This window comes from Kogia breviceps, chromosome 5 (assembly GCF_026419965.1).
Source record: "Kogia breviceps isolate mKogBre1 chromosome 5, mKogBre1 haplotype 1, whole genome shotgun sequence".
NCBI lineage: Eukaryota > Metazoa > Chordata > Mammalia > Artiodactyla > Physeteridae > Kogia > Kogia breviceps.
In genome coordinates, this window is record NC_081314.1 from 114,658,069 (window position 1) to 114,730,157 (window position 72,089).

A 72,089-nucleotide genomic window follows, 5' to 3' on the forward strand; every position below is an offset into this window, starting at 1 on the left:
TCTCCCGTTGTGGAGTGCAGGTTCCGGACGTGCAGGCTCAGTGGCCATGGCTCACGGGCCTAGCTGCTCCGTGGCATGTGGGATCTTCCCAGACCGGGGCACGATCCCATGTCCCTTACATCAGCAGGCGGACTCTCAACCACTGCACCACCAGGGAAGCCCTAAAGGATTATCTTTAACCTTTTTTGTATGGCAAGTCAGTCAGTGATCAATTCTTTCAGTTTTATATGTCTATAAAAGCATTTATTCTATGTTTTTGAGGAATAGTTTCACTATATATAGAACTCTGACATCTTTTTTTCTTGCAATTCTTTAAAGATGCTGTTCACTGCCCTTTGACTTGTATTGCTTTTAACAATAAAAAGTTACTGTCATTCTTATCTTTGTTATGTATGTGATTTATATTTTTTCCTGTGGATGGTTTTAAGATTTTCTATAAATTACTGTTCTTAAACAATTTGATTATAAGGTGACTACACGTTGCTTTTTTTATGTTCCTTGAGCTACTTAAAGTTCATTAAACTACTTGACACTGAGGGTATATTTTATATAAAATTTGGATAATTTTCTGCTATAGTTTCTCTTCTCCTTTCATAATTTCATTTATTTATATAGCTGGCCCCCAATTTATGATGATTCAACTTATAATTTTTCAACTTTACTCAAGTGTGAAAGTGATTTGCATTCAGTAGAAACCATACTTTGAATTTTGATCTTTTATTGGGCTAGCAATATATAGCACAATACTTTCTTGTGTTGCTAGATATCAGCAGGGAGCCTCAGCTCCCAGTCAATTAAACAATCAAGAGGGTAAACAACCGATACACTTACAACCCTTCTGTACCCAGACAACAATTTGTTTTCTACTTTCAGTACAATATTCAATAAATTACCTGAGTTATTCAACTCTTTTTTATGAAATAGGTTTTGTGTTAGATGATTTTGCTCAACTGTAGGGTAATATAAGTGTTCTAAGAACATTTAATGTGGGCAAGGCTAAGTTATGATGTTTGGTAGGTTAGATGTATTAAATGCATTTTTGCCTTATGATATTTTCAACGTATGATGGGTTTACTGGGACATAACCCCATTGTAAATTAAGGGATATTTGTATTAGGTTGCTTGAGGTTATTTCATAACACATTGATGCTCTATTTTTTAAGACATTTTAAAAGTTTTATTTAAAACAGTTTCTGCTTCTGTGTTTTTATATTTGTTGTCCTGTTTCTTTCAGTGGTTATTATACTGTTAATCATATTTAGTATATAGTATATTTTGTATCAGATGTTACATTAAATTGAATCTGGTTTAAACATTTTTGATACATATTATGCTATATATCTTTGATATAAAATATTTATAATATAGTCTGTGTCTCCACTTAATCAGCTCAAACTTTTCTCACCTTCTTACATGGACTATAATTGTATCCATGTATAATTCTATCATATGTGTCCTCTGGATCTATTTCTATTGTTTGCTTTGTCTTCATTATGGGTTGTATTCTCCTGCTTCTTTGCATACCCAATAATTTTTGACTGACAGATATCGTAACTTTTACCTTGTAATTGAGTATTTTTATATTTTTATGCATCTCTTTGAGCTTTGTTCTGGAATGCAATCGGCTTTGATATTTTTGAAGCTTCCTTTTATTGTTTTTTAGATGGAGCAGAAGAACTTGTTCAGTTTGCCGCACTATTTAGGCAATACATCTAAGTACTGTGTCCAATGCATTGTGAATTATAAGAATAGTGAGTACATAAACTATTCCTGTTCCTGTGTGAGCCAGGTGATTCCATCAGCTGCTTTTGGGTGTTTATTTCTCCAGCATTTGTTCATGTCCTGACCTACATGTGGTGATACTGTTCAGCTGAATACTAAGAGAGGACACCTGAAGAACTCTTGAACTCTTTCTGGAGCTCTCTGCTTCTGGTTCACTGTCTTGCAAACATTATCTGTGGGTCCTCCCTGAATTTCTCAGTTCCATCCCCTCAACACATAAATCCTGACAGGTTCCTCCTGGCTTTCACCTCCCTGTGCTGTGACCTGGAACTCTCTGCAGTCAGTATTCTGGGGCAATCATACAATCATTTTATTTGTTTTGCCTCTCTCATGGGTTAGAGTCCTGCACTGCCTGATAACCAGTATCTAAAAATCATTGTTTCCTATAATTTTTCCAAATTTTAAGTTGTTTCATGCAAAAAGTAAATGTGGTCCCTCTTACTCTGTCTTGACCAGAGGAAGAAATCAAACATTTGTGAATTTTTCCATAGGTAAATCAATTCAACAAACCTAACTTTAAAAAATAAATAAGTACATCAGTTTTTAATTGAAAGAAAGGAAGGCATTAGATCCTTCTTTTGTTGCTATAAAAAATAATTTCTTGAACACTTGGGTGAAAACTCTTTGGAAATAAGAAAATTTATATTTTACTGAGGAGAGATCTATGTGAAAAACTCATAAGAACTAGATGGTTGACTCATCTGTGCTTAGCTTTCAAAAATGAATTTTAACAGCACAAAAGAAAGTGCTTAGAGTATAATCTCAGGGACATAGAAATTACCCAGATTCAATAAAAGATTATCTGGTCCAGAAATAATGTTTCTCATTAAATAAGCAAACATATCCTAGATATTTAAACCTATCATTTCTTGCCACTTAAATGATAATTAATTATTTATTGCACATAAAATATATTGACTTTTCTGGGAATTAATTTAATGTAGTATTAAATGAAGTGAATTTCATCAAGGAGAGAGGCAATGAAGAGTGGGCTGTTTCTGCAAGCAACCCAAGTAGTGGGCTTGGTCAGGTAGAGGGCAGAATTAGAGAGGTTAGACAGAGATGCATTAAGAGTGTTAAAGTCTGCTTTAAACCCCTACAATTTTTCCAGGAGCTTTGACAGGAAGAGTATGTCTACCGAGTTGCATTTCTCAAACAATCCGCAGCTCTATCCACAAATTGTCTACCAGAACAGGGTTTTGAACTCCTGGAGTCAGTATCTGTGTCCTGACCCTCTTATATATCTCCTTTTAAAAATGTAGTAAATCACAGCTGTAGTCCCTTCCCTCTGGCTATACAAGGAAGACACGCTCCTTATTAATCATAATGAGCACTTCTTGTATCAAAGGAAGTGTATAAATGAAAAAACAATTAGTCACAGACAATCTACTCTCTTTGTCACCACAGAAATAACTATTATTTTGTCTCTTGATTCTAGCATAAATAATTGTTGCACTTATATTGTACATTCAGTTCATATCCTGATTTTTACATATCCTGATTTTTATTATAACAATTTCTAACAGCATATATATGTTTCATAAATATTTTAATGATTGTATAATTATCCATCTTCTATTTCAGGACATTTAGGGTGTTTTCATTTTTAAGTGTTATTAATAAACTTGTGATAACCTGTAAATTTTCATTTCCTTATCCCTTTTTTTTTTTGCGGTACGCAGGCCTCTCACTGTTGTGGCCTCTCCCGTTGCGGAGCACAGGCTGCGGACGCGCAGGCTCAGTAGCCATGGCTCACGGGCCCAGCCGCTCGGCGGCATGTGGGATCTTCCCGGACCGGGGCACGAACCTGTGTCCCCTGCATCGGCAGGCAGACTCTCAACCACTGCGCCACCAGGGAAGCCCCCCTTTATCCCTTTCTTAATAGGAAAATTTGTACATGCCATTTCAAAGTTAGAATCTGAATAGAATTTCTGAGGTAATTTTCAGGTTATCATTATACTCTCTTCAAGTATTTTTATCATTTGTGATTATATGTGAGTTTACCTTTGTGTATTTAATGAGGTTATTTTAAAAATAATTTGCATGGACCTTTCATATAAATTAAGACCTCTACACCACTAAATAATAACTTGTGTTTTGGTCTTGGATCACTTTTATTACAATGTTAATGTCACTGCTCTTGAGATTTTCTACAATCATTGCCAATTAACATTTTGGAGAATTTCTTATCCACACAAGTAAACAGATAAACAACCAAACACTTCAAAGACCAGTCTCAAAAATAGTTTAATAAAGTTAGCATACTTATAAGTCCCATAGCAATTACTTGAAGGGGAAAAAAAGTTTCCAAGAATGTGTGGAATTTTGTGTGTTTGTTCACACCACTCATTTATAATATTGTAATGTTTAGCAATATTACAAACTAGAAGAATTTACGTGACTTAGGTTAAGTACATTTGACTCAATCTCTTGAAAATTGTCATTGTCTGATTAAGTAGAGAAGGTAGATACTTGCAATATTCTAAATTGCTTGAGTGCCTATTTGTAGAGATTTTTTACCTTGGACATCATTAAATAAATTACCATTTTTTAGCATATTCATTGTTTCTGTGTGCTTACACAGCTGCCTTTGGAGAGAAAAGTCCCAAAGAAAGCAGGACAATTGTGTAGTTCACTGAGTGGTGAGAATAAATAACTTCCAGTGAATCATTTTACACAGCATCATTACACATCTCTAATTTGGCTATCAGAGAAGAAGGAACAAATCCATGTTGTATATCTAATTTTCCCCACTCTTATTTTGCTCATAGTTTTCTGTTTGTTTTTCCTAAAATATAAACATCGATATATTCACATATCTTAATAAAACATTTAAATATATTTAATGAACTCTGCTTTTAAAAATTGTCATAAATCTTAAAAACTCAGAGAAAACTCTTCAACATAATTAGCAACAGGGAATGAGGAAACAAAAAGACTTTTTTTGACACTTTTCAGCATGTGAAATTGTTCTTTTTCCATCATTTTTCAAAAAGGGGAATAGATGTCTATCAATCATTTACAGGCATAAAACCAACATGTATTCTTATTTCTAGCAAGAAAAAGAGACAAACAGACTTGCTCCTGCATATCTGTCTGTAGCTGATTATTTATTATTCCATATTTAATAATATAATAATATTGTTTCCACTTTTATGTCTAAATTGTTAAGTCCTGTGACAGGTGGTAGTTTTTACATCTAGTAACAATAACTTTAAGTTGAAATTGTGTTTCAAATTGTCTTATGTCAAGAGATTTCTCATGTACACATAAAGTAACATCTTCACATGCTCTGCTTACCATAAAATCTTACCCCTGTCACCTTCCCAAATTTGAGGACCTAGGGTAGTACCATGTTAGAAAACTTCAGAGAAATTAGAAATGGTCCTTATAGCATTCTAGTTGATGATTTAAATCTGCAAATTTAATCTATTTCATCTGGGTAATTTCTTTCTGTCCTTTAATAAAGCAGAATAAAGTCACGCTTAATACATAAATATTGTCATAACAACAATAGTTTTGATATAAATATAACATGGAAATAACATATAAATATGTATTTATAAAATAAGAACTTACATATAGAAACTTACATTGAATTAAGTATTTTCTATAGACTAAACACAGCTGACCCTTAAGGCCACTATTGGCAAGCCATAGTACTTCTTCAGGCTTTCTCTTCAAGCTGAAGTCACCTATTCATTTACCTGATTATCTGTTTTAACTCTACTCTGTGAGTTGCTACTCCCAAAGAAACTGAAAAATAGCACAGTTTTGATTTAACCCTCACCTCATGTGACTTTCCTGTCCCCCACTCTGTATAACAAAGGATCATTGTGAAATATGGAATCCCCTCTTCATTTATTTGATCTGCTTTTTTGCTCCTATCAGCTTTTGTGATACATCATGATGTAGCTGGAAGAAGCTTGGGATTGGAGTCCTGGTTCCAGCACCAGTATGACTTGGGGGAGTGTTTATCTACATTTCAGTTGTAATGTCCTCATCTAAAATATACAAGAATGCCATAAATGTTCCCGCAGCTTCCTCTCAGTTCTAGTTTTCTAAAATATGGTCTTCTCTCTTATAAAACCATGGAAATTCCTATGGACTTTCAGGGAATTGCAGTTGAAATTGTTTCCCAAATTGTACTGTCTTTGTAGTGGGACAGATTTAAGCATAGGAACACATGATTTTTTTTTAACATCTTTATTGGAGTATAATTGCTTTATAACGCTGTGTTAGTTTCTGCTTTATAACAAAGTGAATCAGCTATACATATACATATATCCCCATATCTCTTCCCTCTTGCATGCTTCTTTTATTTGATAGTCTTTTATGGGAAATATCATAGCAGCTACTTTGAGGGTGAGCATTACAAAATTTCCCAAAAGGTGATTCATCTTTTTAAAAAGTATAGTTAACATACGTGAAGTGTAATCAAATATTTTGGCCATGGTTCCTGTGGGTTAAGGATTAAGGGTTAGAATGACCATATAATTTATTGTACCAACTAGAACCCTTTTAAAAGTGAAAAGAATTGTTGGTACAATAAATTATATGGTCATCCTAATTCTTAACCCACAGATTCCTAAAATTATAAAAATTCCTAGAACCTTAAGATATGTCTTAGCCCTAGTAGAAAGTATCATTTAAAACCTATCTATCTAGCTTCATTTTGACTATCTTCATCAAGCAAAGCCAATTCCAGGAAGTAACACATTGGAAGGAAAAAGAAAAGAAATTTACAAAATGTAAGATTTTGTTTCTATGGAAGGGAAACTCTTCCTAATAGCTGAAGCTTTCTAAAGGTGATAACAACATCAGCAGTAGCAACAATGGCAGTGACAACAACTAACCGTTGATCTATACCTATGCTATTTTAAGCATTTTCCAATTATTATCTCATTTAACCCTAAAAATAGCTATACAGTAGGCACTCTTACTACATTTTTTAAGAGAGAAGGGAACTCAGTCTTGAAGAACTTAAGAAACTCTTTCAACCTTGTCAAGCCAGCAAAGATAGAACCTGAGTTTGAAGCCAAGCAATCTGTCTCCTTAATGTGGACTCAAATACACTGAAAGTTTTCAAGAAAACTGTACACATTTTCTAAGATAATTATCAATATTAATGATTTCGAATGTTATTATTAACTCTTGAGTTTGTTTGGGAGATAGAACCTTAGTTGTGGTGAGAGATCATGGTTGTCTCAGTTTTCTCTCACATTCATATAGGGCATTACTAGATGTTAAAATACACTTGCCTATACTAGAAAAACAGTAAACTCAATTCATGTTTAAACTGAGCAGTTATATATGAATTAGTGACCACTGAAATGTAAACTTAAGGAGATCTAGGCTTCACAGTTAATCCAGAAGCATTTAAGATATAAAAGGATAAAATAATCATAGGAAGCAACAGCGTACCTTTTAAATATACTCATTCTATTCTCTATTTTCTCTTGGCATTAACTGGAATCTTAAGAAATTTTAATATGAACATATATAATAGTCATAAAAAATTAAATGATAATAGTAACATTATCCCCTGGAATGTCAAGTATCACATGAATATGATTGGAAAGAGGACAATAATAAAGTTTTCTTTTGAGTAGTATTAAGGGCAAGGAGTTTCCATATAGGATGTTGGAAAATTTTCCAATAGGTCCACAGTACCCTCTATGCACAAGTTTTGTCAGGTCACCAGAATCAAGAGAAGCTAACCAATTTCCAATACCTAGAACCAAAGAAACAGAAAACTTAAAGCTCTTTTCTCAAGTCCACTAAGTAAAGCCATTTTAAGTTATGCCTTTTGATCATCCATGACACTTCTATCCTCTGAAGAGATAGGAAAGAAAGTAATAGGAGAGATTTAGCATATGCAACACACTCACACATGTGCACACACCTCTGCATATAAACACTGCATAACTATTAGTAAGATTATTCTCAAAATTATTCTTAATTTGGTTGAACTTATGCACATGAAGGAGGAAAATGGAAATTTGACCTGGTGCTAAGATTTGTGCTTTTATCATCATGACTTACCCAAAGAGGCTCATGAATATCAGAAAGAAAAATACATTTTTGACTTTCATTAACAAATTTTTCTGTTTCTTTGTTTTAAACATGTGACTTCAGAATTTCTTACATTGTTACCAATAAAAGCCAAATAATAAAAGAATTTATTTTCCTATCAGTAAACAAATAAACTAGATTTGAGGCTATATTTAATAGGAAGTTAATGACTAGGAAGTTAATGACTGATAAAGTCAATGAAGGTGGTAATAATTTGTGAAAATAAAAACAGCTTAGGAAAATGGTGCCTAAGCCTTTGATTCCATAATTTATTTTGGGTAAAGATCCATTTGATCTCACTGGATTTCAAATTCATTTTTGTGTGGAAGATAAGTGACAAGTTTTGAGGATCCAGCCTGAATGTCTGCAAAGTCAGTTCAGTGTTTAAACTATCTTATTCAATGAAGGATGGTTTGCTTATGAATTTTTTTGCCAAAATGGTTCTTAAAAACATATCATTTTTTCACAGAGTGATTTCATTTTTTGCCTCCAAGTTTACTAAATAATTATGTTCCAAGACATGGTGTTTTGACCTGAAAGTTTCATGTGAATATGCATATTCATACTTTATTTGATTCAATTGTTTCTAGTCAAAGACTATCTTAAATAATAAACTGAACTGTGTGTCATATTTATATGGACCTCAAATGGTTTCTTTTGTGTGCCTAATCCCAGCAAGTGAGGTAGCATTTTCTATGCATCTTCAATCTAGTTTTCCCATGTCCTATTTCCATATATTTTGATGTACACTTGTGTTTAGTCTTTTCCCACTCCACACAACCCTTCCTTAAAGGTGTTTTAGCCCTTCTAAATTCAGTTTGAGTGCAAGACATACATCAGCTTCAAATCACAAAAGTTGCCTTTATCACCTAATTCTCTAACAGCTTCCAAAGGATGCTTCTCTCACATCCCTCCTTCATCCAACCAATATTGTTTTCCTTCTTTGGTTCCAAGTACCATAAATACTCACTATATTACATTTTTACAATGGTTTGTTTATTTTCAATATATTTATTGCTTATTTAAAACCTGTTTTTATTGTTTAACTGATTTTTATTTCTCTTGGTGAAAATCATTTGATTATTTTGTGTTGGATCATAATTTCTTCCTCCAAAATTCATGAAAATATTTTACACATTTAATGGATTTTTAATTTGTAGCAGATATTTCAGAAACAAAGTCATAAAAGTTAGAGATAATCATCATTTTAGCAAAATGCAAAAAGTAAAACTAGCAATGAATTTAAGTTGCCTAGAAAAAGGGATGTTCATTCTAAGCAGGCTTGGGAGGAGACAATGTTTTATTCTTGAGGGCGAAAATCCAGAAAAATTAATACAAATATAACTTTGATATTTGTAGAATATTCATTTCCATTCAGTATTCAATAAATAAAAAGTCAGTTTCCCTAATATAATGAACTACTGAAGTTTTCAGTTTATAAAATTCAAAATCCATCGCTATGTACACAATGCCTTGGGTACATATTGAAATTCATAGCATTATTTGTTATATCCTGCACCAACCACAAGGCACCTAATTATTCCTTGAACATGTTAGTTGGGAGGTACATTCCTGCTTTGGCATCTTTATTTATATGTTCCTTCTTCTACCAAATATCCATTTGATTTACTCCATTACTTCCTTCAGGCCTTTGCTCAGATATCAACTTCTAAAATAAGGCTTATGAAGACCATCAGTTGATACTTCAACTTGTACTTCCCTCATCCTGTCTAGCATTCCTAGATCCTTTTTCCTGTTCTACATTTTATTTTTCAATAGAATGTATCACTATCTAATGTACTATATAAATTATAGTTAAATTATAATATGGCTTATACAAAAATACTTATTGTGGTTAATAAGGTCTATTGTTTAATATCTGTCTTCTCCATTGGAATGTAATCTCACTGAGAGTAGAAATACTTACCTTTTTATTAACTCACATAGTTCAGGCATTCAATGAATATTTGTTGACTAAATGAATGCATGGATTATTCAGATTATTGGGCAATTAGATTAGAATAAACACTGACATTAAAAATAAAGCTTAATATAGAATCCAGGATGATAGTAGACAAAAAATGTTTGTTTAATTTGAACCAAACAATAAACTTGGATTTCCAAATAACAATGAATTGAATACCTATTTTTATATATTCCCTTGTGATACTTAAGTTGAGGGAAAAAAAATCCAACCTATCTCCCCAGCAAAAAAGTGTGAGAGGATACAAGAATAGACAAGTAATATTGGGGGGATGATAATGATATAAAGAAATAGGCAGGAAAAAATATCCAGAACACCACACCAGAACAAATGAAGTCTAATAAGACGTAACTTTAGTCTCTTTATAGAAGCTCCCTAGTTGTCAGGCTTTGTATGTTCCTGATAACTAAGAAGGACAAAAAGAGATATGACTGAAACAGGGAATTTGTAAGAAAGCTTATGTAAGGAAGTTAAATCTCAGGATGCTTTTAAATATGGAGCCAGTTGAGTACTTACTCTTTTTGCCAGGTTTATTCTATGAAGAAACTTAACTAGAAAGGTTCAGGTTCAGGATCCTCAGTCAAATATTGAAAAACCAGATTAAATGACAATCTTTAAATTGAAAAATTTTAAATCTTCAACTTCTCTGGGGATGTTCAGTTTTAGAACAATGGTAGTCACATGTAAACATTTACTCTCTTCCATCACTCCACCCCAGTCAGAAATAGTCCTAGAGAAAAGACTATTGCATACTGATATTTAGGAATCCCCTTCCTAGAAATCCTAACAATTGGCAAGTTCCCAGTCCATGATCATATTCCCAGAAAGTTTAACCTGCTATGTAATACCTCAGAATTATATATGAATGGACATTTAAGAATCATTGGAAAAAAAGAAAAAAAAAAAGAGTCATTGGAGATTTGAAGGAAGACAGTGAGAGATAACAATCAAACTAGAAAGAAAAACAAATCCTTGGGTAAAAAGCTAGAGATAATCTCTGAGGATATAGTATTTTCAAAATGGTGAGATATTTTTATCTATGAAACAGAAATTATCTGTAAAAAAGAAAGGACATGAAATATATTTTTGGAACTAAAATGTGAGTCAAAATATATAAATCTTGTTCATTTTAATATGGCTAAGAATGTTAGCTGTAAGTAATCATGCAGATATTTTAGCAACACCAACAGTAACAAAAGCAGATGGAAAAAAGGGCATGTTAAATTGGAAAGAAAAACAAGAAAACTAGAGTCTGGTCCAATATACAACTAATACACATCCCACAAGGAGAGAACAGAGAAAAAGGAGGAAAGAGAACAAGTGAAAGCTAATACAAGTAAGTATCTTAGACTTAAGGGAACGGATTTTAAGATTGAGGGTATCTAGAACAAATGATGAATAAATCTCACACTTTGAAACTGTTGTTGTACCTGAAGTTGGGAAGGTCTAGAATTTAGTCTACTTACGTGTTAATCTGTGTACAGACCTCCAGATGAGAGACTGAACCTTTTATTACACATGACAGAGAAGTATCATAATAGTAGTCCCCCACATCTCAATTTCCCAAAGAGTTAGGACAGAGCCTGCTCTAACCTGCATGTTCAGTAGGGTTTGCCCCACAAAAGAGGAACTTCCAAATTCTCATAGCTATACAGAAAGGATGTTACATCTGGCCCTCTCACCTCTGAGAGAGGGATCATTTGCTCTGGAAGAGGAGAAAATCTCTACCTTTTCTTCATCTCTCTGTAATCTGAATAAATAGCTTCAGGAAAGAGAAGACATTAAATTTCCCCAGAGAAATAGACAATCTCTAATGTTCAAAGCATGTTTGCCCTTCAAGCACACCTTTAACCTAGGTTGTCAGTAATCTCTGCTCAGTAAGTCATAAAAATGCAGAAATGTGAAAATATTCATGGAGCATTGTCTCCCAAAAGATAGTTTCAAACCTCTGAAGAATGAAAATAAAGTGAAGATGTTAATAAAGATAGAAAAAAAAAGACAAACATGGCATTTGATTTCCCAACAAAACCATCAGAAGGAAGAAGACAAAAATGTAATGCCTTCAAAATTCTAAAGAAAGATAATTTTCAACTGGGATTCATAAAATCCTTAATTAACAATGATGATAAAATAAGAAAAATTTCAAGCTTAAATATCTCAAAAATGTACCATTTACACAAATCATTATCAATACTTTTCTGGAAACTACATTCTAGCAAAATGAAGAAAAAAAAAACTGATACAAAGAAGCAGATAAGCAAGAAGAAGAGCCAGCTGTGCCACTGGCCTAGAGAATTAGGGTACAAATAGGGACAAAAGAATGGAGGGGCCAAAAGGATTGAATTCAGTAAGGAAAATTAATTGGAACTGATATATCACCTGATGTGCTTCACCATGTGGGAAATTGTATTCTGATAGAACGTTTGGAAGTATTATGAATAGCAATATAAAATTAGGAAAGAAATGAAAACTTGAAGTAAATAACTCTAGGAAAAAAATGTACAGAAAGAAAAGATTGTCATAGTACACTACTTGACACAACTCTGAAAGTTTATACAGCCCCAATTAAGTAGAAAGAGAATACTGAAATAACTAAATAGTATGGCATATCCACATTGGTAAGGTAATGTAAGAAAATAACATTGAAACATTATTTATAAACATGAAGACAATAACCACAGGAAATAACTAAAATGTTGAAAATCTTTCTCTCCAGGAGTGGAAATAGAGTGGGATGGATAAAATGTACAAGTGCTCATAAGTACTATTTGAATTTTTAAGTCACTGTGTATTTTCCTTGGTAAAATAATAAAAATGTAACCATTAAGGCAGAACAAAAGAAGAAATATTGTACCTTAAAATTACAGTACTAAAATAAATTTCAAGATTTACACTAAGCAATTTTTCAAAATATTAGTTAATTAGCAGCAATGCAGAAGTCGCTGAAATAGTAGTTAATTTTTACTGGAACCAAGATTCTCTCCTTTTTTTTTTTTTCAATATGAGAACTATCAGTTGAAATTAACTCCAGTGATATAGTTAATGAATTGAAGATGCTTTGATAGAAATATATTGTCATTTCCTTATTTACAAGAAAGATCACAATTATGATGTCTATGATATTTAGTTGATGACAATGATCACATAGCAATGTGTTCATGGTTTTGTCCAAATTATTTATGTAAAAAATGTAGAAATTATTCATATTTCTATAATTGATCACTTCCCTTTTGTTAGCAATACCATTAATTCTCCAGTATAGTCATCAGTTGTGCTGTTTATCATAATGTAGTAAAGCTCAATTGGTAACTCTGAAGACTGGTGAATAGAGATGATATTTTTAATTTGCTGGAGACATTAAATTAATCTGAGGAGAATTACATGTCTAATATTTTTGAATTTGAGAATATTTTTTTTCCTACATATGACTCAGCATAGCATTTCATTCTCTTCAGAACCTCAGTAATGGTAGTTCCAGCCATTCAAACTCCTCTTTTAAGACTATTTCCTTTAAGGGACTTCTTCCAATCAAGCATTATGGAAAGACTAAACACATTGTTTTTATAAATATAAGTATGAAACAAATCAACTCCTTGTGAAATCTATAACACATTTTAATTGGATACAAAACAATGAAGCATAGATATGCATCACGATCATGAAGATGAGCTGTTCTTGCCTCTAGGGAAGGCGTGAATTATAGATTGATGTATAAAGTGCAACGTTATGGACTCACTCCTAGAGGATAAAAATGCATCTTATTTTGATTGTTTTCCAGTGGATTTGGCAAGATTAAATTAACAAAGTTTAGAGAATGCACTTGGATCATTCAGACAAAAATAGTTGCAGTGTAATGCAGTGAACATTGTAGCTGATATATTTAATGCATTTTGAAACTCCTCTCATAATATTCTGCTCTCTGCACTAAAATAATTAATTAACTTTTAGGGTGACATTAACATCATCTACGTTAATAATGTAACACTAATTTTTCATTGTGAATGACAAAAGACAAAGTAGGAAATATGATGATACTGATTTTTTTTACCAAGTGATTTACCAGATTCAGCTTCTAGGGACCAGGAAGAAGGAGCAGTCACTCAAAAAGTCTCCTGTAGCCAGAATTCAAGGGTTGGCATATTATTTCCTGTTCTGGTTTAAATGTAGGTACATCAAATTCCCAAACAGAATTTTGTATAACTTTATCAATATTTATATTTTTGCACTTATGAAGCAGTATTTTATAGTTTGTTATAGACTTTTCAATTTCTTCTACTTTATTTTCTAAGAGGAGAAATATATCCCTAACTTATTTTAATTCATAAAAATTAGACCAGTGATTTTATGTAATAGGTGCTAAATAAATGCTTGGCAAATGAAGAAAAGTTAATAGGGAATGATATTTTGGAGATGGGTAGCTCAACTCATTTTTATATATTAGAGACTTTCTAGTATTTGAATCCCCAAGAAATATCTATATAAACATTATTTAAACAAACCCAGTTTTCAGTCACAAAGTATCTGAGGATTGTGTTTAAATTTTTCACTTAATACCTTTGAAGAACTCTTCTCAAGGTGAACAAAAACTCCATTTAGCCGAGTCAAACAAATAAATTCCTGTCTTAAATCTGTTCTAACTCTCACCAATGTATTAGAATATATATGATCGGTCATCTGGTCTTTTCTAAACATTTTTCTATCTTAGTATCTTTGAATTAACATTTTAGGCTCTTCTCACTCTCTGTTGCTGATTCTTACTCCATTAAATGTTGAATTGCACCAGGACTTATCATGAACCTTCTGATTTTCTCTATATAAATTATTTTTCTTTCTGGTATCATCTCCAGCCTTGCTCCAAACACCATTTTCATTGATGACTCTCAGCCTCCTCTCTCAGATGAGAACCAAATCTTGATTTGTCTCTATTCCTAAATATAACAGCCCTCTCAAATTTAACATGCCATAAAAAAAAGATCATTTGATTACCAATCCCATCCCTGATTTTTTCTTTATACACTTTTTCATCTTAGGAGGTGCCATCACTGTATACTCAGTTGCTTAAGTCTAAAACTAGGAGGCATTCTTAATTTCTCCCTTCTCTCATTCCTCATACCAAGTCTTCTAGATTCCATCTTAATGCCAAACTCAAATCCATCCACTTCTCTATGCCTGCCACAACCACTAAACTCAAGTTAAGATTTTCTCAGCTGGACCTTAGAAATTGTCTGCTAATCACATTATCTGCTCCAATTTTTGCCCCGCCGTTCAAGCTATTTACTATATAGAAGCCAGAGGATTTACTTTAAAAGCATAAGTCAGACAGTGTCTCTAAAGCTTACAGTCTCTTAAGAGATATATGATATACTCAGAATATAATCCATGCTCCTAACTTGGAGGGCTCTATACAGGCATATCTCATTTTATTGCATGTTGCTTTATTGCACTTCACAGATAGGTGTCTTTAAAAATTGAAGGTAACTCAGCATTGAGCAAGTCTACTGGTGCCATTTTTCTAACGGCACTTGCTCACATTATGTCTGTGTCACATTTTGTGTAATTATTTCAATATTTCAAACTTCTTATTATGATTATATTTGTTATGGTGATCTGCGATCAGTGATCATTAATGTTACTATTATAATTGTTTTGAGATACCTTGAACCACACCCATATAATATGGTGAACTTGATCAATAAATGTTGTGTTGTGTGTGTTCTGACTACTCCACTGACTAACAATGCCCCCAACTCTCTCTTTCTTCTCAAGCCTCCCTATTCCCTGAGACACAACAGTATTGAAATTAGGCCAATTAATAACTTCAGTGGCCTCTAAGTGTTCAAGTAAAAGGAAGTCACACACCTCTCAATTTAAATCAAAGGTTAGAAATGATTAAGCTTAGTGAGGAACGTGTGTCTAAAGCAGGGAGAGGTTAAAAGCTAGGCCTCTTGTGCCAAACAGATAGTCAAGCTGTTAATGCAAAATAAAACTTGAAGGAAATTAAAAGTGCTACTCCAGTGAACACACAAATGGTAACAAAGTGAAACAGCCTTATTGCTGATAAAGAGAAAGTCTTAGTGTTCTGGATAAAAGATCAAATCAGCCACAATATTCCCTTAAACCAAAGTCTAATCCAGAACAAGGTCTTAACTTTCTTTAGTTCTATGAAGGCTGAGAGAGCCAAGATAGGCACAGAAGAAAAGTTTGAAGATATCTGAGATTGGTTTGTGAGGTTTAAGAAAAGAAAGCCCTCTACATAACACAAAAGTGCAGGGTGAAGCAGCAAGTGCTAATAAAGAAGATCTAGCAAGTTATCCAGGAGACCTAGCTAAGATAATTAATAAATATGGCTAAACTAAACAACAGATTTCCAGTGTAGACAAAACAGCCTTATATTGGGAGAAGATGCCATACAGGACTTCCATAGCTAGAGAGGAGAAGTCAATGCCTGACTTCAAAGGACAGGCTGACTCTCTTGTTAAGGGCTAAAGCAGCTAGTGACTTGAAGTTGAAGCCAATGTTTATTTACCATTCTGAAAATCTTAGGGCTCTTAAGAATTATGCTAAATCTACTCTGCCTGTGCTCTACAAATGGAAAAACAAAGCCTGGATGACAGCACATATGCTCATAACATTATTTACTGAATATTTCAAGCTCATTGCTGAGACTTACTGCTAAAAAAAAAAAAAAAAAAAAAAAACTTTCAAAATATGATTGCTCATTTACAATGCACCTGTTCTCCCAAGAGCTCTGATGCAGATGTACAATAAGATTCATATTGTTTTCATGTCTGCTAACACAACATCCATTTTGCAGCCCATGAATTAAGGAGTCATTTTGACTTTGAAGTCTTATTATTTAAGAAATGCATGTCATAAGGCTCCAGCTGCCACAAATAGTGATTCTTCTGATGAATTGGGCAAAGTGAATTGAAAACCTCTAGAAAGGAGTTACCATCTGAGATGTCATTAAGAACATTCATGATTCATGGAAAGAGGTCAAAACATGAACATTAATAGGAGTTTGAAGAGATTGATTCTAATTCTCATGGATGCTTTTGAGGGGTTCAAGACTTCAGTGGATGGATTTCCCTGGTGATGCAGTGGTTAAGAATCCACCTGCCAATGCAGAGGACATGGGTTTGAGCCCTGATCTGGGAAGATCCCACATGTCACAGAGCAACTAAACCCGTGTGTCACAACTGCTGAGCCTACACTCTAGAGTTCATGAGCCACAACTACTGAAGCCCATGTGCCTAGAGCCTGTGCCCCACAATAAAAGAAGCCACTGCAATGAGAAGACCATGCACCACAATGAAGGGCAGCCCCGACTCACCACAACTAGAGAAACCTGTGCACAACAATGAAGACCCAATGCAGCCAAAAATAAATAAATAAATAAATAAATTTAAAAAAATATAAAGTATCTTTATAAAAAATAAAAAAGATTTCAGTGGAGGAAGCAAATGCAGATGTGATGGATGTAGCAAGAGAAGTAGAATTAGACTTGCAGTCTGAAGATGTGACTGAATTGCTCCAATCTCATGATAAAACTTGAATTAATGAAGGGTTGCTTCTTACAGATGAGCCAAGAAAGTGGTTTGTTGAGATGGAATCTACTCCTGGTGAAGATGTTGGGGAGATTGTAAAAATGACAAAAAAGGATTTAGAATGTTACATAAACATAGTTGATGAGGCAGTGGCAGGGTTTTAGAGGACTGACTCCAATTTTGAAAGAAGTACTACTCTGGGTAAAATACCATCAAACAGCATTGCATGCTAAAGAGAAATTATTTGTGAAAGAAGAGTCAATCCATGCAGCAAAATTCACTGTTGTCTTATTTTAAGAAATTGCCACGGCCACACCAACCTTCAGCAACCATCACCCTGATCAGTCAGCAGCCATCAACATTCAGGCAAGTCCCTTCAACCAGCAAAAAGATTATGACTCACTGAAGGCTCAGATGATGGTTAGCATTTTTAGCAATAATGTATTTTTTAATTAAGGCATGTATATTACTTTTTCTTTTTTAAAAAATTAATTTATTAATTCATTTATTTTTGGCTGTGTTGGGTTTTCATTTCTGTGCGACGGCTTTCTCTAGTTGTGGCAAGCGGGGGCCACTCTTCATCGCGGTGCATGGGCCTCTCACTATCACGGCCTCTCTTGTTGCAGAGCATAGGCTCCAGATGAGCAGGCTCAGTAGTTGTGGCTCACGGGCCTGGTCCAAAGGGGGAGGAGGGTAGAAGGCAGAGAAATGAGTAAACTGTTGTTGTGGTGTTTGTTTTTATGTGTTTTTTTGCTTAAGCAAATTAAATTTTATAATAATCTCTTATAACCAAATCCAATGGCAAATTTTCAGATTCTGTTTTGCTTTTTTCCCCAGTTTTATTGAGATATAATTGACATACATCACTATATTGTGAAATTATTACCACAATAAGTTTAGTAAGCATTCATCATCTCATATAGATACAATAAAAAGAGAAAGCACAAAAAGAATTATTTTTCTTTTTGATGAGAAGTCTTACAATTTTCTCTTTTAACAATTTTCTTTTGTATCACACATCAGTGCTAAATATAGTCACCATGCTGTATATTACATCCCTCCTACTTATATATCTGTACCTGGAAGTTTGTACCTTTCGACCTCCTTCCTCCAATTTCCCCTCACCCACCCCCAGATACTGTTTTTCTTGAATTCCTAGGAGTATTCAACAACGTTAACCACAAAAAGAACACCTGTAATGTACATATAATAATTTTTAAAATTCCAGTTTGCCTGATGATATCTGATACATGAGAAGATATAAGTTGCACCTTAATGCAATTCAAGACTAAAGATATAGCTTTACTAGGTGAAAAGAATCTATAAAATACTGTTTAAAGGAAAGGTAGACTATGTCTTTCATTTTCTTTAACTTCTCTGCTATCACCTCAAATATAAGCAGCTAAGGTTGGGTAGAACTGAATTGAATGTGGTATACGTTTTTCAGACTCTTCATTAGTCATTGGGGGGATGAGTGTTACACTAAAATTTTAGTTCAGTAAGTAGAAAAACTAACTGCTGTCAATGTGTGAGCATCATAGATCTGCAGTGAAGAGGAAAGGTGCTGTTTTAAAACCCCTTGGAGCCCAGAGGGGATGTGTCTATAGGAAAGATGTACAGTCACATATTCCCATATTCTCTGGGCTATTTTCCAAATAAACCTGTGGAATGAGACAGCTGTGCCCTTTAATATGTTCCCTATTGCCTCTTTATATGGTTAGTTCCAAATGAGATATTTTGCCTCGTGCTTGGATTGTCACTTTATGAATTCATGTCTAGTTTTGTGGAAGCACCATGTGTTGGTTTAATATTTATTGATCTCTCACAATACCTTAGGAGTGATACAGAAAATACACACAACTTGGTCCTCAATTTCTAGAAATTTATATTTTAAAGTAAAGTATTACACATATTGGTTACAAGTAAATATTATAGACACAAAAACACCCTATTCTTTTTGTCAGTGACTATTTGTAAAATGTATTTGTCTAATATGACAAATCATCATAAGTAATTTGGAAGAAAGGGGTGATCAATAGTTTTAATGAAACCAATCTTTTCAGCCAATGGAGTTAGACTTTCTGATGACTTGCTTAGAATATTTTTGATTTGTCATTGGATGGCATTCATTTGGTAAACGTTTTATTGAAAATAAATAAAGCAAATGTGTTTCCTTCAATATCTTTGGACACTAGACAATTTTCTTCTTAAGGAATTTTTTCCAATGTACAGCATTTACAAAGAAAAGCAGAAACTATTTCTTAATTGATGTCATTAACAAATTAAAATGTAAGTGAATAGAAAATTAACTTACAATGGGAAAAAAAGGCAAATGTCCATGTCTCAGCATTATGGCTAGTACTCTAAGACATTAATTAATGTATGTATGCTTTACTCTCTGAGGTAATTATGATTATTACCTTTTTACAGAAAAGGTAACTAAAGTTTTTCATAATTAAGTAAATTATCAAAATTCTCAGTTCAAACAAGTTACAAAGCCAGAAATCGAAACCCAAATCTTGCTGAATCCAATCTGAAATTGTTCATGAGTACTCTCCTAAACAAACATAAGAGAAAAGATCTGATGACATTGTGGAATGAAAGCTAGAATTGAATGAGTAATGTACTACTGTAGCTTAAAAAGCAACTGAAAAGTTGGAGAAAAATGACAATTCAATTGTGTTCATAAATTTCCTCAAATCCCTTTATAGCAACAAACAGAGCCATTAGGATGGCAATAAAAAAGAACAAAAATCAATAAAACTAATGGCATAATATGCCCAAGTACCCCAGAATATAAGTGGGTCTTCTAAATCACTTATAACAAGGAGATCTGTAAGATCCACAGTGGTGCAGAGGATAACGAAGGGAAGATAAATAAGACCCTTGCATTCAGGCAGTGGGGAAAATGACATCAAAATGGTGGATACTGGTTTAGGGTCACACCCCAGCCACACTTGAAACTGTCTCTTGGCTGGTGCCATCACTGAGTTTTTAACAGACTATTTCATTAATCTGTCAATACAGTGGTTTCTGCATGATGGAGCATATGGTAGGATCAGTGAATTCCACAGGCTTGATTGACTGCTCTCCTTTCTTTTTGTAAAATGTGTTATTCAGTCAGAGGCAATGTTATGGGACACCATGGTTATGAATAAGGCATTTCTGTAAGTCTATAGATGATAATGCTGGAAAAAGAATTGAGAACCACAGGAAAAATATGTATCTGGAATAAACTCCTAATCCCATATAGAAAAAAATCTCTATCCTCACCAGGATAATTATTTCTAAAGGAATCCATTTTGCACAGTAACTAAAAGTCAAAAATAAATTGATACCAATGAATGTAACTTTTAAATAAAATCGGTGCCATAAAAACACATAACAATTGTTTCATGATTGTATATATTTTTGGGGATTTACACTAAGTCAATAGTTTTAAAAAAAATCTTAAATTGTGTCATGTTCTTAATTTTAGTAAGGACAATGGTATTTTGAAGTATTATTAAATATAATTATAAGTTAAACCAAACAAGGAATAATCTAAAAGTCATTAGGAGAAAAGATTTTGTGTGTACACAAAATAAATATAAAATAGAAGGAATTAATTAGACTTAAATTAGAAAAGTATAAACTTTATTCTATTTTTCTAAATAATAATTTTTTTTAGCTCTGTCTTTCTAAAAGTTCTAGAATCATGACAAACCAATAACAATGAGCACATGGAGCATTTAGATTGTGATCTCTAAATATGATTTTTCACTGAAAGAATAAGAACTCTTCAGAAATAAGTGATTCTAGATCTGGGTCAGGAAATAAACAAGATCAGCCTGGAGCCATTTATTTTGTCAGAAAGCATGGACAATATCATTATCCTTAAAAGAATATAGAAACCAAGTTGAAGGGAAATCACTTGTCAAGGCTGATAATTGGACCATCAAACAAAATAGAGACTGTAACTCACTGAAACATATGCAATTATTTATTCTGTAAATGCATGAATGTAATCAAGCACTGATACTGCATTTCCTGTACAATACAATTTCAGGGTAACTATAGCTGATGAGTGAAATTTCTTAAATGAAGGACTCCAGGTAATAATTGCAGAAGCAGTGATAGAATTAGAAAATCATCATTTCCAATCCCTAGCAAAATAATTAATCTAGACAAAACACATCAAAACTAGCTGGAAAAATAGTGATAGGAGACAATGGATGAATCAGGAAAACAATATCAGAAATTATTGATCAAACTTGACTAGATATCAGAAAATCAGACATGATAACCTGATTTGCTGAAACACAATATACACAGATCTGCTAAAGTATTTTACCCCCAAAATTATTAATAAAAATATTAATCAGGCCTATATAAAGAACAACTGGTCTATAAGAAATATAGAAAATACAGGTATATGTTAGAAAATGCCACAAAGTTGAAATCAGCCAAATACTACACAACAAATTATCTAACCTGTTCAACCAATAAATATAATAAGAATGAGAGGAGGGGAATATGTTACAGAATATAAGAAACAAGAAATATACCGGACACATTCAATGAAGATATTCAAATGGCCAACAGGTACAAGAAAAGGTGCTTGATACCACTAATCATCAGAGAAATGCAGATAAAAATCACATTGAGATGTCACCTCACAGCTGTCAGAATGGCTATTATCAAAAAGACAAGAGATAAAAATGCTGAGGGAATGTGGAGAAAAGGGAACGATTGTACACTGATGGTGGCAATATAAATTGGTTCAGCCACTATGGAAAACAGTATGGATGTCCTTCAAGAAATTAAAAATAGAACTACAATATGACCCAGAAATCCCACTTCTGGGTATATATCTGAAGGAAACAAAACCAGATCTCTAAGATATATCTGTACTCCCATGTTCACTGCAGTATTATTCAAAATATTCAAGGTCTAGAAACAACTTAAGTGTTCATCAATAGATGAATATATCAAGAAAATGTAATACATGTACATAAATGAAAATGTTTATATATGAATATGGAAACAGCTATATATAAATATAGAAAAATTTATATAAATGTATATAAATATATTTATAAAAACATACATCAAATATGTTTCAGCCTTATAAAAGAAGGGAGAGGACCTTCAAGATGAAGGAGGAGTAAGACGTAGAGATCACCTTCCTCTCCACAAGTACATCAAAAATACATCTATATGTGGAACAACTCCTAAAGAACACCTACTGAATGCTGGCAGAAGATCTCAGACTTCCCAAAAGGCAAGAAACTCTTGACTACCTGGGTAGGGCAAAAGAAAAAACAGAGACAAAAGAATAGGGATGGGACCTGCACTTCTGGGGTGGAGTTGTGAAAGAGGAAAGGTTTCCACACACTAAGAATTCCCTTCACTGCAGAAGACAGGGGTTAGACGAACGGGGGGAAGCTTCAGAGTCACGGAAGAGAGCACAGCAACGGGTGCAGAGGACAAAGCAGAGAGGTTCCAGTAAAGAGGATCAGTGCTGACCACGATTCACCAACCTAAGAGGCTTGTCTGCTCACCCACCAGTGGGGTGGGGACTGGGAGCTGAGGCTTGGGTTTTGGAAGTCAGATCCCAGGGGGGGACTGGGGTTGGATGTGTGAACACAGCCTGAAGGGGGCTAGTGAGCCACAGCTAGCTGGGAAGGAATCCTGGAAAAAGCCTGGAACTGCCTAAGAGTCAATAGACCATTGTTTTGGGGTGTGCGGGGAGTGGGGATTCAGAGCACCAACTAAACAAGCTTCAGAGACAGGCGTGAGCCATGGCTATCAGCACAGACACCAGAGACAGGCATGAAACACTAAGGCTGCTGCTGTAGCCACTAAGAATCCTGTGTGCAAGCACAGGCCACTGTCCACACATCTCCTCCCAGGACGCTGTGCAGCCCACCACTGCCAGGGTCCTGTGATCCAGGGAAAACTTTCCCAGGAGAACACATGGCATGCCTCAGGCTGTTGCAACGTCACGCCAACCTCTGCTGCCGCAAACTCTTCCTGCATTTGATACACCTCCCTCCCCCTGGCCTGAGTGAGACAGAGCCCCCAAATCAGTCGCTCCTTTAAACTCCTGCTGTCCAGGTGAAGAACAGACATAAGAAGGCGACTGACACACAAAGGCAGGACCAAATCCAAAGCTGAACCCAAGGAGCTGTGCGAACAAAGAACAGAAAGGGGCATTTCTCTTTGCAGCCTCAGGGGCAGCAGATTAAATCTCCACAATCAAGTTGATGTATCCTGCATCTGTGGAATACCTGAATAGACAATAAATCATCCCAAAGTTGAGGCAATGGACGTTGGGAACAACTGTAGAATTGGGGTTTGCTGTATGTGACTGACTAGTTTCTGAGTTATATGATTATCTTAGTTTAGTTTTTACCACTTGTTATGATTGGTGGATTTGTTTATTGGTATGGTTGCCGTTGTCTTTATTTTTAATTACTTTTAAAAATTAATAATATGTTTTTACAATTTTATTTTAATCACTTTATATTATTTGCTTTTCTTACCTTTTTTTTCTCACTTTTCTTCTGAGCCATATAGCTGACAGGGTCTTAGTATTCTGACTGTGTGCCAGGCCTGAAGCACTGAGGTGGGACAGCAGATTTCAGGACATTGGATCACCAGAGCCATCCCAGCCCCAAGTAATATTAATCGGTGAGAGCTTTCCCAAAGATCTCCATCTCAACGCTAAGACCCAGCTACACTCAATGATGAGCAATCTCCAATGCTGGACACCCCATGCCAAACAACTAACAAGACCGGAACACAACTGCACCCATTAGCAAAGACGCTACCTAAAATAATAATAAGGTCACAGACACCCCAAAACATACCACCGGACATGGTCCTACCCACCAGAAAGACAAGATCCAGCCTCATCCACCAGAACACAGGCACAAGTCCCCTCCACCAGGAAGCCTACACAAATCACTGAACCAATATTACTCACTGGTGGCAGACACCAAAAACAACAGGAACTATGAACCTGCAGTCTGCAAAAAGGAGACCCCAAACACAGTAAGTTAAACAAAATGAGAAGACAAAGAAACACACAGCAGGTGAAGGAGCAAGGTAAAAACCAACCAGACTAAACGAATGAAGGGGAATAGGCAGTCTACATGAAAAAGAATTCAGAGTAATGATAGTAAAGATGATCCAAAATCTTGGAAAGAGAATGGAGAAAATACAAAAACAAGTTTAAAAAGGACCTAAAAGAACTAAAGAGCAAACAAACAATGATGAACAACACAATAAAAAAAATGAAAAAAATTTCTAGAAGGAATCAATAGCAGAGTACCTGAGGCAGAAGAACGGATAAGTGGCCTGGAAGATAAAATAGTGGAAATAACTACTGCAGAGAAGAATAAAGAAAAAAGAATGAAAAGAATTGAGGACAGTCTCAGAGACCTCTGGGACAACATTAAATGCACCAACATTCGAATTATAGGGGTCCCAGAAGAAGAAGAGAAAAAGAAAGGGACTGAGAAAATATTTGAAGAGATAATAGTTGAAAACTTCCCTAATATGGGAAAGGAAATAGTCAATCAAGTCCAGGAAGTGCAGAGAGTCAAATACAGGATAAATCCAAGGAGAAACATGTCAAGACACATATTAATTAAACTATCAAAAATTAAATACAAAGAAAAAATATTAAAAGCAGCAAGGGAAAAATAACATACAAGGGAATCCCCATCAGTTTAACAGCTGATAATTCAGCAGAAACTCTGCAAGCCAGAAGGGAGTGACAGTACATATTTAAAGTGATGAAAGGGAAAAACCTACAACCAATATTACTCTACCCAGCAAGGATCTCATTCAAATTTGATGGATAAATTAAAACCTTTACAAACAAGCAAAAGCTAAGAGAATTCAGCACCACCAAACCAGCTTTACTACAAATGCTAAAGGAACTTCTCTAGGCAGGAAACACAAGACAAGGAAAATACATACAATAACAAACCCCAAACAATTAAGAAAACGTTAATAGGAAAATAACATATTGATAATTACCTTAAATGTCAATGGATTAAATGCTTCAACCAAAAGACATAGACTGACTGAATGGATACAAAAACAATATGAATATAAATGCTGTCTACAAGAGACCCACTTCAGACCTAGAGACACATACAGTCTGTAAGTGAGAGGATGGAAAAAGATATTCCATACAAATGGATATCAGAAAAAAGCCAGAGTAGCAATTCTCATATCAGACAAAATAGACTTTAAAATAAAGACTATTACAATGGACAAAGAAGAACAATACATAATGAACAAGGGATCAATCTAAGAAGAAGATATAACAAATGTAAATATGCCCTCAACATAGGAGCATCTCAATACATAAGGCAAATGTTAACAGCCATAAAAGGGGAAATCAACAGTAACACAATCATAGTAGGAGATTTTAACACCCTACTTTCACCAGTGGACAGATCATCCAAAATGAAATTAAATAAGGAAACCCAAGCTTTAAATCACACATTAAACAACATGGACTTAATTGATATTTATAAGAAATTCCATCTAAAAACAGCAGGATACACTTTCCTCTCAAGTGCTCATGGAACATTCTCCAGGATAGATCATAACGTGGGTCACAAATCAAGCTTTGGTAAGTTTCAGAAAGTTGAAATCACATCATGTATCTTTTCTGACCACAACACTATGAGACTAGATATCAACTACAGGAATAAAACTATAAAAAATACAAACAAACTATGCTACTGAATAACCAAGGGATCACTGAAGAAATCAAAGAGGACATCAAAAAATACCTAGAAACAAATGACAATGAAAACATGATGACCCAAAACCTATGGGATATAGCAAAAGCAGTACTAAGAGGGAAGCTTATAGCAATATAATCCTACTTCAAGAAGCAAGAAACATCTCAAATAAACAACCTAACCTTACACCTAAACAATTAGAGAAAGAAGAACAAAAAATCCCCAAAGTTAGCAGAAGGAAAGAAATCATAAAGATCAGATCAGAAATAAATGAAGAAAACAATAGCAAAGATAAATAAAACTAAAAGCTGGTTCTTTGAGAAGATAAACAAAATTGATAAACAATTAGCCAGACTCATCAAGAAAAAAAGGAAGAAGACTCAAATTAATAGATTTAGAAATAAAAAGGAAGTAACAACTGATAATGCAGAAATACAAAGGATAATGAGAGATTACTACAAGTAACTATATGCCAATAAAATGGACAACTTAGAATAAACGGACAAATTTTTAGAAAACCACAACATTCCAAGACTGAACCAAGAAGAGATAGAAAATATAAAAAAACCAATCACAAGCACTGAAATTGAAACTATGGTTAAAAATCTTCCAACAAACAATAGCCCAGCAACACAGGGCTTCACAGGTGAATTCTACCAAACATTTAGAGAAGAGTTAAAGCCTATCCTTCTCAAACTCTTCCAAAATATAATAGAGGGAGGAAGACTCCCAAACTCATTCTATGAGGCCACTATCACCATAATACCAAAACCAGAGAAAAATGTCAAAAAAAAAAGAAAACCACATGCCAATATCACTGATGAATGTAGATGCAAAAATCCTCAACAAAATACAAGCAAACAGAATATAACAACACATTAAAGGGATCATACACCATGATCAAGTGGGGTTTACCCCAGGAATGGAAGGATTCTTCAATATATGCAAATCAATCAATGTGATACACCATATTAACAAATGGAAGGATACAAACCATATGATAATCTCAATAGATGCAGAAAAAGCTTTTGACAAAATTCAACACCAATTTATGATAAAAAACTGTCCAGAAAGTAGGCAGAGAGAGGACTTACTTCAACATATTAAAGGCCATATATGACAAACCCAAGGTCAACATTGTTCCCAATGGTGAAAAACTGAAGATCCACTAAGATCAGGAACAAGACAAGGTTGTCCAGTATCACCACTATTATTCAAAATAGTTTTGGAAGTTTTAGCCACAGCAATCAGAGACTAAAAAGAAATAAATGGAATCCAAATCAGAAATGAAGAAGTTAAACTGCCACTCTTTGCAAATGACATAATACTATACATAGAGAATCCAACAATGCTACCAGAAAACTACTAGAGCTAATGAATGAATTTGGTAAAGTAGCAGTATAGAAAATTAATGCACAGAAATCTCTTGCTTTCTTATACACTAATATGAAAAACTGGAAAGAGGAATTAAGGAAACACTCCCATTTACCATTGCAACAAAAAAAAATAAAATACTTAGGAATAAACCTACCTAAGGAGACAAAAGATCTGTATGCAGAAAACCACAAGACACTGGTGAAAGAAATTAAAGATAATACAAACAGATAGAGAGATATACCACATTCTTGTATTGGAAGAATGGACATTGTGAAAATGACTATACTACCCAAAGCAATTTACAGATTCAATGCAATCCCTAACAAACTACCAATGGCATTTTTCACAGAACTGGAACAAAAAATTGCACAATGTGTATGGAAACAAAAAAAGACCCCAAAGAGCCAAAGCAATCTTGAGAGAGAAAAACAGAGCTGGAGGAATCAGGGTCCCTGAGTTCGGACTATACTACAAAGTTACAGTAATCAAGATAGTATGCTACTGCCAAAATACAGAAATATAGGTCAATGGAACAGGATAGAAAACCCAGAGGTAAACCCTTGCACATATGGTCACCTTATCTTTGATAAAGGAGGCAAGAATATACAAAGGAGACAAGATAGCCTCTTAAATAAGTGGTGCTGGTAAAACTGGACACCTACATCTAAAAGAATGGAATTAGAACACTCCCTAACACCATACACAAAAATAAACTCAAAATTGTTTAAAGACCTAAATTTAAGGCCAGCCATTATAAAACTCTTCGAGGAAAACATAGGCAGAACACCCTATGACATAAGTCACAGCAAGATCCTTTTTGACCCACCTCCTAGAGAAATGGAAATAAAAATGAAAATAAACAAATGGGACCTAATGAAACTTAAAAGCTTTTGCATAGCAAAGAAACCCATAAACAAGACAAAAAGAGATCCCTTAGAATGGGAGAAAATATTTGCAAATGAAGCGAGTGACAAAGGATGAATCTCCAAAATATAAAAGCAGCTTACGCAGCTCAATATCAAATAAACAAACAACCCAATCCAAAAATGGCGAGAAGATCTAAATAGACATTTCCCCAAAGAAGATATACAGATTGCAAACAAACACATGAAAGGATGCTCAACATCCCTAATCCTTGGAGAAATGCAAATCAAAACTACCATGAGGTGTCACCTGACACCAGGTAGAATGGCCATCATCAAAAATCTACAAAAAATAAATTCTGGAGAGGGTGTGAAGAAAAGGGTACCCTCTTGCACTGCTGGTGGGAATGTAAATTGATGCAGCCACTATGGAGAACAGTATGGAGGTTCCTTAAAAAACTAAAAATAGAACTGCCATATGACCCAGTAATCCCACTACTGGGCATACACCCTGAGAAAACCATAATTTGAAAAGATTCATGTACCACAATATTCATTGTAGCACTATTAACAATAGCGAGGACATGGAAGCAACTGAAGTGTCCATCAACAGATGAATGAATACAGAAGATGTGGCACATATTTCTAATTGAATATTACTCAGCCATAAAAAGAAACGAAATTGAGTTATTTGTAGTGAGATGGATGGTCTTAGAGACTGTCATACAGAGTGAAGTTAAATCAGAAAGAGAAAAACAAATACCGTATGCCAACATATTTATATGGAATCTAAAAAAAAAGTTTTAAAAAATGGTTCTGAAGAACATAGGGGCTGGACAGAAATAGAGACTCAGACATAGAGAATGGACCTGAGGACACGGGGAAGGTGAAGAGTAAGCTGGACGAAGTGAGAGAATGGCATGGACATATATACACTACCAAATGTAAAATAGATAGCTAGTGGAAGCAGCTGCATAGCACAGGGAGGTCAGCTCTGTGCTTTGTGACCACCTAGAGGGGCGGGATAGGAAGGGTGGGAGGGAGACAAAAGAGGAAGTGGATATGGTTGTATACATATAGCTGATTCACTTTGTTATGCAGAAAAAAACAGCACAACTATGTAAAGCAATTATACTCCAATAAAGATGTTTAAAAAAAAAGGAATTTTGTCACTTGTGACAAAAATTATGAACTCAGAGTGCATTATGCTAGGTAAAATAAGCCAGACAGAAAAAACAAATAATGCATGGTATCACTTATATATGGAATTAAAAAAATTTTTTTTTAATGATGAACTCATAGAAACAGAGAGTAGAAAAGTAGTCACCAGGGAGTAGAGGGATGGGGAATAGGAATAGGTTGGTTAAAAGTTTCAAACTTTCACTTATAAGATGGGTAATTTCTGAGGATCTAATATAACACGGTTACTATAGTTGATAACTCTATATTGTGTAAGTGAACTTTGCTGAGAGTAGAATTTAAATGTTCTCACCAAAAAGAAAATAAAGTTAATATATGAGATGATGGATGTGATAATTAACTCGACAGACAGGGGACACTGCCACAATGTATATGTGTATTGCTTCCATGATATATGTTTAAATATCTTACAATTTTATTTGCCATTTATACCTCAATAAACTGTAAAGAAAATAATATGTCAAGCAAACAAAAACTCATTTAGCTCTTGATTCAAATATCTAGTGCAAAATAAATTTTTACAAATAAAAGTAATACAGAAATTTGAACAGAAACAAGGACTTAGATAGAGTTGAGTAAATATTAACTCATTCAGTGAAATAACTTTGTTGATACCATTTTTACAAAATCCATTTGTTGAAGGTAAATGTTGTAATATGCATGGGCAAAATAAAATCATATCTTGTATTTGTTTTAGGAAAAAAAACATCAAAATAATAATAATTGGAACAATTGAAGATTTTTTAAATAATGGTAACTGTGAAAGTGTGTGTTTATAATACTCCTCTCTAATTTACAATTTTATAAAGTATACAAAATATAATGGAAATTTTAAAAATATAGAAAATAAGAATCAGGTTGCTCCTCTCTATGGGCAAGTCTTTCTGAAGCTACACCTTGATAATGTTATTCAATTTAACATGGAACTACCACATTTCAGGATTAGATAGAGTTTAGGCAAGAAAATTAATATTTAGGGAAGTTTATAGAGAAAGCTTGTAGTAATTAGATTTTATAAAAATAAAAACAATAATGTGAAGGAAATAGGGATACAATATCTTTCCATGTATATATTTTTATTATTTGCTCTGAAGTTATTAGTGGTCATATAATTTGTGAATAGAGAATTAGTGAAACTACTCCTGACTCTGCCACATTGCTGATGCACCTTGGTGTGTTAGTTTTTGTTATTGGCAGACATGCTGTGACCTCACTCTTACTCATAAAGTGAATTTCTTCTCCTCGATATCTTTATGCACACCCTGCACTTCTTCAAGTTTAAGACTCACCACCTCCTGACCAGCACAGTTACCATTATTCTCCATTTTCTTTGACCTCCTTATACATAATTATGTCACTGTTTACAATGTAACTACATATTGTGTTGTCTTATTTTAATAGTTTGTGCATTCTACTTCTTTCTTACTATTGAACCATAAATTTAGTGTTTACTCTTGTAATACTTATTTAGTATTAAAATTGTGACCATTGTAAAGCAATGATACTCCAATAAAGATGTTAAAAATAAAAGAACAACACTATTAATAAAAAAATTTTAAAAAAATAATAAATAAGTTTGTGTGTATATTAATTTTTTCTCTATACTAGATCCTCCGTACATGTATTTGAATTTGTCTTCTTTATTATCTAGCTTCATATTAGTTCTCCAATAAAGTTTATTCAGGGAATAATTTTTAACAATTTGGAAGGAAAGAAACCAAAATATACTGAACCCTAGTATGCCAAGTACCATGCTAGGTTCTTAATATATGATAAGTACTATTATGTTATTTCCCCAGGTTTAGAGAAGAGTAAGCTAATGATCAGAGAATATGTAATTTTCTAAGTTGCTAATAAATGATATAGCTGAGATCTGAACCCAACATCTGAATTACTAAAAGGTTTTTTAAAATTGTTTTTATTGTCTCTGTATGTGTGGAAGTAAAAGGTAACACAAAAATAGAGGGATAATAATAACATGAACACTTTAGTGGTATGAAATTGTTTTCCTATTTAAGAAATAATGTTTTGTTCTATTTTCACACAAAATTCTTTTTGCTCTTCAAGAATTTTACTTCCTTCTTAGTGGCTTTCTTTCTAAAACCTGCTTTCCACCTTATCTGTGTACATTTATTTAGCCTTGTGTGAGGATCAGTGACATACTGCAAAAATGTATGGGTGTGAGCTCTTTTAATTTTTAATTAAAAATTGTAATTGCAATCAAGCCCTAAGAGATTAACACTCTCATGTTAAGACCCAGAACAGTGTGATTATCATCAGTATCTTCTCGAAAGTTAATGTGTCCACTAAGTTGTCATCACTCATTTCAAAGTGTTTCTGTAAGAAAGTACCCCTGATTTCCTTACAGCAGGAAAATGAATGTGTAGCAAGAAAAAAAAAAAAAAAGTTTCATGAAAAAGACACTTAGGAACACCTAAATTTTCCTCTGGGATTGTATAGTAATCAGAATAAGGAACTCTGCTTATGCCATCCAAGAAATGTATTCAACTCACTTTTGCTCCCCTCCTGTCAAACCCATTTTACCTTAGACAGAAAGGCATGCTATCCTACTGCACTACTGTCCCCTTACTTGGTTCAGTGGGGAAGTGCTATTATTACTCCCACTGCTCTTTTTTGCCTTCCGCTATGCTCAGTACCGCTGGCTCTATGTAGTGCAGAATTATTGCCAGTAAATGATCTATGAGAACAGACCAGGAGGAATGACAGCACATGACTGGGAAAAAAGAAGACAATGTTTCTCCATTCATATCTTTGTTTTTGTGTTGAGAAGCTTCAAAAGCATGGTTACTGTTTATTTTCTCCCATGTTTTGTTCACTATTATCTATAGCTCCTCCATTATGTTTGTTTCCCTCCACCCCAATCTTTTTTGGTATTTTTTTGCCTGCAATTATTAGAAGCATTAGAAGTATGCAATTTTCCTTCACCCTTTGTAATGCATCAAACCAAAACATTGATATGAAAAGACTCATTATGCCATTTTAAATCAGTTTATACTAAATTAATATCATCAGGCTATTGTAGGAGTTCCACAGAAGAATCAAATATAACTAATACGTAGCTTTGATTATCAGTATAACAATGGTTTTTAAAATTCATCTGACAAACTGAACAGTTTTTAATGATCTATCCCTCCCCCAGCATCAGAATTTATGGAGTCCCCTCTTTGTTTTCCACAAATTATTAAACTTCTGAATTTTCCGGGAAGATAGAATACAGGATCAATTTCAATCTTTATACTTTTGTAAGTAATTCTTTAAGTCCATTTACAAAAAGAAAAATCTCTATGTTCCACCCTAACACCTTACTCAGACTCAGGACCACCCTTCTTCATCATCCTCATCACATCAAGGCTTAACATATGTGGGTTTTTACTTGAAGCAGGTGCAAAGAGTAAGGTCTCCCCCACTACCCACAACATGTAGAAAATACCTAAAACATAGTAGAGTTTAGTAACTATTAAATTAATGCATGATACCCATGCTTTAAATGTCTGTTTATTCATAACAAAATCAATTTTACTGTATTTGCAATTCATTATATAGTGGGAACTTATATATTAAATCTGAAAAATGAAGACTGTTGGGAAATTAGCACTTTTAGGACATCCCTTGCATCATGATGGGGTTTTTTTTGTTTTTTTTTTTACTCTTTTAACATCTTTATTGGAGTTTAACTGCTTTACAATGGTGTGTTAGTTTCTGCTTCATTATGATGTTTTGATATTAAATATGTAATCCATTTCTGTTTTCTGTACTTTGACTGTGACACTGACGAACTGAAAACATTTGCTCCCAACTGTAATGAAGACATTATTCCCAACATAGATTCTGTCCTAGCTATTTAATGCATTTTGACCTTTGTGGTTTTTGTCTCTTTTACGAGATTTTTGTGTCTGTGAACAGGTAACATTTCTAACCCATATTTGTACTCTCTCCATCACGCAGCTTCATGGACAAAGAAGATGCTCAATATTTATTTATAGAGTACATGAGTTTAAAAATTGGAGTAAATATCAAATTTCTGTTAATTGAAAAAAATCTTTAATGCAGTTCGATGTTTAATATTGTATTATATTACAGTAAAAGTCTCTAACATACTTAGTTGATGAAAGGTATACGATTTATATCTACAGTATTAGTGCTCCAAATAGTCCCTTGATGCCTAGCATTCTGTTCTACCATCAAAACTCAAGCTATCTACAAAAGGAATCTCTTTTGTTTATTTATAATCCTGTAATGATACTTTCAATATTACCTAAACTTTTTAAGGGTCACTCTTATGCACATATTTCACCTTTGCAGCATGAAAAAGCAAATATAAGAGTTGCTTTGGGGTACTGTTATTTATTAAAATATCTGTATGGGAAAACAAGAGACTTTTCCTTTACATTCATAGCACAAATCTCACATTTTGATTTCAAACTTATTTAATGATATCTACAAAGACATATATGCCTATGTAACATACTATCCTGTTTTACTCACTCTGGCATCATAAATTTTTGTACTTCTTCCCAGAGTTATAAAATAATGTTTTCAGTTCAAGATTCACTTCTCTTCATAAACTCTCATTTTAGAAAATATTATAATAAGCTATAGTAACTGAAGTTTTAAACAAGCTTACAATACAGTGTTAATATTTTGCATTTCAAGAGTACAAATACAATATATCTATGATATTGATAAGTTTGGAGAAACTTAAGTGCAAGAGCAAAATTTTCTATGTGAATTTAAAACCAGCTCCAAAGAATATTTTGACTATGGTTTCTTTATTAGATAATATTGTATCAATGATAAATTTTCTGGGCCTGTTTATAAAGTAGCATATAATTTTTTAATTAATTTTATTGGAGTATAGTTAACTTCACAATGTTTAGTTTCTGCTGTACAGCAAAGTGAATCAGTTATACATATACATACATCCTTTCTTTTTTAGATTATTTTCACATAGGCCATTACAGAGTATTGAGTAGAGTCCCCTGTGCTATACAGCAGGTTCTTATTTGTTACTTATTTTATATGTAGTAGTGTATATGTCAATCCCAATCTCCCAATTTATCCCTCTTCCTGCTTCTCCCCTTGAGTAGTATATGATTTAAATGCTAAAGTATTTAAGAGTGACGTCTTAAGATGTTTGCAAATGGTTTGAAATGATTCAGCAAAAAATAAGAGAGAAATAAAGAGAGCAAGAGAAAAAAATGTGTGAATGTGAGTGAAGGTATACCTATAATTTTTTTCCCACCTTTTTGCAGGTTTGAAAAGTTTTAAAGTAAAATTCTGGAAAAACTTAAATTATATATCTAGAATAATGTGTGAAAGTGAGGGCCACTGTTATATTAATTTTTCCATTTGCTTGGTAACATTTACTAATTGCACATCAAAATTTGTCAATGAAGAGTGCCACTGAAATTTTTTATGATATGTATTGAATTAGTACAATATAGTTATTGCAAACAATAAGCAGCAGGTTTTTCTATAAGCTCTGGTTATGGATATCTTGCACTTTGTTAATATTCTTTTCTGATATTGAGGAACTACTGCTAAAGAAATCACTCTTCATAATCCCCCACTGTGTTTCACACAAGTCTGTCTAAATAAACTTGGGAGTCATTATTTATATTGTTATACATTACATTATATGCAGATGGATATTTGACATGTGGCCACATTATAATGAAAGCATGCAAATCTAGGTAATAAATAAGTCAGATTTTCTTGAAGTATGACATTGGAATAAGAAGGAGAGACTGAAATAACAGGCTGGTAATATTCTCTTATGTTTCGATGGAGACTAGGACCTAATATTACAAAAAGCATTGCAACATTTGTTGGTCCTTTATAGGGCACTCTGAACACAGTGTACATTTTCAAAAGGAATCTCAGAAGTCTGCTGTTGAATCTCAATGTTTGCATTTGCAAGTTAAAGACATTAGACCAAATGATTCCTTATTTGAAACAAAAAAAGAAAACCTCTCTAATATATTTAATCCTATGAACTATAGTAATCATAGTAGGCATATACTTGCTGTTATGGGAAAATCTTTATTCAAGATAAACTGAGCATATATTTTTGAAATCCTACTATGTGCTACACTTTAAAGCACTTTTCTTATTTCTTCTTTATAACAGCTCTGTGAGTTCTGTTTTATTCTCCCCATTTTCCAGTTGAGAAAGCTTAATCTCAAAGAGAAAGACTAGTTCACAGAAAACCTCACAGTATGTTAGAGGAGTGCTTGGAGTTTAAACCTAGATTTATCTGGTGGCAAAGGAACAAAGGAACAAAGGCATATATTCCCATAGTTTCTATAACACAAAACTGTCCCTCCCTTTAGGTCCTGGTTGCATCCGCTGTATTTACATCACAATTAGAAATTCATTCTTCTCTATCTAGTTCTGGAAGCATTAAATGTGTTTACTCAGAAATTAGTAGCTTATGTGACGAAGTGAGAGAGTGGCATGGACATATATACCCTACCAAACATAGGGTGGATAGTTAGTGGGAAGCAGCCGCATGGCACAGGAGATCAGCTGGGTGCTTTGTGACCACTTAGAGGGGTGGGATAGGGAGGGTGGGAGGGAGAGAGACACAAGAGGGAAGAGATATGGGAACATATGTATATGTATAACTGATTCACTTTGTTGTAAAGCAGAAACTAACACACCATTGTAAAGCAATTATACTCCAATAAAGATGTTAAAAAAAAAAAAAAAAGAAAGAAAGAAATTAGTAGCTTAACTTCCTTTCCAGCCCATAGCACCTAACACAGATTTGAGCTGAGAGCAGCCATTAAATAAACAATTGATGATTAAAATAATTGTTTCTATTTCTATTTCAACACAGGAGGTGGTGGCATTCTTGATTATGTTTTAATGTTATCCTTTTAGGTAGTTTTAGATATAATAAGTCATCTTTTTTTTTTCTTTTTTTACAGTTCAGAGATAAGTTTTAAAATATCAAGCTGTCAGCCAATTGCCAATCAACAAGTATATATTGAGTGATCTCAGTATGCATTATCAGAATCTCCAACAGTAATTTCCATAAAAATGTAAGTTTCTCCAAAAATAGATGTAAATAAATTTCCTTACTGGTCTAAACTTGTCTTTCCCAACAGATCAGCATTTTTAATATGTACTTATGTAGATGTTTATTTGAAATAACTGCATCACTTCTAAATCACGTTACCCCAATTCTCTGCATGTCCTTGAAATTCCTTTATCATCCTCATCACTGTGCTGCATGTTCAGCCCTATTAGTTTTGAGCTTAATGCTGTGCAGTTTAGCTTGCTGATAAAAGCCTTATTGTAGTGTTTTTAATACCTACAGTGCCTCTGTGATTTTGCACAAATTAATTGTTCTTTTGTAGCTATTTTAGTTTTTAGTACTTTGAAGCTGTTACTGAGGCGATAGACAAGGGGGAACTGTGGTTTACAGCATGACAGCTTAATTTACATAGGCAATGTGAAGTGGAATGATGAGGAAATTAAATCAAGGAAGAAAAACAAACAAACTGCAGGATTGAAAAATATTTGTATTTGATTTGAATGTTCTAGCTTGAAAAACTACCTAAAGAGAACTACCCAGATGACTGCTGTGGCCTTTGCTTAAGTTTATGTGAACAATAGACTGAAAGACTAAAAGTTCATATTTCTTTAAAAAGAAGAAACAAATAAGGTTTATGATCTTAAGCAACATTCAGTTTGAAGTAGAGGATGGGGGATAATTTATCATATATGAATATTTTCCAGAAAGTGATAAAAGAATTATCCCAGCCTGGGTGCCATCCATGTACGAGAGGAAATAGAAAGGGCATCTTTTCAATCACCTCTTTTATTTAATGACTGATGAATACCTCACTCTCTCACTCCCTACGTATATGACTCTAAGCAGTCCTTTCCAGATTTCACCATGTGTGCTTTCACATCTCTTATACTCCCATAAAGGACTAAATAGTCAATCATGTGGAAGGTTGCACCATTAAAATTTCTTTTTTAAAAATTATTTATTTATTTTTGGCTGCATTGGGTCTTTGTTGCTGTGCGCAGGCTTTCTCTAGCTGCGGCGAGCAAGGGCTACTCTTTGTTGCGGTGTGTGGGCTTCTCATTGCAGTGGATTCTCTCGTGGTGGAGCAGAGCTCTAGGTACACAGGTTTCAGTAGCCTTGGCATGCAGGCTCAGTAACTGTGGCACATGGGCTTAGTTGCTCCATGGCATGTGGGATCTTCCCGGACCAGGGCTCGAAACCCGTGTCCCCTGTATTCAATACTTAACCACTGTGCCACCAGGGAAGTCCCCCGTTAAAAATTCTTGCAATGCATTATTTAATTTAAAAAACAAATAATGTAGGTGTTTAAACTTGGGGCTAGGGATAAAGGAATGAACAGAAGCAGCACAACACCTACCTTAAGGGAGCTTATATACTATATAAATATAAAATCAAAGTATGAGTACACAATTGCAAATTAAAACATACAAATGTTATAAATATTAATACTAAGCAATACGATTCAATACTGTAAAAGGCTATGGCTGTGCAGATTATGGAATCAAGGAAGAATTTAGGGTAAGAATGAACTTAATGGATGAGGTTGTGATATCCTATGTACGATTTGGTGGTAGATGGGATTAGAGAGGTGGCCAGGCTATGGGTATGTTTCAGTGTAAATCATTTTCCATTCCCTTACTTAAATGTTTTGTATGATTTTTCTAGTTTTTGGGGGGGATCTTAATATATGAGAAATGGCTGGGATCAGACTTTAATGCATATTCAGAGTCATCATCATGAGGATGAAGCTCTGAAGCATGATTGCATTGCTCCTTAGTCACCATTTATTTCTAGAACACTGGGTCCCCTATGAAACTGATTCATTTGCTTTCAGGATTGGAAAGAAGGTGAAGAAAGAGATGGTGTCAGAAAGAGAAGGAAAAGGTAGAAACAAAGAGAAGGAAAGAAAGAGAAGAGGGAGACAGAAAGAGAAGTAGAAGGAGGAGAGATGGATGGATTAAAAAAAGAGAGAGAAGGAGAGATGGAGAGAATTTATGGGAAATATTGTTAGTGAGTAAGGATTAGGGCAAAGCTGACATGAAAAATCTGATATGGAGGACGCTGTGTTACCTGATACATAGGTTTTTCTGGTTTAATTTTAAGTGATACTATTACTGCTTATGATTTTCTTTTCTGTGATTTCCCAGGGTACATCACTCTAAAGAACAGTTAGCAGCACAGCAGGTTCACTGAGACGAATATGAAATTAAAGAAAGAATAGCTGTGGGGCTTCCCTGGTGGCTCAGTGGTTGAGAGTCCGCCTGCCGACTTAATGCCACTCCCTTCTAGCTTGCAGAGTTTCTGCTGAAAGATCAGCTCTTAACCTTATGGGGATTCCCTTTATATTTACTGTTGCTTTTTCCCTGCTGTTTTTAATATTTTCTCTTTTTATTTAATTTTTGATAGTTTGATTAATATGTGTCTTGGCATGTTTCTCCTTGGATTTATCCTGTATGGGACTCTCTGCGCTTCCTGGTCTTGATTATTTCCTTACCTATTGAAGGAAATTTTCAACTATAATCCCTTCAAATATTTTCTCAGTCCTTTTTTTTTTCTCTTCTTCTTCTGCAACCATATAATTCTAATATTGGTGCATTTAATGTCTCAGAGGTCTCTGAGACTGTCTTGAATTCTTTTCATTCTTTTTTTTATTCTGCTTGGTGGTAGTTATTTCTACTATTTTATCTTCCAGGTCACTTACCTTTCTTCTGCCTCATTTATTCTGCTATTGATTCCTTCTAGAGAATTTTTAATTTCATTTAATTTGTTGTTCCTCATTGCCTGTTTGCTTTTTAGTTCTTCTAGGTCTTTGTTAAACATTTCTTGTATTTTCTCCATTCTATTTCCAAGATTTTGGATCATCTTTACTATCTTTACTATGAGTTCTTTTTCAGATAGACTGCCTATGTCCTCTTCATTTGTTTGGTCTGGTGGGTTTTTACCTTGCTCCTTCATGTGCTGTGTATTTCTCCGTGTTTTCATTTTGCTTAACTTACTATGTTTGGGGTCTCCATTTCGCAGGCTGCATGTTCATAGTTCCTGTTGTTTTTGGTGTCCGCTTCCAGTGGATAAATTAGTTCAGTGGGTTGTGTAGGCTTCCTGGTGGAGGGGACTGGTGCCTGTGTTCTGGTAGATGAGACTGGATCTTGTCTTTCTGGTGGGCAGGACCATGTCCGGTGGTGTGTTTTGGTGTGTCTGTGAACTTATTAAGATTTTAGGCTGGGGCTTTTCTGATAGCGCATTGGTTGAGCATCTGCCTGCTAATGCAGGGGAAATGGGTTTGGGCCCTGGTCTGTGAGGATCCCACATGCCGCAGAGCAACTAGGCCCGTGAGCCACAACTACTGAGTGTGTGTGTTTGGAGCCTGTGCTCCGCAACAATAGAGGTCACAATAGTGAGAGGCCCGAGCACCACAATGAAGAGTGGCCCCCTCTTGCCACAACTAGAGAAAGCCCTTGCACAGAAACGAAGACCCAACACAGCAAAAATAAATAAATTAATTAATAAACTCCTACCCCCAACATCTAAAAAAACAAAAGGTTTTAGGCAGCCTCTCAGCTAATGTGTGGGGTTGTGGTTCTTGTCTTGCTAGTTGTTTGCAATGGGGTGTCCAGCACTGTAGTTTGCTGGTTTTGAGTGGAGCTGGGTTTTAGCATTGAGATGGAGATCTCTGGGAGAGCTTTCACCATTTGATATTATGTGGGGCCAGGATGTCTCTGGTTGACCAATGTCCGGAACTCAGCTCTCCCACCTCAGGGGCTTAGGCCTGACACCTGGACAGAGCATCAAGACCCTGTCAGCCACACGGCTTTATCTTGTTCTTCACAACCTGAAGGAGCATGTTGCCTTGCAGCACACCTCAGCATAGGCCAGCGCACCACACAGGACAGGTTGGTTATGGTCTGGGACCAGGTGGGGGAGGAGGAACTTGGGGGCCAAAGACAGTGGTCATTTGCCCAGCACTGAGCAAAGGCTACCCCCAGGGCTACTTTTTGCCCTCCTCAGACCTGCTTTTGCTGCTGGTGGCCAGGTAGCCCTGGAAGCTCAGGTCCTCACAGGCTCGCCAAGCCAAGAAAGCTAGTTGTCTATTTTATACGTATTAGTGTATATATGTCAATCCCAATCTCCCAGTTCATCCCACCACCACCACCCCCCACCCCGATTTCCCCCCTTGGTGTCTATATATTTTTTCTTTATATCTGTATCTCTATTTCTGCCTTGCAAACTGGTTCATCTGTACCATTTTTCTAGATTCCACATATATGCGTTAAAATACGATTTTGTTTTTCTTTTTCTGACTTACTTCACTCTGCATGACAGTCTCTAGGTCCATCCACATCTCTACAAATGACCCCATTTCGTTCCTTTTTTTATGGCTGAGTAATATTCCATTGTATATATGTACCACATCTTCTTTATCCATTCATCTGTCAATGGGGATTTAGGTTGCTTCCATGAACTGGTTATTGTAAATAGTGCCTGCAATGAACATTGGAGCACATGTGTCTTTTTGAATTATGGTTTTCTCTGGGTATATGCCCAGTAGTGGGATTGCTGGCCCATACAGTAATTCTATTTTTAGTTTTTTAAGGCACCTCCATACTGTTCTCCATAGTGACTGCCCTCTCTGCTTCTTACACACCTGCTTTCTCACCACCTTTTTGAGCTGTAAGAAAGACTGCTCATGCATGCTCTCTGCATCTGCAAGTTGGTGGGAAGTTCAGACAGCATGGCTTCTAGCCCACATGAGAATTGCCATTTTAGTTTCCACCCCCTCACCACAATCAAAAGCTGAAGCCACTCCTTTCTTGCTTTTTTCTTCAGACTCCAGAGTAAGCTTTCTCCTCCTGGGAATCCTCAATTTGATATGAGCACTAAATGCACTTCATTTTTATTTACTGTTGATTAATATGTATCATCTCCGTTTACATCTAAATAAATTACAGGGTGGGTGACCATGTCAGCCTCTGGGCTGATTTATCAAAACATCCCCTTATATTAAAGTATCTCCTTATTTTCAACTCTTTGCACCTGATCTTCCATCTTCCTGGGACACTTCTGCATCTGAGAGTCAAAGTATCTTCTACCTCTTACTGCAGGTCTCTGCTCAATTGTCACATTATTAGAAAACATTCCTGACCACCTTCCATAAAACAGTAACTCCCAAAGTGTTCTCTTTCCCCTTACTGTTTTTTTCTTTTTCACGAGAGCTCTTATCATTGTCTAATATACACCTTACATTTACTTATTTGTTTTTTTGACCCTTTTAGAATACATGTTTCATAATAATAGACATTTTCCGTTTTGTTTGTTTCTGAAACTCTAGCTCCTATAACATAATACATGACAAATGTTAATATGTCCTTTGTAAGTTAATACTTCTATATATGAGAGCATTGAGATTGTATTTAATTTTTGTTATATATCTCTCCAATCTCCTTGTGGTAATCTAATATTATTCTGTATATTTAAAAAAATAAATATAAGGAATGAAACATGAGATATCTTTTAGATTTATGAGATATTAAATTTAGAAATTCCCATCAATAACACATCTATTTATTCCCTACTTCTTGGTGCAGCCAAATTTTTAAAAATTTTGGTCCCATAAATTATTTTCTTATCTTTTTTTTGGATGTAATAACATTCAACTACTCCCCACATACCTTGTCCACACAAATACCCTGCTTCCTCTTCATACTTAAAATTATATAGCTTATTATTTTTCTTTCTGAAAGTTACTGAAGCAAAATACTGTTATAAATAATTCCTAGGCTTTTTCCATATATTACCTTAATTTATAAAATAATTCAATTGTATTTAATGAAATAAAAAATGCTATCAATTGTAAAATATATCATTATTATACATACTACTAAAAAAGAAAAAAATTACAATTAAAACAAATTAATGCTTTCATGAGAATGTAATTATAAGTACGTATAATATTTTTTATTGTCAAGACAGCCATTTTATTTTTATTTACATAAATTTAGACATAGATGTAAATAAATATAATTAATATAGACAGATATCAAATAAACTGGATAGGGTATCCCTAAAACATCTTTTGAATCTTATTCTTCCAAATGCTTTACTACTTAGACTCATTAAATTTATATTTCTTCAGAAGATATTCTCTGTGCATCAAGATATGGAATTCAAACAGAGTTTTTCATTATTGTCAACAGAAATTTTTTCCAAGCTGTAAGTCTCATTCTGCAAATTTTGGGAGATCATACTTTATCAGGCCAGAAATTTTTGTAAGATGTATTCAAACAACAATCAGGCTTCATGTTATTTCTTCAAATCATGTTTAAATTATGTGTTGACTGAAACTATAAGAGTGTGCATTTATCCATTTGGGAAAAGTACCCTAGTTTATGCAATTACAAGGAACAGCAATTATAAAATGGCTGCTCCTGGACAAGAGCGAAGGGAATTCAGAGATGTTAATATGAGAGGTCTTCAAATGGACCACATATGTCATACCAAAAGTCATTACTTTTAAGAACCTAAAAGATTATATGCTAAAACCCAAGCAGATGAGGGAATTCAGCCCTGCCCGAATTAATTTGGTTAGTAAGCAACTGACCTAGAACTAATTTTAAATCCCATATTCCTGCCTGATAATTTGGAATAAATTATGAATATACTTAAATTATTTGAGTTATAAATATTATGCAAAGATTTGTTTGTATTTAAAGTTTTTTCTCATGTTAGAATTGTAAAAATATGCAGTCCCAAAGATATTTCTTATCTCTTTAAAATTGTACTTTTCCTACTGTTTTAGGTCTTTTAAAATCACTGATTAGATTATAAAATAGAAGTGGAACTTTATAAAAATGTTTTATATGTCAGTTAAAAATATTTATTTGAGGGCTTCCCTGGTGGCACAGTGGTTGAGAGCCCACCTGCTGATGCAGGGGATGAAGGTTCATGCCCCAGTCCAGGAAGATCCCACATGTCATGGAGTGGCTGGGCCTGTGAGCCATGGCCACTGAGCCTGCGCTCCACAACAGGAGAGGCCACAACAGTGAGAGGCCTGCGTACTGCAAAAAAAAAAAGAAATTTCATATATATATATATATATATATATATATATATATATATTTGACTTGGACAATTGGAAAGCCCTTACTTTTTATTAATCTAGATGTTTGACTTAGTGGCAAAACACAATCTTAATGAGAATAATCAAACTTTGTTAAAATTATTATTTAAGCAGAGACAACTTTGTATACCTTCATTCATAGATAAAATTAAAGAACTTTATAAATAGATAGCATTTTCCAGATATATGATATCTAGAATAATTTACCATTGTTCCAGTGAAGAATGTGTGAACTAGAAGGTCAGTAACTCAGTGTCACATTGCTGGTTAGTGTCTACATCCAAACAAAATCCAAGTCCTTGACACAAAGTTTGCTTTTCTTCCTAGTACTTTATGTGGGATGGATTATATTTGTGGATTTTTATTCTCATGAGTGAGAGTAGCTTATATTATTCCTCTGTATATACCTTTGCCTAGCACAGTGCACTGTTATGCAATAGGTATCCCTTAAATTGCCAGATGAATGAATATCTTAACCATCTGATCCAAAAAAAAAGAGTTTCAATGGGATAAATACTTTAGAAATACCAACAAATTTTGCCTAAATTAAATAACATTTTTATATTTTTAAACACAGACTTTAGGGCGTTTTTGTCATGGCCTAACTATAATGATAGTCACATCAGTTATATACTTATATGTGATATATATCTGTCTCTATCTATCTTTCTACATAATGTATATGTGTATAAACACACACACGCACACAAACACACACACAATGAAATGTGGTATAAAAGATGCAAGACTGTCTCCTAGAATATAAAATTTCCTACACAATTTTCCAGATGCCCTATAACAGTGGATGCAGTCTGGGACCTATATATAAGATATACAAGTTAGATATATAGATAGATTGGTAGATAGAAATATATATATACATAGTTATGTTATCTATATAGATATGTTATAACATATATATGTATATAACTAGGCTATTACTATTGTTATGTTACTTTAAAATATAGATTCAATAAAATAAGATAAATATGCTATTCTGATTTTTGAGAGTATGGTCTTAGTGGTTGAAGTGGCTAATCTACACTGATAGATGATTATATATCTATAATATATGTATACATACACACACACACACTCACAGAATTGGCTGTCATTTCTTTATGCTATTATTGGCTCATCAGTTTGAGAATTGAGAATGTTATATGTTTTACTAAAAAGAAAGTAAAAAGTGATTATATTCTCTGAAATAATATTCAGTCAAGACCATGTTTTAATTTTGTGAACTGTGGTTATGCACTATCCAGTTTCCAAAGTTGTTATTAATGTGCTTAGCCCTTATCAGTTAAGGAAACAAATCTCATTGCACAAGTATATTTTTAATGTTTTTCTGCAATATAGTTTTAAAATTGTTATGTCTTTCAATCAGTCCATAAGCAATGCTCAGGATTCCTCTGTCCAGATCCAAAATTTAATTGAGGATTTCATCCTGCGTTTGGTTTTTTTGACCTCATTGTGAGTGAGAAAAACATTTCCAGAACTTCTCCTAGGGGAACTTCATCAGCATCTAATTCTGTCAGATTCTTGCCCTCTGCTTTCACCTTATAGAATGTGATCTCATCTGTGGAAGCAAAAGCTTACCTTTTGTTTAGACCTTTTGAAAGTCAAAATCCAACATTACCTTTTATTTTTTCTCTGCAAAGTATGATGTAACAACAGAGAGCAGTGAGCATGGGACACTCTCTCCTCTCATCTTCCTAAATGGGTAAAGGGTCTGTAATCAGAACATTTCTGAGGCAAATGGAAATGTTAATATTTTAAAATAGTATCAGACCACAGAAAAAAGAATCTATGGCATTCATCCGACTGATATGAAAATCTTATCCATTAGGAGATAAATTGGAAATAACCTTAGTCTGAATTGTTCATTATTTTAAGAACATAAGAACAAACAATAGCTCTAAATGACTTCCATAAACCTTTTGTGTATATACACACACACACATATATATATATATATATATATATATATATATATATATAAATGACAAAGGACACTGTGAATATGAAATAGAAATCATAGGGAGGAAACAATTACAAAGCTATCAGACCCTCAACTAAGCACTTTTATATAGGACAAAATCTATCCCTTAAAACCACTCTATGCAGTAGATTCTCTTGTCTTTGTATTATAGGTAAGAATGGAGTAAAAGATGGATTTGGAATTCCAACCAGGCTTGCCTGAAAGTAAACACTGAACTTGTACTGCCTTCAAATGTTCAACTAAAAATTGATCAAAATTTACAAATTTTGTCCAATGTAATTTCTTAAAACTATAAAGGAACATTAAATGTCAAGTCTGAGATCAAATAAAAAACAATACTTTTATTTTGGAGGAATATATTGATATTGCTCATGTTAAATGGAAGTAGTGTATTAAAGTTATGAACTTCGGCCCAACTGGTCCAAATTCTTACTTTATAGCTTACCATTTGTGTGACCTTGGAAAGTAACCCACACTCTAAAATGTACTCTCCTTTCTGATATATGGGAATAATAATTTTGATATATATGCATGAGATACTGAATGTACATTTTTAAGGTGTCTGGATCATAGGAAGTACTCTATCAATGTTAATTACTGATATTATTAACTCAAAAATTTATCCTGCTATATCAGCTCTTTAATTTCTTACTCTGTCCAGTGATACAACCAACCATCTAACACCTTTAACAGGCAGATGCTTCATCTCTAGGTGGTGGTAACCACGGTAAGTGACCTGGTGAGTATGAACAAGGACATCATCTCATTTCATGTATTTCTTCAGGGCTCTCCTCCCATCCTGAGTCAGCTTCCACTAATTACATATTCAACACTGTGACCTTTATTACCAAAAGTTGGCATTTTGTTTACATTGCGTTTTCTTTCACTTCAGAATATTTCCTAGACACTTGTTTACTATAGGTAAATATGAAAGCATAATATCATCTACATCAGCTCAGTATGCCTTTTCCCACTCTCTAGGATACTTGTTTGGTACTTGGTCTAATTTCTGCAACATATAGAATATTCTCATAATAAGTAAAATTTTAAAAATTATTTTAATCAATACTTTTCATTTAATAAGTGGAATCTCTTTCTTCTCAGGATACCTCCATCAGATAAAAGCAACACTTTGGGGAGGGATCTTCAAGATGGTGGAGGAGTAAGATGTAGAGATCACCTTCCTCACCACAGTATATCAAAAATACATCTACACGTGGAACAACTCCTACAGAACACCTATTGAATGCTGGCAGAAGACCTCAGAATTCCCAAAAGGCAAGAAACTCCTCACGTACCTGGGTAGGACAAAAGAAAAAACAGAGACAAAAGAACAGGGATGGGACCTCACCTCTGGGAAGGAGCTGTAAAGGAGGAAAAGTTTCCACACAGTAAGAAGCCCCATCACTGGTGAAGACGGGGGGTGGTTTTGACGGGGGAAGGTTCGGAGCCACAGAAGAGAGCACAGCAACAAGGGTGCAGAGGGAAAAGAGGAGAGATTCCAGCACAGAGGATCAGAGCTGACCAGCACTCACCAGCCTGAGACACTTCTCTGCACACTCACTGGGAGAGGTGGGGGCTAGGAGCTGAGACTCGGGCTTTGGAGGTCAGATTCCCAGAAAAGGACTGGGGTTGGATGCGTGAACACAGCCTGAAGGGGGCTAGTGTGCCCCAGCTAGCTAGGAGGGAATCCGGGAGAAAGTCTGGAACTGCCTAAGAGTCAAGAGACCATTATTTCAGGGTGCATGAGGAGAAGGGATTCAGAGCACCACTTAAAGGAGCTTCACAGATGGGTGTGAGCCACCATTATCAGTGCAGACACCGGAGACAGGCATGAAACACAAACACTGCTGCTGCATCCAACGAGAATCCTGTGTGCAAGCACAAGTCACTATCCACACCTCCCCTCCCAGGAGCCTGTGCAGCCCGCCACAGCCAGGGTCCCGAGATTTAGGGCCAACTTCCAAGGAGAACACAGGGCACACCTCAGGCTGTTGCAATATCATACTGGTCTCTGCTGTCGCTGGCTCATCCCGCAATTCCATACCCCTCCCTCCCCCCAGCCTGAGTGAACCAGAGACACCTAATCAGCCACTCCTTTAACCCCCTCCTGTCTGGGTGAAGAACAGATGCCACAGGGTGAACTACATGTAGAGGCGGAGCCAAATCTAAAGCTAAACCCCAGCAGTTGTGTGAACAAAGAAGAGAAAGAGAAATTTCTCTGTGCAGCCTCAGGAGGAGCAGATTAAATCTCCACAATCAACTTCATGTACCCTGCATCTGAGGTAAACCTGAATAGACAACAAATCTTCCCAATGTTGAGGTGGTAGACTTTGGGAGCAACTGTAGACTTGGGGTTTGCTTTCTGCATCTAAATAGTTTCTGATTTTATGTTTATCATAGGTATATTTAGAGCTTATTTTCATTGGTAGATTTGTTTATTGATTTGGTTGCTCTCTTCTTTCTTTCTTTTTTTAAAATACTTTTTATTTTTTTACTCTATAAATTTTTAAAATTTTTATTTTAATAACTTTATTTTATTTTTCTTTATTTCTTTTCTTCTTTTTCTCACTTTTTTTCTGAGCCATGTGGCTGACAGGGTTATGGTGCTCCAGCTGGAGGTCAGGCCTGAGCCTCTGAGATGGGAGAGCCGACTTCAGTACATTGGCCCACCAGAGACCTCCTAGCCTATGTAATATCAATCAGCAAGAGCTCTGCCAGAGATCTCTGTCTCAAAGCTAAGACCCAGCTCCTCTCAAGGACCAGAAAGCTACAGTGCTGGACACCCCATGCCAAGAAACTAGTAAGACAGGAACACAACCCCAACCATTACCAGAGAGGTTGCCTAAAATCATAATAAGTTCACAGAAACACCAAAACACACCACCAGATGCGGGCCTGCCCACGAGAAAGACAAAATATATCTTCATTCACCATAACACAACAACAGTCCCCTCCACCAGGAAGCATACACAACCCACAGAACCAATGTTACCCAAAGGGGTCAGACACCAAAAACAGTGAGAATTATGGACATGCAGCCTGAAAAAAGGAGACCTCAAACACAGTAAGTTAAGCAAAATGAGAAGACAGCGAAATACACAGCAGATGAAGGAGCAAGGTAAAAACCCACCAGACAAAACAAATGAAGGAGAAATAGACAGTCTACCTGAAAAAGAATTCAGAGTAATAATAGTAAAGATGATCCAAAATCTTGGAAATAGAATGCAGAAAATACAAGAAACATTTAACAAGGACCTAGAAGAACTAAAGAGAAAACAAACAATGATGAACAACACAATAAATGAAATTAAAACTCTCTAGAAGGAATCAATAGCAGAATAACTGAGGCAGAAGAAAGGTAAGTGACCTGGAAGATAAAATAGTAGAAATAACTACAACAGAGCAGAATAAAAAAAAAAAAAAAAAAAAAAAAAAAAGACTGAAAAGAATTTAGGACTGTCTCAGATACCTCAGGGACAACATTAAACACACCAACATTCAAATTATAAGGGTCCCAGAAGAAGAAGGAAAAAAAGAAAGGGACCGAGAAAATATGTGAAGAGACAACAGCGATAACTTCCATCTGGACTTAGACTCAGCTGTGGCTTCTTGGGCAAAATCTGGACGGACAAAGAAACCTATAAAATACCTCGAAGAATCAGATGAAGATGATCTGTTTTTTAAAATGTGAGGTGATTATTTTAAGTAATTGTCTTATTGAGTCCAATACTGGTTTTAAAGTTACATCAATCTCTGAGTTTCCTCCCCTCTGAATTTAGTTTGGGAAAGATAGTTTTAATTCAGAACCATCAAAGTGAAGTAGAGCCCAAGTGTCCCTTATCTTTATATAATACTGTCTAAGTAGTGACCATCTCGTGAGATTGTTTTTTTCTCTGCTTTGTATATGTATTGAGTCTGTTTTCTTTTGCCTTTTAAATCTGATTTTAGGTTCTTCTGGCCTGTAGAGACAGTTGTGTGTTCACTTCATCATAATGTAGTTTGACCACTCATTAAGCTAAAATTGGAGCACTCTGACATAAAAGTTTCTACTCTGCCTACTTTCTGTAAACATGAGATACAGCATGATTAATTTCTCTGTTTTATCTTAATTTCATAGATAATTTTCCATCAGATAGAACTTTATGTAGTTCCAGTACCAAATACTCCTCACTCAGCCTTTTATGTGTTGAATTTTTAAGCAGTGAAAAATTGTTCATATTCTTCATATCTTTTTGAATAAGCTGAAGAAAAACACTGTGGTTGTGTCTATATAACCTTAACACAGTCAATCGGATGAAGAGAATTAGACCCTAAATTGAGATTATCTCAACTCTTGACTTGTCCCCTCTGGCTGCCTGTGAGGCTGAATCTCCCAAAGAACAAATTTCTAGGAGGGCACTAGATTGCAGAAGAGTCGAGGACAGCATTCTCTCAAAGATCTAATATATTATATTGATGTCATACTCAGCAGTGAGTTGTTACATCCAATTTGAGTAAATCTCCATAATTTTCAACTTGTAAACTTTTTAAGACCTTCCTGCATTTGTTATATGTGTGTGAGTTGAGTGGTGTTATCAATGTTTTTGTAAATATTTACTATGTTTTTCTATTTAGCTTAATTCCAACAATTTTGTGCTTTAATAAAATGATGTAGACATTGAAATAAAGAAAAGAAAGAAAACTTCCCTAACATGGGAAAGGAAATAGTCTATCAAGTTCAGGAAGCACAGAAAGTTGCATACAGGATAAATCCAAGGAGAAACATGGGAAGACACATACTAATCAAACTTTCAAAAATTAACTACCAGAAAAAATATAAAAAGCAGCAAGGGAAAAACAACAAATAACACACAAGGGAATGCCCCTCAGGTTAAAAGCTGATTTTTCAGCAGAAACTGCAAGCAAGTAGGGTGTGGCAGGACATATTTAAAGTGATGAAAGGGAAAAACCTATAACCAAGGTTACTGTACCCAGCAAGAAATTCATTCAGATTCGATGCAGAGGTTAAAACCTTTACAGAAAAGCAAAAGCTTAGAGAATTCAGAACCATAAAACCAGTTTTACAACAAATGCTAAAGGAACTTCTCTAGGCAGGAACACAAGACAAGGAAAAGACCTACAATAACAAATCCAAAACAATTAAGAAAACGTTAATAGGAACATACATATTTACCTTAAATGTAAATGGATTAAATGATCCAACCAAAAAATATACACTGGCTGAAAGGACACAAAAACAAGACCCATATATATGCTGTATTCAAGAGACCCACTTCAGACCTATGGACAAATACAGACTGAAAGTGAAGGGATGGAAAAAAATATTCCATGCAAATGGAAATCAAAAGAAAGCTGGAGTAGTAATTCTCATATTAGACAAAACAGACTTTAAAATAAAGACTATTACAAGAGACAAAGAAGAACACTACATAATGATCAAGAGATCCATCCAAGAAGAAGATATAACAATTGTAAATATTTATGCACCCAACATAGGAGCACCACAATACATAAGGCAAATGCTAACAGCCACAAAAGGGGAAATCGACAGTAGCACAATCATAGTAGGGGACTCTAACACCCCACTTTCACCAATAGACAGATCATCCAAAAAGAAAATAAATAAGGAAACACAAGCTTTAAATGATACATTATACAAGATGGGCCTAATTAATATTTATAGGATATTCCATCCAAAAACAACAGAATACACTTTCTTCTCAAGTGCTTATGAAACATTCTACAGGAGAGATCATACCTTGGTTCACAAAGAAAGCCTTGATAAATTTAAGAAAATTGAAATCATAACAAATATCTTTTCCAACCACAATGCTATGAGACTAGATATCAATTACAGGAAAAAACCTGTAAAAAATACAAACACATGGAGGCTAAACAATACACTACTAAATAACAAAGAGATCACTGAAGAAATCAAAGAGGATAACAAAAAATACCTAGAAACAGATGACTATGAAAACACAATGACCCAAAACCTATGGGATGGAGCAAAAGCAGTTCTAAGAGGGAAGAATATAGCAGTACAATCCTACCTCAGGAAAGAAGAAACATCTCAAATAAACAACATAACTTTACACCAAAAGCAATTAGAGAAACAGGAACTAAAAAAACCCAAAATTAGCAGAAGGAAAGAAATCATAAAGTTCAGAAATAAACGAAAAAGAAATGAAAAAAACAATAGTAAAGATCAATAAAAACTAAAAGCTGGTTCTTTGAGAAGATAAACAAAATTAATAAATCGTTAGCCAGACTCATCAAGAAAAAAGGAAGACTTAAATCAATAGAATTAGAAATGGAAAAAGAGAAGTAACAACTGACACTGCAGAAATACAAAGAATCATGCAAGTTTACTACAAGCAATTATATGCCAATACAGTGGACAACATGGAAGAAATGGAAAAATACTTAGAAAACCACAACCTTCCGAGACTGAACCCGGAAGAAATAGAAAATATAAATAGATCAATCAAGCACTGAAATTAAAACTGTGATTTAAAATCTTCCAACAAACAAAAGCCCAGGACCAGATGGCTTCACAGGCGAATTCTATCAAACATATAGAGAAGAGTTAACAACTATCCTTCTCAAACTCCTGCAAGATATAGCAGAGGGAGGAACACTCCCAAACTCATTCTACGAGGCCACTATCACCCTGATAGCAAAACCAGAGAAAGACGCAACCAAAAATGAAAACTACAGGCCAAAACCACTGATGAACATAGATGTAAAAATTATCAACCAAATACTATCTAACAGAATTCAACAGCACATTAAAAGGATCATAAACCATGATCAAGTGGGGTTTATCCCAGGAATGCAAGGGTTCTTCAATATACGCAAATCAAATATGTGATACAACATATTAACAAATTGAAAGTTAAAAATCATGTGATCATCTCAATAGATGCAGAAAAACTTTTGATAAAAGTCATCACCGAATTACAATAAAAACTCTCCAGAAAGTAGGCATAGAGGGAACTTACCTCAACATAATAAAGGCCATATATGACAAACGCACGGCCAACATCATTCCCAATGGTGAAAAACTGAAACCATTTCCATTAAGATCAGGATCAAGACAAGGCTGTCCACTCTCACCACAATTATTCAACATAATTTTGGAAGTTTTAGCCATAGCATTAAGAGACGAAAAAGAAATAAAAGCAATCCAAATCAGAAAAGAAGAAGCAAAACTGTCACTCTTTGCAGATGACATGATTCTGTACATAGAGAATGCTAAAGATGCTACCAGAAAACTACTAGAGCTAATCAATGAATTTCATAAACTAGAAGGATACAAAATTAATGCACAGAAATTTCTTTCATTCCTTTACACTGATGATGAAAAATCTGAAAGAGAAATTAAGGAAACACTCTCATTTACCATTGCAACAAAAAGAATAAAATACCTAGGAATAAACCTACCTAAGGAGACAAAAGATATGTATGTAGAAAACTATGACACTGATGGAAGAAATTAAATATGATACAAACAGATGGAGAGACACACCATGTTCTTGTACTGGAAGAATGAACATTGTGAAAATGACTCTACTACCCAAAGCAATCTACAGATTCAATGCAATCCCTATCAAACTACCACTGGCATTTTTCACAGAACTAGAACAAAAAATTGCACAATGTGTATGGAAACACAAAAGACACCGAAGAGCAAAAGCAATCTTGAGAACGAAAAATGGAGCTGGAGGAATCATACTCCTGGACTTCAGACTATACTACAAAGCTACAGTAATCAAGAGAGTATGGTACTGGCACAAAAACAGAAATATAGATCAATGGAACAGGATAGAAAGCCCAGAGATAAACCCACACACATATGGACACATTATCTTTGATAAAGGAGCCAAGAATATACAATGGAGAAAAGACAGTCTCTTCAATAAGTGGTGCTGGGAAACCTGGACAGCTACATGTAAAACAATGAATTTAGAACACTCCCTAACACTGTACAGAAAAATAAACTCAAAATGGATTAAAGACATAAATGTAAGGCCAGACACTATAAAACTCTTAGAGGAAAGCATAGGCAGTACACTCTATGATATAAATCACAGCAAGATCCTTTTTGACCCATCTCCTAGGGAAATGGAAATAAAAACTAAAATAAACAAATGGGACCTGATGCAACTTAAAAGCTTTTGTACAGCAAAGGAAACCATAAACAATACAAAAAGAGAACCCTTAGAATGGGAGAAAATATTTGCAAGTGATTCAATGACAAAGGATTAATCTCCAAAATATATGATCAGCTCATGTAGCTCAGTATCAAATAAACAAACAACCCAATCCAAAAATCGGCAGAAGACCTAAATAGACATTTCTCCAAAGAAGATATACAGATTGCCAACAAACACATGAAAGGATGCTCAACATCACTAATCATTAGAGAATGAAAATCAAAACTACAGTGAGGTGTCACCTCACACTTGTCAGAATGGCCATCCTCAAAAAATCTACAAACAATAAATGCTAGAGAGTGTGTGGTGCATGTGAACCCTCTTGCACTGTTGGTGGGAATGTAAATTGATACAGCCACTATGGAGAACAGTATGGAGGTTCCTTAAAAAACTACAAATAGAACTACCATATGACCCAGCAATACCACTACTGGGCATATACCCTGAGAAAACCATAATTCAAAAAGGGTCATGTACCACAATATTCATTGCAGCTCTATTTGCAATAGCCAAGACATGGAAGCAACCTAAGTATCCATCAACAGATGAATGGATAAACAAGATGTGACACATATATAAAGTGGAATATTACTCAGCCATAAAAAGAAATGAAATTATTTTTTAGTGAGGTGGATGGACTTAGATACTGTCATACAGAGTGAAGTAAGTCAGAAAGAGAAAAATAAATACTGTATGCTAACATATATATATATGGAATCTAAAAAATAATAATAATAATAATTTTGAAGAACCTAGGGGCAGGAATAAAGATGCAGATGTAGAGAATGGACTTGAGGACATGGCGAGTGAGAAGGATAAGCTGGGACGAAGTGAGAGAGTGGCATGGACATACATACACTACCAAACATAAAATAGATAGCTAGTGGGAATCAGTGGCATAGCACAGGGAGGTCAGCTTAGTGCTTTGTGACCACCTAGAAGGGTGGGATTTGGAGGGTGGGAGGGAGACGCAAGAGAGAGGGGATATAGGGATATATGTATATGTATAGCTGATTCACTTTGTTATACAGCAGAAACTAACACACAGTTGTAAAGCAATTATACTCTAATAAAGATGTTTTAAAAAAAAAAAGCAGCAACTTTGCTGTGGCTGAAATAGAAGGGCAGAGCTTGAGCCTGTCTGCTCTGTTTCCCCTTTAATTCTCTGCCTGGTAGCTGAGGCATTCTGAATTGCTCAAGAGACATTAAAAAACCAGTGCTCTAAGTCTTCCCCCGCCTTTCCTAATAGCCTTCTGCTATCTGTTCCTTCAATTTCCTTTATATCATCACAAAGGACAAAGAACTCTTAAAGTGTTTCTGTCTAATTCAAATGTAAAGGAACTAAGACATAAAAATGCTTATCTTATGTATTGACTAAAATCTATTCTTTGGTTTAAATTATCATCATTAATTATATATCCATATGTATATTTATCTTAACACTTTTTCTGTAGGCTAGGTAATTTTATCTCACATAGACAAATCTATCACTTTGAGCATTTTTTCTCAATTGGTCACCATCTTATAATTTTTTAAGCATGTATTATGTCTGGAGGCAACTTGTAAAATATCTCAACATAACTTTCTCTGTCAGTATGCAGAAAAGTTATGTTCTTCCAAGATTGGAAAAGATTATTCCCTCCATTCTGAGGTGTTCTTCTTAGGACATAACAGAGTCCCCAGCAACATAAGGATTCATTATTTATTTTCATCTACAATGAGGAGGGAATGCTAACAAACAGGGAAGTCTGAAACTTGAATCCCATCATAGCTTTAAAATTCAAGCATGGTGCTTTACACAGCCCCATAAATAGACATCATGGTTTAGGAGAGCAAATGTTCTCATAACACTTTACTATTCATAAGTTCTCTGTTTACATTGTCCAATTTTACCTTAAACTTAACCTTTTTATATAAATTGGAAAGACATTAATATTTCAATCTCAGGGATAATGAAATTGAAGTCCAGACAGTTTAAGTGACGTGCTTAAAACCATTTACCTGCTAAGGGATAACACTTAGGTGACCTAAATCCTCTTTGTTCTTTTTACTACAGCATCCTGCCAATTATGTGTCACACATTCAGCTAAAATTAGGTGAGCTTTCAAAGTCACAAAAGGAGAAGGTGATTAAGTATAATTTTGAATAGACCATGTAAGGAAAAGACATTTTCTTACTTTGTTAAAAACAAGGCTAGCTGATTGAGACTAAGAATGTGTATAAGAATAGAAAGCTGACTTCATTAATAATATTAAGTAATTATATTAGATAAATATTTTTCTTGAAAAAAGGCTTTTTACCAGAGCTTTGTACAAAAAAACATGTATCTAGAAAACAAACTTATGGTTACCAAAGCGGAAAGGGGGGGAGGGATAAATTAGGAGGTTTGGATTAACAGATAAAAGGTACTATATATAAAACAGATAACCAAAAAGGACCTACTGTATAGCACAAGAATCTATACTCAATATTTTTTTTAATTGAAGTACAGTTGATTTACAATGTTGTGCTAATTTCAGGTGTACAGCAAAGTGATTCAGTTACATATATATATATCTTTTTCAGATTATTTTTCATTACAGGTTATTACAAGATATTGAATATAGTTCCCTGTGCTATACAGCAGGACATTTTTGGTTATCTGTTTTGTATATAGTAGCTTGTATCTATTAAGCCCAAACTCCTTATTTATCCCTCTCCCATTTTCTCCTTAGGTAACTATGAATTTGTTTTCTATGTCTGTGGGTCTATTTCTGTTTTGTAAATAAGTTCAGTTGTATCATTTTTTTAGATTCCACATGTAAGTGATATCAGATAATATTTGTCTTTGTCTGACTTATTTCACTTAGTAAGATAATCTCTAGGTTCATCCATGATGCTGCAAATTGCATTGCTTCATTCTTTTTTATGGCTGAGTAATATTCTATTATATATATATATATAATATATATATATGCACATATATATATATGTTCATCTACTGATGGACATTTAGGCTGTTTCCATGTTTTGGTTATTGTAAATAGTGTGGCTATGAACATTGGGGTGCATGTATCTTTTCAAATTAGAGTTTTAATCTTTTCTAGATATATACCCAGGAGTGGGGTTGCTGGATCATATGGTAGCTCTATTTTTAGTTTTTAAAGGAACCTCCATAGCGGCTGCACAAATTTACATTGCCACCAACAGTGTAGGAGGGTTCCCTTTTATCCATGCCTCCTCCAGCATTTATTATTTGTAGACTTTTTGATGATGGCCATTCTGACCAGTGTGAGGTGATACCTCATTGTAGTTTTGATTTGTATTTCTCTAATAATTAGTGATGTTGAGCACATTTTTATGTGCCTGTTGGACATCTCTATGTCTTTTTTGGAGAAATGTCTATTTAGTTCTTCTGACCATTTTTTGATTGGTTTGTTTGTTTCTTTGATATTGAGTTCTGTGAGTTGTTTGTATATTTTGGAAATTAACCCCTTGTCAGTTGCATCATTTGCAAATATTATCTCCCATTCTGTTGGTTGTCTTTTCATTTTGTTTATGGTTTTCTTTGCTGTGCAAAAGCTTATAAGTTGGATTAGGTCCCATTTGTTTATTTTTGCTTTTATTTCTTTAGCCTTGAGAGACTGACCTAAGAAAACATTTGTACGATTTATGTCAGAAAACATTTTGTCTATGTTTGCTTCTAGGAGTTTTATGGTATCATGTCTTATATTTGTCTTGTTTTTAATACATCTTTATTGGGTTATAATTGCTTCACAATGCTGTGTTAGTTTCTGTTGTACTACAAAGTGAATCAGCCATATGCATACATATATCCCCATATCTCCTCCCTCTTGAGCCTCCTTCCCACCCTCCCTATCCCACCCCTCTAGGTCATTGCAAAGCCCCAAGCTGATCTCCCTGTGCTATGCTGCTGCTTCCCACTAGCTATCTATTTTATATTTTGTAATAACCTCCAAGAGAAAAGAATCTGAAAAAGGAGATATCTATCTATCTATCTATCTATCTATCTATCTATCTATCTATCTATCTATCTATCTATCTATCGATATATCTGAATCATTGTGCTGGACACCTAAAACTAATATGATGTTGTAAATCACCTATACTTTAATTTTTAAAAAAAGCCATGTTGGGCTTCCCTGGTGGCGCAGTGGTTGAGAATCCGCCTGCCGATGCAGGGGACACGGGTTCGTGCCCCGGTCCGGGAAGATCCCACATGCCGCAGAGCGGCTGGGCCCGTGAGCCATGGCCGCTGAGCCTGCGCGTCCGGAGCCTGCGCTCCGCAATGGGAGAGGCCACAACAGTGAGAGGCCCGCGTACCACAAAAAAAAAAAAAAAAAGCCATGTAGCTGTTCAGACTTGCCTTTTTTTTTAAGTTAAAAGGAGAAATAAAATAGTTGCTCCATTGTGGAGCAAAGGGAACCCTCTTGCACTGTTGGTGGGAATGTCAATTGATACAGCCACTATGGGGAACAGTATGGAGGTTCCTTAAAAAACTAAAAAATAGAACTACCATATGACCCAGCAACCCCACTACTGGTCGTATACCCTAAGAAAACCATAATTCAAAGAGTCGTGTACCACAATGTTCATTGCAGCTCTATTTACAATAGCCAGGACATGGAAGAAACCTAAGTGTCCATCAACAGATGAATGGATAAAGAAGATGTGGCACGTATATAAAATGGCATATTACTCAGCCATAAAAAGAAATGAAACTGAGTTATTTGTAGTGAGGTGGAAGGACCAAGAGTCTGTCATACAGAGTGAAGTAAGTCAGAAAGAGAAAAACAAATACTATATGCTAACACATATATATGGAATCTAAAAAAAAAAAAAAAAAAAAAAAAAAGGTTCAAAGAACCTAGGGGCAGGACAGGAATAAAGACACAGACATGTCTTTGGACTTGAAGACATTGGGAGATGGAAAGTTAAGCTGGGACCAAGTGAGAGAGTGGCACGGACATATATACACTACAAATTGTAAAATAGATAGCTAGTGGGAAACAGCCACATAGCACAGAGAGATCAGCTCGGTGCTTTTTGTCTACCTAGAGGGGTGGGATAGGGAGGGTGGGAGGGAGATGCAAGAGGCAGGAAATATGGGAATATATGTTTATGTATAGCTGATTCACTTTGTTATACAGCAGAAACTAACACACCATTGTAAAGCAATTATACGCCAATAAAGATGTTTTTAAAAAAATAGTTACACCATTAATTTTATTTCATCCACCTTTATTTACATCCTACTCTAGGCCAAGTAGTAAACTAGAGGCTTTGATTTAAAGATTAATAAAACAAAATCCTTGGTGGAGCACATTGCCAGCAGTCCAACAAATCTCTAATCCTTCTCCCTCTGTTAACCACAGAGCTAGGTGTGTCTGAGTTTTCTTGCCTTTAGGTGTAGCCATGTGGTTAAGTTTTCTACAATGGAATGTAAATGGCGATCAGATGAGTAATGATTTTTGTTTATAACTAAGAGGATTTCTAGGACATGGGAATTTTAGCTAAAATCAGGAAAGACCCAGGGAAACTGAGTTAGGGCCAGATAAAAGATAAAGAGATCACAGATTTATCATTCTTGAGGTCAAGGAGACCTTCCCGACTACACATGTGCAAAAAGTCTCTTTGAGGTCAAAAAGGAGAGGGCACCACCCTATAATAGGTGATGCTAAGCCTCTCATAGGCCGCTGGGCTGGAATCCGTCTTGGAAAAAAAGTTGCTCGCCCATGTTGGGGAGGGTCCTAGGGCAGAGCAGGTGTGGAAAAAGAAACAAGATAATTGTCCAAAGGTAAACAAAGATTTATATAGGGAAGAACTTCCCTATATAAATGATTTAATCACTTCTGCTCACACCCTTTCTCTCTGGGTGTGTATCTCTGCCTTGCTTCTTTCTTAAATAATGAACTGTTTAGTGTGCTCTCTCACATGTTGTGTTGTGTCTCTAATAATAAACTTTGTACCTGTTTAGGAGTTTTTGCCTCCTTGAAACATTCTTTCCCTGGCAAGAGCCAGGGAAACTTTGCTCTTAGCCTCTAAGACTTGCTGGTCTAGTGGCTAGGATTCCTCCTGGTTTTCATCCAGGCTACCCAGGTTCAATTCCTGGGCAGGGAACTAAGATCTTGCTTCAAGCAACTGCTCACTGCTGTCTTCTCAGGATCAAGGATAGTCACCTTAATTGGAAATGATGTTTCCTGCTTTCTGGACTGGTCTCTAAGGACCTCCTATATAAGCTTCTCTATGCTCTTTTCCCTTTCCAGCAGATGAGCATGGAGATAACTGTGGTGACCTCAACCGCCATACCTTAACAAAGTCCAAGATTTTGTCAGCCTGGGTCCCTGTGTGACTACACAGAGGAAAGCCACCACAGACGAGGAGCCTCAAATCTAGAATCCCCAGTCTAGACTTCTTATAAATAATGGCAATAAACTTACTTTCTGAAAAGCCACTATATTTTATGTCTACTTTTTAACCACACCTTATCTTTTCAAAATAAGAGTCTTTGAAATTAAATTACCAAAAGTCATAATATAAACAAACAAAAGCAAGACAAATAGAGAATAGTTTATTATAAAAAAAATGAATTGGGCTTCCCTGGTGGCGCAATGGTTAAGAATCTGCCTGCCAATGCAGGGGACACGGGTTCGAGCCCTGGGCGGGGAAGATCCCACATGCCCGTGAGCAATTAAGCCCGTGCGCCACAACTACTGAGCCTGTGCTCTGCTACAAGAGAAACCACCACAATGAGAAGCCCACACACCACAAGGAAGTATATCTCCCACTCAGCGCAACTAGAGAAAGCCTGTGTGCAGCAATGAAGACACAATACAGCCAAAAATAAATAAATAAAATAAATAAATTTATCTTTAAAAAAAGAATTAAAACAGTAACACGTTGAACTTTGCATTTAGGGATATTTAAAATTGAAATGGAAATTTATTATGGTATATTAAAATGTGTTTTTAAAAGGACATTTCTAGAGATACAGGATTACTTAAATAGATGATGGATGTAGCTAATGACTACTCCTTGGTCCAATAAATCGGTGAGATTATTACAAAAATAGTACAATTTTGTCTGGATTTTTAAAAATAATAATAAAGAATGCAAATAGAGGAGTTATAAAGACCATCTACAGTAGAGTTATGTTACTTTGTTCCTACAATTAAAGCACTGTTAAAACAGCAAAGAAAAATAATGTTTTGATTTCAACAAGGACTCATTTTACAAAACTCCTCTTCATTGTGATCTATGGTTCTTTTATTGGCAACATAAATAAAAGGAGAGTTCTACTGCTTTAAAAAGTCATTAATCTTTCAGGTTTTTTTTCAACAAACTATGCAATTATTTTGTTAGAGCAACTTCCTTTGCCTAATGCTATCTATCCTCCTCACAGTAAGAACTATACAATTTTCATATTAGTTGCTTCATAAAGCAAAAGCTGTGTCTGAATATGATGGATATCAGGATGTGCTTCTTAGGATTACAAAGATTGAGCAACTTTAATTCTTCCAATTATTTTAATAACCATGGGTATTTGAATTATTTATTTTCAAACAATTTGGGTATTGTCACTGGTCACTGAAATGTTGTATTTCTGTTCTGTGGCCAGATACAGCCATACAGAATTTGATTTTTTTATTTAGAATGGACTTTCATAAAGACTTATCACCAAAGAATAATTAAAAGTGAACTAAGAATGAGATTACATGGACTTCTGGTGATTCAAAACACTTATTAAGAATTGATCCACAATTATACCTCACATAGTCACTTTCAGATCTTTTTTTAATCAAAATTCAACAAATAAAGTTGATATCTCTTAAGCAGTGTACTATTAATGGTTGATTTCCTCTGTCAAACTCCAGATATTTAGCTTTTCTCATAATGAGTAACTATGGACTATAGAGTTATTCATGTATGAGTGTTTTCTTGAAATGATAAATGTATTAGAGAAACATCCAAAAACAAGACAAACAAAACTGTGTATGGAGAAATCTTTTGGAACAATCAAATAGTCACTGGTATACTTTTCTTATCATCAACACTCTAAATAGATTACTTTAGTGAACATTAATGTATAAAATACGTTTGCTCCTCAAACATACTTTATCTCAGGATATAATGGTGGAAATTGGACAAGCATGAGTCCAGGTAACACATGAGAGTGGAGCCAGGTTTTTACATGTATGATTCATGACCCTGGTGGATTTTCACTGAATTGATTATGTCCATGTACTTGTTGCACAGTTTACCTGAATATAAATAATACAACAAAAAGATTTGAACAATTTTCAAGTTGTAGAAATTATTTAAGAAGCAGAGAAAAAATTAAGGATGGTACATCAAGGTATGTGAAAGCTTAAAATTTTAAAAAGAGTAACACTGCTAACTTGAAAAATAAACCACTATGTTATCAATTAAAATGCCAGGAAAATATACAAAATGTATTAAGTTACAATCATAAGTTCAATGTAAAAAAAAATCATCTATATATATCAAGACATTAAAGTCTACTTAGTTTGGGACTGATTAAAAGAGTGTAATATAATAACTGGATCCATAAAATATATTTACCAAAATAAAGCAAACCTTAGCATTAGTAAATATAAAAGTAAAAATTATAATTTTATATTGAAGACAAATTCTCTCTCTCTCTCTCTCTCTCTCTCTCTCTCTATATATATATATATATATATATATATATATATATATATATATATAAACAAACCATGATGAGAAAGTAAAGTTCAAAAAGTTTAACTAGAAATAAAGAGCTCCCAGCTAGCAAACACATATCAGCACATATTTGAAAAGAAGTATTTTATACTTGCTAAGAGATTATAGATGTTTTAGGTAGAAAGTCTTAATTTTGTCTAAAACTAATGTAAAGTTAGAGACAACAACAAAGTAATAATCTGAGAAATTATAATTTTATTATAGATCTTTCTTGTAATATTAACTGTGTTTATAAATTTCATTTTCTGTCTTGTTATTTAATTCTCATTAACAACGTCAAACAACAGAGGTGTAAAAACATTTCTCTACAACCTGAAAAGTTGAACGGCCTCCGAAGTAACTACTGTAAAAGTTTATGTGCATATTTACATTATAATATGATTGATCACAGTAATTTATATTATGGATACCATTTGGGTGCAATATCACTAATTAGAGCTCATCTTAAGTTTTAACAAGTACATCCCATTGGGTTTAGCTTCATTATGTCTATCTAAGTTGATCCTCCATAAATTAAAATACAACCAAATTACAGATAGTTCTACTGGTATATATGATAATTAAGATCAAATATTAAAATCTTATAATTAATCATCTAAATAATAATATTTTGAGAAAAGAAAAACTGACCGCTGGTGGCAGCCAACTCACTCCTGGAGCATGTGCAGGAGGACACTTTTTTTTTTTTTTTGCTGCATTGGGTCTTCATTGCTGCGTGCAGGCTATCTCTAGCTGCAGTGAGGGGGGTCTACTCTTCGTTGCGTGGGCAGTGGCTTCTCATGTTGCCAAGCACAGTCTCCAGCCACGTGGGCTCAGTAGTTGCAGCATGTGAGCCCTAGAGCGTGTGGGCTTCAGCAGTTGTGGCGCACAGGCTCTAGAGCAAAGGCTCAGTAGTAAGAGTACATGGGCTTAGTTGCTCTGCAACAGGTGGGATCTTCCCAGACCAGGGATTGAACCCATGTCTCCTGCATTGGCAGGAGGATTCTTAACTACTATGCCACCAGGGAAGTCCCAATAATATTTTGAGTAAAGAAAACTCTTCTATTATAAAGAGATGCTTCTGTAAATTAACTGGTTAGATTGTATGTAAACGTAGCTTGTTTTCCCGGTTGAGGTGTGAAATAATAGCATAAGCTTGTTACTTAGCAATGTGAATTTACACACTTTCTCTCAACACACTGTCATATTTCACTACAATAAAATTGCCTTTAAATATAAAACACCTACATAAATATTGAAAGAGAGGAAATGTGCAGTCAGTTTTCTGGAAATTTATATATAGATAGTTAAGCTGGATAACAGAAATCTAAGGAACTATTTTCTTCCAAAAAAGCAATGTGTTTTCCTGAATTAATCTGGATAATTGTCTTAATTGTCTCCAATTTTGTAGAAATACTACAGATGTTTTGTGAACCATTTATGCACATAGGGAAAAAAACTGACCTTTTAAAATTCAGTGTATCTCTTTAACTCAGAGTATATCTAACTATTTTAACTTTCCAAATGTGTTTGGGTGGAAGAAAATTATTTTTATTGAAACACATTTTTCAATCAAAAGAGTCAATAAGAATGTGACAGCCCTAAAATGTTGGGACATTATATTTGTGGACCATATGTGGTTACGATTGCTAAAAGATTATTTTTAGGAGATGGGAGCATTGCATTATGGCTCTCATTTTTATTAACTATTTTCTTTAAAATGTTTTTGATAGAACCACAATTCTTCAACATTGGTTAATACTCTCTTAAGACAAAACAACATACAACATTTTTCCTGAACATAAACCAGGCACCAGGCACTGTGCCAGAGACTGAAGCGTGAGGGAGTGGATGGGACAAGGGTAAGAGAGAGAGCAATTAGAAACATAAAAGTTTTCTCAGCAAAAGATCACAATGGTGTTTATTGTTTACACAGCTTGTACTTAGAAAATAGTAGGTAGGTGGAGCACTCAGTCTGTATTTTGGCTTTATTTTCAAAGAGTGGATGAATAGCTTTATTTGAAGGCAAACTTGTTTGATCACAAAATGATTCATTTGGAGAATTTGATGGTGATAGTTACTAAATTAAATATGCTGTAATGGAATAATTCCATGTCTTCTGCCAGAAGGACTTTACATAAGTAGTATGAAACTTCATGCTTCCAAATGAATATTCCCTTTATATATTGTTGAATTATATTAAATAATCACATGTATGTCAATGAATTTAATTAAAGTAGAAATTTTTCAAACTTTCCTCTCTCCTCCACTTACTTCAAAACATAAAGAATTTAAGTAGCTCTTCAACTATAAAAGTACTTGTCTTTGTTTTTTGTCTCAAATAAATACCTTAGAAATACTTCTGCATCTAAACTTCAGAATCAGTTACTATTCTCCTGTAAATAAAGCTATCTGTGGATAAAAAACATCAAGATAAAAGCTGTGAGTTGTTTTCTTTCTCAATGAAGTGCAATGGAGGAGAAAAACCTCAGGTAAAGCAACTGGCCACAATACAACGGGACAAATTCTAGATGGATTTATGAGACAAACATTAAGAAATTAAATAAAAATTATTAAAACATGATGTAGGTAAATATTCATCCAGTCTCAGAAGAGGAAGGGAGTTTCTACATGTGGAATCAAGAAAAATACAATTCTGTTTGGGGCTACAAAAATATTAAACGCTACATACACAAAAAATTTTGCTAATTAAATATATATAATAGTTATTAATAAATATGTTGCAAACCTCAATTGAAACAAAGCAAAGCCTGAAAAGAAAAAATGTCCACATTACCAGCGATGAAAAAAATGTATTTTCTAGATACCTTATATTAAATCAACATATTTAAAACCAAGAAAAATGTTTTAAAATATAATATTCATGTTGGGAGCAATGGTAAAATAAAATAAATAAGCGACTAAATAGCATGAGTTTTTCATAAAACAAAAAAGGCCAGATGAAAAGTACCTTGAAATAAGATCATCATTCAACCTGTTCTTCTACAGTTATGAGATACCTCCACACTTTCCCTTTGGTTTCTTAACCATTCATCTGTAAACAACATTGCTATTCCAGGCCTCAAGAGATATTAACAGTTGCTTAGAACTAGGAAATACTCTGTTCTCTCCACCACGAGCTAAAGACATGAATAACAATAGCAATAAAGAGATGACTCTGAAGGAGTTATCTTCTTGCTAAGCGTGTTTTACTAACCATCCTAACAAAATCCAGCAGTTTGTGTTTAGAGTGTGTATTTGCTTCTTTATGAAGAAATAGTTATTCTGCCTCTTCTTAATAATAGTGGTATATATAAAGTCATATTTTTTTGGAAGGCAAAGAAGCTGTGCCTCTGAGGACTAGAAACTCAGGACAGGTATGTTTCAATGTCAGGCATACAAGAATGAAAATGACAAATCTTTAGTGCTGCAGCACAGCTAAGGTGGCAGTGATGATGTCTAGATCCTGGATGATATAGTGTCTGAGATAAAGGATTAATGAGAGAGGTAGTGTGCTACAGCTTCAAGAGTGTAGTGAAAGGAAACACCAGTTTCACATCACACGACCTTAGGTATAGTGATTAATTTTCCTGGGTTTTTCTAGTCATGTGGAAAATATTATAGTAACATTCAGCATTACATAGCAATTATGAACAGAAGCTCTCGAGCCAGACTGCCTGGGTTCAAATACCAGCTCTACCTCTTACCACTAGAAGACTGTGGGCACCTTACTTAAACTCTTTGTACATAAGTTCCTTCTCCACAATATGGTATAATAATAAAGGTATTTCACAGGGTGGTTAGGAGGATTAGATAAGTGTCTCCATTTAAAGTGCTGGGAGGAGTACCTGGCACCCATTAAGCACTCAGTAAATATTAGCTATTTTATCAGGGTCTTGGTCAGAAAATTTCTTGAGATTGCCTTCAATTCATAATAAATGTTTCTATGAGTCTGAGAAATTAATAAAATATCAGGATGCACTTCTGGGACAGTTAAAGGGAGAGATCATCAAACAAGGAATTACCAGTGAAGTTTGTCTTAGTTTTTTTGTCTAGGCATAGTTTTGAAAATGATGGGACAGTGCACTGACTTAAATGCTATAATACTGCTTTACACAAACTGACTTTTATGCTCTGGAGATGACAAATACTGAAGCTGAGCTTTATTAAGCTACTATGTCAATGCAGTGCAGTTTCTTGGGTGGTTTCAGAAATCACAATACTATTCTGTCCAAAGTCTCAAAGTCATATACATACGAAAGATGAGGCATAGAAAAGTTATTTTTATTCCCTGAAAAAATAAAACAACATAGGATATCAACATTGAATTGGTTTCTCAGCTTCAACTATAATATCATAGTGAGATTTTTAAGACATTGTTATTTAGATAGCACAAATTCATCATATGCATAGGGTGTTTTATTTCCCAGTCAATAGACACAGTCAGTGACTACATAAAATGTAATACTCCTAAAGATATAATTCTTTAATGATAATACATGTATCTTTTCCTCACGGATTCTAGGAGATGTTTATTCAATAGGTTTGTGGTGGGATGTATGTACATACATTTTTTTAGCAGATCCTCAGAAGTTCCCCATCTGTACTCCTGGTTGGAAACACTGACCTATTTGATTTGCTTCAAACCTACTGAGATTGTATTATAATTAACTGACTCATGTCACCATTAGAAATGTCTTAACTATTCTTAGTTTTATTATACACACATCCACTTAGTGGGCAATCCCTATCACTTTTCTTCCCATGACTCCTCTCTATTTTCAAAGGAAACAGTGAGAAACCCTTTTTTTCCCTTTTTCACTCTGCATGCTGTCGTTTTGATATTCTGCAGCCACAGTTGAAAGATATAATTGTATGTCAGTGGGCAGAAAAGCTACAAGTAACCATTTTTTTGTTTTTTTGATTACAAGAAAAGCTCTATTTACAGAAAAAAACACTTCATATTTAAAATATGTCATCAAGCTCTCTTCATGATAGAGACATCCTCTATAAGTTGACTATGTCAGAAATACATTTCAAAGACACTATGGGAGTGTATATAGTTTCAGAGGCAGCATTAATTTGAGATTAATTTCCACTAGAGTTGGCTAAACCAGTTAGCCAACACGGAGATGCAATAATAATAATCTCTTAAATTTGACACTGTATTGATGTAAATGTACTGTGAAAACTGTTAAAATGTTCCTAGAGCCAGAAATAGCAAAACAAATATTATACATGTTAGATGAAAACAACTAACTTGACTTGACTGAAAACCATTATGAGAGTATCCGGAAATGGTTCTGTGATCTTAGAACTAGCTTTGAAATCCTTTTAGATTAACACTTTGTAAACATAACTTATTTAGTTAATAAATTTTCAAATAATATATGTAAATATTCCAAAAGTGTTTCATAAAAAAGAAATTAGGAAATCACTAAATATAATTTATAGTGCAGAACTTTTCTGAGATTGCATATGCTTTATCTACAAATCAGTCTCTTAAAAGAATGTTAAATGATGGAATATTTCCTACATTTACATTATTTGATAAAACCCATTCTGTTTTTAAGGATTTTTGTGATAATACTATCCCAAGGAATGAAACTTTAGTACAGTTAGATGTATATAGAAAGATGACACAAAATAACCTAGGAGATCCATATACAAAAAAAAAGAAAAAAATAAATTTCATTTGCCATAATTGAAACTGTAGACTTTGAGACTGAGTGAAATGGAAACCTGTTTTACCATTTTGACAATGATCAAAACTGACTGACAAACAATATGGGGCAACGTTTTTGTATAAAATCAAAATTGTTCTACCATCTATTTTATAACAATTTGGTATTTCTTTACATTTTAATTATAATAAAATGACCTCTAAAATGCTTAATAGCATTTGTATATATAATTGATTGTGAAGTATCAGATGATAATGCTGAATAATAAAATTATATTTAGCTTCACATTTAAGAATACATACACTTCAAGGTATGAAAATAGATGCAAAACTCCTATCTTGTGCAGGTTAAATATTTCACAAAGCCTAAGTAAAATGTATTGAAATCAGAAATCAGAATTTGATCTGTGGAACTTTAGGAAAACAATTTGATAGCCTCATAAATATACTAGGAATATTTGAAGAAAATGTCACATTTGATGAGAACTATATCATGACTATCATAAGTTAATATATGTTTGAAATTGAAAAATATTAAAAAGTAGAATGAAGGAATGATGAGGATTTCATTTTAATAGATGAACAAAATAAAATATTTATCTTATTGAAAACAGTTTTTCTGTTTAGGATTTTTGTTTTATTTTTCTCACATTACACAGGTGGTGATACAATTACTCCAAACTTATGAATTTATGATCAATTCTTGATAAAATAATGAAATCATTATAATTTTTGTTCAGGCTTATTGTTTTACTTACAGAATTTTAATAATTTCAAAGCAGATTATAAAAGTAAGTACTAAGAACATTTAATCTTTCATTCATTCATATAAAGAAGTATTATGTCAGACACAAATATCTTCAAGGAGTTAATATCTTTTTAAGAAAGATGAGATATTATTTTTCAAATAATTACTCTGTGTCTGACACTGTATAAGGCATTGGAGATACAATGTTGCTTTTTTAAGTTAAAGGTACTAATGTTAAAGCATTTACACAGTTTTACTAAAAATTGGAGAGAAATCAGATTAGTTGCAATAAAAACAATAAATGACCAAAATGTTTGGGCTAAGATATTTGTGGTCCCAAATACACATATATGATACGTACTTTTAATGACAAAACTACATAACTTTTTACTCTTCTCATACTCTGAAAATTTATAGCTGCTTTGCTTCATCATTTCATTTCCAGGAAGTGTGAAATTAAAATGAGCAATACATAGAGCTTTAAAATACTGTGAGTTTTCATTACAGTTTCTATTCTGTCCTTTACTACTTACGTGAAATTGAAGAAATGGCTTAACCTAAGCCCCAGTCAATTCATTTGTACAATGGGGCAGGAGTACTAATGGGGATCTAATTGTCATATGTCTGATTTTAAAGTAATAAGTCAAATTTAAAAACTGTTAAATAACATGTTTTATCCTTCTACCATCATAAATACAGTACATCTACATTACAACTTGCAAGGTCAGCTTTCAGTTTAAAATTCTGAGGACTCTCAAGTGTTGCAGTAGGTCAAGGAAGCTGGTCCTCAGCCCATCTCACTTCCCTTTGGACACCTAGTTCTGTCTCAGACCATGTAGCTTCTTTCAAAACATGTGAGGATACCTCAGCCAGAAGCTCCAACCTCCATTAAAAGTTGCTTCAAGCAGCTGTCCCTGAATCATTATGTGCACCCCAAATCTGGCACCATATTAAGCACTTGGGAGGATGGACACCAGTAGGAGGCTCGCACAAGCCTTAGAAGTGAACATGGGGCATTTTTTGAGGGACAATTTCAGAGTCGAGGTTTACTCAGAACATAGTCTAGGATGGGAAACATAAACTACAGGTAGCCACATATCACTGAGGCCTCAGACACCTTACCCCTTGGAGAGGGGTGTGTCCAGAAGAGGAACAGAGTGGAGTCTGGAAAAGCATAGGTCCCAGGGTATAGGTTCCCCCGTCAAAGCTGGTGATGACTGTACTTAAGGAATTTTTGAAATAATAAATGAGATAATGGATGTAAAATGCTTGCTGTGACAGAATGACACATTTTAAATATTTATCAGATATCAGCTTATTTTAGCACCTGATTTATGTAGATGTGTGTTCTTTTCTTATTTCTGGACAATTGTCTTTAAACATCCATATGTTTATCATAATATGGTTTATTTTTATCATCCAGTTATATGAATTAGGACATAATAGCATAAAACTTATAAGAAAATGTCTGGGTTTGGATTTTATAAGAAAGAAGGCATAAAAATTCAATATTTGAGAGAATTTTGTGAAGAAAATAAAGCTCTTTACATGTCATTAAAATGTTCTAATTGCCTGTTTAGAGAAAATAAACTGTTATTGTTCCTTCAAAATATACAACTAAGAGATCATATTTGAAATGCATTACCAGAGCATGAGAAAACTGCATACTAATTTTTATTTTATGCCATTTTCAGTTGACTAAGTATTTTTATTTTTTAATATTTTATTTAAAAAAAAATTTTATTGGAGTATAGTTGATTTACAGTGCTGTGTTAGACCAAGTATTTTTATAACAAATTATTTTATTATTGTCAATTCTGCTTTTTAAATATTTTTGAAAGAAAAATAAAACACTTATCTTACCAGTTATGATGGGCTAAGAACAACAATGGTTTATTTCTCATTTATGCCTGATGCTTATCTTGATTCTCTGGTGGTTTTGCTACAACTTGTCTGCACTCACAAACCCAAACTGATGGAGTCTCCTTTCTCCAGAACACTTCTGTTGTTATGACACAGAGAGATTTGCAAATTGCATATCAGTACCTAAAACTTCAATGGCAAAGCAAGATACATGGCCACAGCTAGATTTAAGAGGACAGAGACATGTCATTCTATTGTATCACTTAACTACAGCAAACAATAAGCTTATGTTTCTGTGGATTTACTGGGTAATGACTGATTTAGGCTGGGCTTGGCTGGATGTCTCTGCTGTTTATATTGGGCTCTTATACCTCAGACCTCAGCTCTAACTCAGATATCTGTCTCCTTTTTCCTGAGGCACAGGCTTGTTCAGCATGTTCTGCTCATAATAATGGTAGAGTGCAAGAAGGCAAGCAGATATATGAAAGTCCTTGTAACACCTAAACTTGGAACTGGCACAATGGAATTTCCATTTTATTCAAATGTGCAAAGCAATTCACAAGGCTAAACACAAATCCAGGGACAGGAAAATATGTTCTGCCCCTTTAGTAGGAGAAACTGTGACATCACATGGCAAAGGTTGCAGATACATGGAGGGATGAAAAATGTCAGCCATTATTGCAATCTACCACATTACCGTGTGACCAATGGAGGGAAGTAGAAATATTTGTCAATATCCCTTTACCTACCAAAGAGTACTTTTTACACATTAATCATAAATATTAAAATTGATTAACCAAGTTTCAAGTAAAAAATATTTCCAATAAAATAAGAAATGTATCCTTAATTTAAAGAATGATTCTTTATATATTGATAAATAATGTAATTTTCACATAACTAATATAAGTACATAGAATGGGAGAAATTTTACCTCATTTAGTACTCCTTTGATTGAAAATGGTAGAAAACCTGACTCTCACAGGCTTCTGATCTGTAATAAATCAGTGTTTCTTTTGTAATCCATGAAATATTCTAAACTGGATATTATAAAGAATGTCTCTTGTAGGACTTTTCTTTCAGGGTCTGCTCTTC